This window comes from Rhinatrema bivittatum, chromosome 13 (genome assembly GCF_901001135.1).
Source record: "Rhinatrema bivittatum chromosome 13, aRhiBiv1.1, whole genome shotgun sequence".
NCBI lineage: Eukaryota > Metazoa > Chordata > Amphibia > Gymnophiona > Rhinatrematidae > Rhinatrema > Rhinatrema bivittatum.
The window spans coordinates 2,089,449-2,161,537 of NC_042627.1; the positions used below are offsets into that span (position 1 = coordinate 2,089,449).

A 72,089-nucleotide genomic window follows, 5' to 3' on the forward strand; every position below is an offset into this window, starting at 1 on the left:
GGACGGTAGTATACCCCTATCACTATAATCTTATTTTATTTATTTATTTAAAAACTCTTCTATACCATCGTTAAGTTAGATAACCATCACAACAGTTTACATATAGGCACGAAAAAAAATATGAGAGGTATAGGTTACAAATTAAGTCATCATAGTACGGTAACAATATAGTACACTAAGCTATTCATTTAAATTGAGTTTATCTGTTTGGTAGTAAATTGTATAAGCGGTTCAAATTTAACATTAAAGTGCACTTGTAGGCTTTAAAAACAAAAACAACAACTGTTTTTTCGGTGCGTCCTTATCAATCAATTGTTTTTTTCATTCTCTTTGTCTTTATTGAAAGCTTGTTTGAAGAGCCAGGTTTTCAGGTTAGACTTAAATATTTTCAAATTTCTCTGCAGCCTTATTTCAAGTGGCATAGTGTTCCATAGCACAGGACCAGCCAGTGACAGTGCTCTTTCCCTTACTTGAGTGAGGTGTTCTGACTTAACAGAGGGGACGGTTAGTAGAGCCTTATTAGCAGATCTCAGGTTTCTGTGCGGGACATGTACGCGCAGTGCAGTGTTAAGCCAGTCTGCTTTATCATCGTGAATTAGCTTATGAATTATACATAGAGCCTTGTATTGTATTCTTTGTTCAATTGGGAGCCAGTGTAGTTCTGCAAGTGTTCCAGTTACGTGATCCCTTCTTTTTTTGCCAGTCAAAATTCTAGCAGCGGAGTTTTGTAGTATTTTCAGTGGCCTTAGCGTAGATTGTGGTAGCCCTAGTAAGAGTGAATTACAATAGTCTGTACTTGCGAATATCATTGCCTGAAGAATTGTGCGAAAGTTGTTTAGTGTTAACAGGGGTTTCAGTCTTCTCAGGGTCATCACATTTGCATGTGATGAGCGCTATTGGTTTCGGGGGGTTGTCCACATGTTTTCCACACACTATTACCCCTTACTGTATAAGGGGTAATAATAGTGCGTCAAAAACGCGTGGCCAAATGGGGGCTAACGGTGCCTTGCTACAGTGAAAAACTGCTATGTGGTGATTTCCTTTAGAAAACGTATCCCTGATAAAACCATTTTTGGTGAAGCATGTCAAGCAAAGTTGAAGACAGCCATCTTGGTAAATATTGCCCCATCAAAGTATTTTTCAAAACCATCTGTGGAATTGTTAGTTTGTTTCAGCATTTGACCTTTGAATCTTATTGAATTATCTTATAAGGCTCATTGGGACTTTTTGGCTTATCTGAATATACAAAAAATGTGTTTGGACCATCAATTTCTCTATCTTTTGAAGATACAGCAATCTTTTCATCATTTGTTGATAGTTCAATTTAATTTATAGCAACATCACTTTCCTATGGAATAAATAGAGAGGAAAGCAATCTGTTACTATTTAGGAAGAGCTTACAGACGTGGTTCATGTCAGAGGCTGGATGAATGGGTAGGCCTATTAAATTCTGGGTGAGGCAAGGTTTGCTATAGAGTCTTGGTTTTGTTTGTTTATAGTTTATATAACATTTTGCAAATTTTTATGTCTTTTATCACCTTGGGTGATTTTTATCTGGAAAGCAATTGATAAATACTAATTAATAGAATGAAATGAAACTATTATGGACAATTTCTTAAATACTGGTTTTATATTCATTGTGATCCACAGGTGTTTTTTTCGTTTGATATAGTTTGAGGGTTGGTTATTATATTTTACATATTAATTTTTGTATATGTAATTGATTTTTTTTATGTTTGTGAATGGTTGTGTGTGGGCCCCTACCAGTATATTTTGTGTCATGGTGGCTAGAAATTAATGTTTTAGATGTTAACTTTAAAACTGGCAAGCAGGCACATATGTGCACACATGCATCAGCCCACATCCAGGGATACGACTATTTTATAACTTGCACACGTATATGCATGCATATTATAAAATAGCCTGGCTGCGCATACATAAATGCTAAATACTAAGGGGTACATTTTCAAAAACAGCGCGCGCACCACTCGCGAACAAAAGTACGCTGGATTTTATAAGATACAGCCGCGCGTATCTTATAAAATCCGAGCTCGGCGCGCACAAGGGGGTGCACATCGGAGCGGCCTCGGAGGGAACTTTCCTTCCGCCTCCCCTCACCTTCCCCTCCCTTCCCCTCTCTTCCCCTACCTAACCCACACCCCCCCCCCCCCCGGCCCCTATCTAAACCCCCCCTACCATTGTCAGCAGATTTACACCTACCCGAGGCAGGTGTAAAATTTGCGCGCGCGCCAGCGGGTTGCTGGTGCGCCATCTCCCGACCCGGGGGCTGGTCTGGAGGCCTCGGCCATGCCCCTGGGCTGGCACCACACCCCCTTACCCAGCCCAAACCGCCCCCTGACCCAGGACACGCCCCCAGACACGCCCCCTCCTGCCCCTTTTACGAAGCCCCGGGACTATGCGCGCACCGGCTTATGCAAAATAGGCACACCGGCGCGCAGGGCTTTTAAAATCTGGTCCTAAGTGAGCATGTGCATGCAAATGCCAGTTCTGCATAAATCAGGGAATTTTAAAAGGGTTGTGTGTCATTGCTTTTCCCAGTTTTCCCAGTTCATCCCCAGATTGTCCAGTTAATGTACTTTTGCCTGTATATTTCTCTGGCCTCATTTTTCTTCACACCTGATCTTGAAGACTAGTTGGAACCTGCTCTAGTCTTCCTATAAAGAGATGGGATCCAAATCCAAGGCACCATGGGACAGTTCTAGATCCCCGAAGATCTAGCATTGCTCCCACTGGACCACCAGAAATAATGTGATTTCCTTGTCTAACAGAATATGTAATGTTGCATTGGCATCACTACTTCAGTTGTACTTCTTTTGCTATCCAAAGCAATAAAAATAGAACTATCTCAAATAAAATATGATTATAATATTAATAGAATTCACTTCCTTACAGAGCTGGTTCTACCTCTAATTTTACTCACTGCTGCTTTTACCTCCTTATTCCTGAGGCTGTAGATTAAGGGATTTAACATGGGAATTACCTGAGCATAAATCACTGAGACCGCCCTGTCCTGTTCCAGAGAATAAATGGAACTGGGCAATACATACTTGAAGATAATTGTCCCGTAGAATAAAGTGACACAGATAAAATGGGAGGCACAGGTGGAAAAGGCTTTGCGTCTCCCTTCTGTCGAACTGATCCTCAAAATGGTGGCCAGGATGTAGATGTATGAAAAAAGGATAACCAGAACTGAAATAAATATCACAATGACCACCAGGGTGGGAAGCACAACATCATTGATGTATGTGTTGGTGCAAGAAAGCTTCAGTAGTGTTGGAATGTCACAGAAGAAATGGTCAATCTCATGAGACGCACAGAATGATAATCTAAATGTGAAACCTGTCTGTAATGCAGAATATAGAACCCCTCCAATGTAGGAACCAGCAACCATCTGGCTGCAAAATGTCCTGGTCATAATAACAGCATAATAGAGTGGTTTACAAATCGCCACATATCGATCATAAGCCATAGCGGCCAGGAGGAGAGATTCTGTACAACCTAATGTTACAAAAAGAAATATTTGTGTTGCACACCCAATGTAGGAAATTGACTTATCCTGTGAAAGAAAGTTAATCAGCATTTTGGGGGCAGTGACTGATGAATACCAAAGATCAACGAAGGCCAAGTTAGCAAGAAAAAAGTACATGGGGGTGTGAAGATGAGAGTCAGTCTGAATAACCAGGATGATGCCGAGATTTCCCAGCAGTGTTGTCAAATATATCAGCAAAAACCCTACAAATAGCACAACCTGCAAGTGTGGAGCACTGGTGAATCCTAAGAGAACAAAATCCCTCAGTGAGGTGTCATTTCTCTCTGCCATTCGGTCAATGTGATGCCTAGAAATGAAACACAAACATTAAAGGTCAGAGCACAAACCTTAAGTTGATAGGAAGGGTTTAGGGGGTGGGGAAGAGAGGGAAAGAGGGAGGAAGTTCAGGTACGGGGGTAAGGAAGTTCAGGTACAGGGTAAGGAAGTTCCCTCCTTAAATGCACACGGCCGTCAGATTATATAACGTGCATGTGCCGGCACACACATCTTATAAAACCGGTGCATCCATGTGAGCGCGCCAGGAACCATGCACATGGATGGCCATGCGCTCCTTTTAAAATCAACCCATTACTAACAGGAACCAAACTTATACCTCTTCCAGGAAAAAGAGACACAGTTTCACCTCTGCTATCTAGGGGCCTTGGATGAGATTTTTCCTTCCCCCCACCAGTAAAAGAACCCAGCCCTGGAGTCAGAGACAGTAAGAGGAGATTGTGTATTGGCCCTGAAAATCCTATGTGCTCCTGTACCCATGCAATTTGCAAGCAGAGGTTACAAATGATTATAAAAAACAGCGACAAAAATGTCAGTCACATGTATAAGGTGTGTGCTCATCTTCAGAGACATTATGATGGTGTTGCCATTTTTTTTTTATACTTTTAGGCTATTTCAGCATATTTTCAGAGAGATTATCTATATAATTATACACATTTGAGTATCATTTTCAAAGAAGTGTAAGAAAATCTAATGAGAAAAACATTAATCAAAAGGCCCATGTTCAATAAGTATTTCATTCCATATCTGTTTTTTTTCTATTGTAGCAAAAATTGATTTACAGGAAAACCCATACAGACATTCCACTATTATAACATAAAATCCTATGCAATAAAAAACTATATAAAAATTTCAAAGTATAAAACAATACCTAAAATTATAAATTAAACAGATAGGTGGCTATTTTGAAAACTACCCGCATAGATGCAAAGTCAATGGGTACTTTTATTTTCATGCTTTGTGAAAATTTACAAATAGAAAGTACAAGTTCTTTCTTCCTTATTAGGGTGGGGGAGTGAGTTCCAGAGTTCAGATCCCAGCACATCAAATAAGCATTCACAGGACTCATTCAATAGAAGAACTTTTTGCGATGGAACATCCAGTAAATTTAAGGAGGCTGATTTAGGCGGCCTAGAGGACTGATACAATTTCAGGGAGGTATTAAAACATTCAGGCACAAGATCATTGATCTCCTTGAAATCTACATTAAAACTTTAAATTTTATTCTCCACAGAACAGGCAACCAATGATACCTGGATAACATTGGTGTGATGTGTTGAAAAACAGGAATTACAGCCACCACCCCAGTGGTGGAATTCTGGACATATTGCAACACCTTTATGAAGGATGGTAGAAGACCATTGCACTAGACCAGGAGAAACGACGCAAAAGAATGCAGCACGGTTTTCAATCATTTTCATCCAGAAAGGAGTGCAGCCTCTTTATAATTTATAAGAAACGCTGTTCCATGTAACGCCTTTTGTGCGAAAGTTTTGTTCTATGTAAACCGACCTGATTCAATACTTGTATTGAGAATGTCGGTATATAAAAATCCAAAATAAATAAATAAATAATAAATAATGTGTAATTTATAATAAACACTGCCAACAACATGATTAATGAATCTGGGATTAATCAAAGACAGTGAGCAATTTTAGATGATACAAGATTACATGCCTGGGTGACAGTCAGAATCTTTATTCCTTCCAGAATCAAATCAATCAATAAGTTATTTGATGGATAGCAAGCTAAATAAACAACAATCTCAATCTCTTTAATATTTAAAGACAGCTTGCTCTTTGAAAGGCAAAGTTTTAAAGTAGTTAAGCATTTAGCAAATTTATCAAGGGCTTCTTGGTGGGAGCTGCCAATTGGGACATAAAATTGGATGTTGTTTGCATAGAGATGTTATCCAACATCCACATCTGCCAAAACATTTTTACATCCCTTCTTTGATCTAAATGCATCTGAAGGACTGCCTACTCCAAATGCAGTTACAACGACTTGCATTGTCGGTCCCTTTTATCTTTCAATTGGATAGGGCTGGGAATTTTGCAACAATTAACCAGATAAATCAGTGTTTACCTGTCTAAATGAGTTCAGAAAAATGTCATGGCTATAGTAAAGGTTACTGCTAGAAGCATGGAAATAAATTATGAATAGATCAATAATAAATACATGGATACATGAACTTTAATATAATATTCAAAAAGCAATAAACTGGAAGCTCATATAAATAAAAATAAAACCCAGATAAAATAAGCTACAGTATATGCAGACCACACAAAGGACACTAACATACAGATACAACTCCTATAACCCATGCTGTGTAGAAATGAATTCATTACATTGATAAAAGAAACCTGGCCAATTCATAGATATGTGTCTTTCTGGTGGACACAGTTTCCAAAGGGCAAGCTGCAGAGCTGATACATTTTCCTCAGCAGTCTGACCTGCTGTGTTTATGAGACTTAAAAATAAAAAAAAGATGAAGTAAGCTGTCAGAGATTAGAGACCAAAAGGATGTCCATGCAGACAAGAACTCCTATTGATGGGACCATATACTCAATGTTTGGTGATCATATCTTTCTACTAGCTTTACTATGGGTCAGGGCTTCCCAAACCTGTCCTGGGGATCCCACAGCCAGTCGGGGTTTCAAGATATCCACAATGAATATGCATATGATACATTTGCTTACCATGGAGACTCAGTATATGCAAATTTATCTCAGCCATATTCATTGTGGATGTCCTAAAAACTGAACTGACTATGGGGTACCCAGGACTGGTTTGGAAAGCCCTGTTACAGGTGATTTGTCACTTATTATATTTATCTATGTTTTAGATTTTTAATGAAATGGATGGAGACATAGTAACATAGTAATGATGGCAGAAAAAAGACCAAAATGGTCCATCTAGTCTGCCCAGCCAAGTTTCCCAAGGTAGTAACTGCCACTCCGTGCAGGTTACCCACACATTTCTGTCAAGGGTAGTAACTGCCATTTCATGCCAGAGAAGCTTTTTTATTTATTCCCATCCTCTAGCCTTTAGGGATCCACAGTCCTCTATCCCATGCCCCTTTGAAATCCTTCATAGTTTTAGTCTTCACCACTTCCTCCGGAAGGGCATTCCAGGCATCCACCAGCCTCTCCGTGAAGAAATACTTCCTGACATGGATTCTAAGTCTTCTTCCATGGAGCTTCAAATCGTGACCCCTAGTTCTACTAAATTGTTTCCAATGGAAAAGGTTTGTTGTTGACCATGGATCATTAAAACCTTTCAAGTATCTGAAGATCTGTATCATATGACCCCTGCTCCTCCTCTCCTCCAGGGTGTACATATTCAGGTTCTTCAACCTCTCCTCATAAGTCATTCGATGGAGACCACCCACTATTTTGGTCACCGTTCTCTGGACTGCCTCCATCCTGTCTCTATCTCCTTTGAGATACGGTCTCCAGAAATGAACACAGTACTCCAGGTGAGGCCTCACCAAGGACCTGTACAAGGGGATTATCACTTCCCTTTTATTACTCGATATTCCTCTCTCTATGCAGCCTAGCATTCTTCTGGCTTTGGCTATCGCCGTGTCACACTGCTTCATCGACATCAGGTCATTAAACACTATCACCCCCAGGTCTCTCTCCTGCTCCGTGCACATCAGCCCTTCACCCCAATGCATATAGTTCTTTTGGATTATCACATCCCAGATGCATGATTCTGTACTTCTAGGCATTGAATCCCAGCTGCCATATCTTCTTTGACCCTTTTAATCTGATGCATGCATAAATGCTGAAACATGGACAGAATGATTTTATAATATTAATTGTAAGTGTTCATTAGTACATAACACTATTTATGAGTTTTCATGTGTATTAATTTCCTTTATATATTCTATATATAGCTCATTTCATATGAGTTTTATCTGCATGTTTTTATGAATTTTTATATGAAAATTCACTGTATTACTTTTACAAAAGTATATTTAACTATTTATTAATGTATGTATTTATCCATCTAAATGCATTTATTCATATTTTTCTCTGTTCCTTCCACTTCCTGCTGCTGCCTATAGGGGGCTTGCCTTTGTTTGATTTTGGTATGCACAAATTAAAAAACAAAGCTCATAATAATTAAAAATAGGGAGAACTGAAAAACTGAAAAACAAATGCAATTTTTCCAAAATTTTGGAAAATCGGCATCCCCGAAAAAAAAAAGTTCAAACCACGGGAAAAACGAAATTTCCCATGGTGGGCCGAAAACGAAGCCCAAACCCAAGTACAGTATCACTGCACATCTCTAATTAAAAATATATCAAAGGAAATTGTAAAAAATTGTAATATCCATAATGTATCAAACAACCCATTAATAAATAAATCATTAAGAAGAAAATCCAGATTTACAATTTTAAAACAGATTTCTATTCTGGGAATTTGAAATCCAAAAAAAATAATTGCTAAACAAAAATTAAACTCAACTCAACAGTTCTAAAAAATTAAGGGGTTTCTAATCACACTTGCAAAAGATATAAGTAATCATCTTCCTTTAAAAGCAGTGCTTAGTGGAAATAGAAAATAATTACAATATATGATAATAATGCCCAGCGACTGCACATCGTAGCACACAAACCTGCACTGTTACAGACCCCAGAACACACATATACCGTACCTTAAAGGCTCATCTGTGTCATCTGTCCCTGCAAGCCCATTCTTGAGCAAATAACAGTCAATGTGCAGCAACTTCCAGATGTGTTCTGTATTTATTGTTTTATTCTTTGGATCCTTTACTTGTGACTTTTTCCAAGAAATTATTAGTTGAAGTTTAGATTGTATCTTTGGTCATCTTGACTATGGTTTGAAATGTAAAGAATGGGCAAATTAATGTTGCCACTTTATCAGGAAATGCTGGAGTGTTTATAATGAAATGTTTGGAGACTTTGGGGCATCTAATTTTCCCAGATGCATTTTAATATTCTTAATTCATTACTAGAGAATAACAGTTACAGTACACAGAAAGAGCTTAATCTCTTAGTAGAGTCAGAATAGCTTTACAATAAGAGACTTTGAACACCATTATTATTTATTACATTTTTTTTTTTTTTGTAATTTGTTTTTTATTCAACAAACACACATTGTGAGCACAAACCAAAATAGTAGAATAATACAATAACTGTATCTTCAGCCATTTTACGGTCATCAGCAGAATATATGCACTACAGTAAATTGAATGGATTCAAATACAATCAAATAAAACGCACTACGGGGGTAGATTTTAAAAGGTTGCGCACGGGCATACATGTGTGCGCGCTACCCAGCGCAAGTTATAAAATCAGGGGTCGGCGTGCCGAGCCGCGCAACCTTCCCCCATTCCCTTCCCCCTAACCTGACCTTCCCAACCCTTCTCCTAACCTTCCCCCCCAGCCCTACTCTAACCGCCCCAAAAGTTTTGTTTTACCTTTTGCGCGCGCCAGCTGACTGCCGGCACGCGATCCCCAGCACAGCAGCAAATATGGCCGCAGTGCCAGGCGCCTGACCCTGCTCCCGCCCCACCCTGCCCCAGGACCACCCATGCCCCGCCCCTTTTTTCAAGCCCCGGGGCTTACACGCGTCCCAGGGCTTTATGCGCACCGCCGGGCCTGTTTAAAATAGGCCCGGTGTGCACAAGGCCTGATTTACACGTGTAACCCTTTGAAAATATGGCCCTGTTTGCAGATAACATCCAAGCGTGCTGTGATTCATTTACGTATTCAATATATTCCTTCTCAAGAACCAGCCACTGGAGGTCCTTGCTGATTAAATATACTTTATTCGCCATAGCTGGTATTCATTTCTCCATCTAAGTGAGAATAAGTTGAGTTTTTACTGAATGAGCTGTTGAGCCGTTCAAGCAATTTTTCACTGGGTTGAAGTGGTGAATGTCTGATTCAGCTAAGTATTCCTTTTTTAACAGAATAGTGAACTTAAAAAGCTGAATAAAAAATGGTGCCATTTGTGTTGGTGAAATATAAGAAGATTATGTTTTTTCATTGGAATTAAGGAAAAAGTTTAAAATAGATAAGGAGACAGTAAATGATTATAACTGTAGTACCGGTGGGGCTGACACTGCCTGGAACCCATTGCGGGTGAGAGACAGGAGATTAAAATCTGAAGCATGGTCTTCTGTTACTGCCTTCCTTTATTTAAATAATTTTTGACAAATGATTTTGTGATATTTGGCATTTGAATATAGTTCTGCCCTCTCATGTGGTGTTTTTTGTGGATGTTTTGTTACCACCCATGATAGAGAACGTTATTAAAAAAAACAAAACGGTGCTTAGTAGCCAGAATGTTAAAGATAGGAATGGTTGTTATTGGCTAAATGCTATGTCCTACCAAATCTAATAAATAAAAGTCTATTTCTGAGGAGAATACACGTTGTATTTTCCATGACTTAGGATCACAAGTAAGGTGGGAGAGCAGCTGGCAGTGTCTTGTAGCAAACAGATCCCTGCACCCCCCAAACCTGCCTACAAAGTGGAGCTTTATTGAGACAGAATAGACAATCTGGTGCTTCCCCAATGCAGGATAGACTATGACATCAGATGTGCAGCTAGATTTAGTAGAACTAGAAAATGAAGCAGTAGTGAAGGTCACACAAGTTTTCACTAAAAAAAGATGCACTATTTCAGATCTCTATAGTAAGAGAGAATTTGAAACAAACATATCTGAAGCTAGGTAATTTACTAATTTATATGTACTGACCTTACAGTTCTTGGTTAGTGAATCTAAATTAACCCTTAAAACATGAGCTGAATATGCTACCACTTTTTACTTGCTAAGAGAATTATTGCAAAGTGATAACTCACATCTACAGGCAACAAATCAGGTATTGGAAAAAGACATTAGCCAGTTAAGGGAAGAGATGGACGATATCATTCAAAAATGCTCCCTGCAAAAAGCAGATCTCAAGCTAATGGCAAAACAAAAGCTGGAGTTAATAGAAAAAAATAGAAGATTTAGTGAAAAAGGTCACTGAAGTCCAGCCTACAGATCCTCATCTAGGTAACTTACTCTAATACCTTGAAATGTCTGTATGCCAATGCCAGAATTTTAAGAAGTAGGATGGGAGAGTTAGAGTGTATAGCAGTAAATGATGAGATTGATATAATTGGCATCACAGAGACTTGGTGGAAGGAGGATAACCAATGGGACAGTGCTATATAAAGGCACAAAATATATCGCAATGATAGGGAGGATCAACTTGGTGGGGGTGTGGCACTTTATGTCCGGGAGGGTATAGAGTCCAACAGGATAAAGATCATACAAGAGACTAAATGCTCAGTAGAATCTAAATGGGTAGAAATCCAAAGAGGAAAGGCTGAAGAGGTTAGGGCTGTTCAGCTTGGAGAAGAGACGACTGAGGGGGGATATGATAGAGGTGTTTAAGATCATGAGAGGTCTAGAACGGGTAGATGTGAATCGGTTATTTACTCTTTCGGATAGTAGAAAGACTAGGGGGCACTCCATGAAGTTAGCATGGGGCACATTTAAGACTAATCGGAGAAAATTCTTTTTCACTCAATGCACAATAAAGCTCTGGAATTTGTTGCCAGAGGATGTGGTTAGTGCAGTTAGTGTAGCTGGGTTCAAAAAAGGTTTGGATAAGTTCTTGGAGGAGAAGTCCATTAATGGCTATTAATCAATTATACTTAGAGGCGGATTTTAAAAGCCCTGCGCGCCGGCGCGCGTAAGTCCCGGGGCTTTCGAAAAGGGGTGGGAGAGGGCGTGTCCGGGGGCGTTCCCGAAATGGCGCAGCATTTCGGGGGCGTGCCGCGGCATTTCGGGGGCGAGCCTGGGGCATGGCGCCGGCCCGGGGACATGGTCGAGGCCTCCGGACCTGCCCCCGGGACCCGGAGGACAGAGCGGGGCTGCCAGCTGGTGCGCGCAAAGTTACGCTTGCTTTCAGCAGGCGTAACTTTGCCGACAAAGGTAGGGGGGGGTTAGATAGGGCCGGGGGGGTGGGTTAGGTAGGGGAAGGGAGGGGAAGGGAGGGAACAGGCAGCTCCGCTGGGCTCAGCGCGCGCAGGTTGCACAAATGTGCACCCCCTTGCGTGCGCTGACCTGGATTTAATAAGATACGCGCAGCTACACGCGTATCTTATTAAATCCAGCGTACTTTTGTTCACGCCTGGTGTGCGAACAAAAGTACGCAATCACATATTTTTTAAAGATCTACCCCTTAGGGAATAACCACTGCTATTAATTGCATCAGTGGCATGGGATCTTCTTAGTGTTTGGGTACTTGCCAGGTTCTTATGGCCTGGATTGACCACTGTTGGAAACAGGATACTGGGCTTGATAGACCTTCGGTCTGACCCAGTATGGCATTTTCTTATGTTCTTATATGGGGTCGGACTTGGTCTACTTTCGGGCCTCCCCGTTATGCGAGGCTTTCATGCATCAAGCATGAGCCAGTTCTAACTTTCCAAGGCAAATTTACAAATGCATGTTGATATCGTAAACAATAGATTAGAATTGGATCCTGCATGTTTTGGGTTCTGTAGCCTTACACTGTTCTCTCTTTTTCTGCATTACTCATATACTTTGATTCAAGGACAAATCACTACATTCACCACAAACTTAGAGTTATAGTTAGTATCATATTTTATTTTTTCCCTTACTGTGATATCAGATCGATCCATTCATCCCCTACTATTGTCAACTTACATAAATCATAGTTATTACAACTGCTATGTTGACCCCGCTGGCTCCGTTATTCTTCTCCCAAGTACAGGGAATGCACCACGTGATCTCTGATGTTATGACCACATGCGTAAGTGAACATGAGAATGTCTTTAAAAACTGACTACATTGTCATTATATGCCAATGCTTAGAAATTATTGATCTTACTTCATTTGATCTATGAAAGTATGGTAAAACACAAGTTGTCCTCTCATCCTTTTGTTTATTTCTATACTGCAATAACTGCTCCCTATCTGAATAAAGGGCTCTCAAAAATGCATGCTTAATTACTGTCTTGGGATTCACCCACTATAAGTCAATGTTGATGACAAGTCATTGCATAGGGATGTGCAGCAGGGACGGATTCGTCCCATTCGGTATTCGGATTCATCAGGATCCAAATCCATTGCATCTGTTCTTGTGATATTTAGTGCATTTTGATAAATCCAGGCCTTAGAGAGCTCTTTACTTGGATAGGGAGCAGTTATTGCCACATAAGGAAATAAATGAGGGCTGGATAACTCTCCTGCCCCAAAAATGTTTTCTGGAGTGATAGCCCCAGTTGTGTCTACCTCAGCCCAGCTGTATATGCCCAGGCCCCACAATTTTCTTTTCAGTGAAACAGCAGGATTGTAGGACCTCAGAGGTATTTTTTTAATTTGTTTTTTTCAGTTCAAGAAATTAATGAAGCCAAAAAAATTAAATACTAAACAATCCAGAAAATGAAACTCCCCTCCCAAAAATGAAAAAATGAACAGAAATTAAAACTTTTTGCACATTCCTAAGAGGTATAATACAGACTTAATATATATTTAAAAAATCACAAGTCAATGTCTCTAATCCATGAAGATGAATTGTATTTAAAAAATAAATCTATTTCTTCTCACAGCATAGGATTTGAGTATTATAATCACCACTGTGCACACGAGATACCAGCTTGTAAAGGACAGAACACCTCAAGTCTTACAGTTTCAAGTTGAAAAAAAAAAAGAACTCATATTCAATCCATGAAGATGCCAGCTGGGATAGGCTTGTTAAAAATATGCTTCAACTTTATTGGTCTTGCGCCTATTTTGTTCTTTCTATCCTAGTCCCAATCAGTCTAGTTTCAGTGATGTTACTGACATGCCTCGAGTAGAAAGAAATCTCTGCATTTTGCTTGCCCCATAGACTTGAATGTGATCCAGAAATGAATAAAAATGATTTTTAGGGGCACTATCTATTCATTTTCTTTTCAGTGAAACTAAACTAACATGCCCTATTTTGTTCCAAATAATCCATTTTTTTTTTCAGATGAATGCATATCCCTACTGAATATTCAGCAGAATATACACAGGGAAGAGTTCCACTGAATATACCTCAATCAAGTTATCCGGGCAATCTTACGGCAAATATATTTATTTATTTTATCAGACTAACCCAGCTAACGTTATGCCCTGCCCAGAAAAAGTGAAACTCCGCCAACGCTGCATCTTTGTAAGCAAGTAAAGGAATGTGTGGGAAATCAGTCGCCAATGTAAAACAGACTTGTTGAGGACTGGGAGGAGGGAGGATATACTTAAATCTTAGGTTTTGTTCAAATAACTTCAACAGTTTGAATATTGATTTTCAAAAGTTCTTAATTGTTTTCCCTTTATGCTCTGTTAGCCAGTACTTGTTCTGAATATCTTAGTTAATTTATTTATTTGCATATCTAGCTTGCCAGCTTGAAAGGATTTGATGATATATATAGCGTGGGTTGCTAGCGCCATTCTATTCTATACCCTATACTGTTTACTATTTTAGGCATTGAATCCCACAGATTCAGAAAACTCGGGACAGATGGCACCTGGTGTCTAGTTTACTACTTTAGAAATATTCTTGCATCCGTGCATGGTTCAAAGTTGTCTGTATATCATGGGTCCCAATCCTATTACCTTTTTCCAGCAATTAATATGTGCTTCATGAATTAAGTGAAAGGTAAAAAATAGGATCTGGTACAATATGTGCCAATTAGATTTCTGTGTAGGCAAAATCACTGCTATTTTAAGGAATAAAGACAATATTAGACAAATGTTAATTGTGAGTCGACCTAACAGAATTCAATGTTTCATTAAAAAATAATGTATCTATCATTTTCCTCATGGCTCTTTTGACTTCCTGGTTCCTGAGGCTATAAATCAGTGGGTTTAGCATAGGAATCACCAATGTATAAATTACAGCCACCACCCTGTCTTGGTTCAGAGAATAGCTAGATTTGGGTCTCATATACATAAAAAGAACTGTCCCATAAAATAAGGTGACACAAACAAAGTGGGAGGCACAAGTGGAGAAGGCTTTATATCTCCCCTCTGCTGAGCGAATCTTCAGGATGGCAGAAAGGATGTAAGTGTAAGACAAGAGGATCACCAAAATTGAGGAAAGAGTCACAGAGCCAGCTAAAGTAGAAAGCAGGATCTCATTAATGAAGGTGTCAGTGCAGGAAAGTTTCATCAGAGGTGGAATATCACAGAAGAAATGGTTGATCTCATTGGACCTGCAAAAAGACAACTGGAAGGCACAAACTGTTTGAATGAATGAATTGATAAAGCCTCCTAGATAGGAAGCAACTAATAAGAGAATACAGAGTCTCTTAGTCATGACCACCGAATAAAGCAATGGGTTGCATATGGCCACATAACGATCATAAGCCATCACTGCCAGCAGAAAACTTTCTGTACCTCCCAGGGCAACAAAAAAATAAAATTGTGCTGCACAGCCAAGATAGGAGATGTTTTTCCTCTCTGATAAGAAGTTTACCAATGCTTGTGGGGCAATGTCTGAGGAATAGCAGAAATCTATGATGGACAGGTTTCGGAGGAAGAAGTACATGGGTGTATGAAGATGAGGATCCTTCCAAATCACTAGTATGATGCTGAGATTTCCAAGAAAGGCTATCAAATATAACATCAGAAACATTACAAATAGCAAACTCTGCAGATGGGGAACATCACTGAATCCTAAGAGAAGGAACTCATTCATTGAGATGTTTACATTTGCCATTGAATCGATGTGCAGACTGATAAGAGCTGAAACAAAAAAAGGATCATATTGAACAAGATGCTTTTATGACAAACATGATTGTAAGAAAGGTAGTGCAGCATATTACATAAAGCAGAGACTCCATAATAGAGATGTGAATCGTGTCCTCGATCGTCTTAACGATCGATTTCGGCTGGGAGGGGGAGGGAATCGTATTGTTGCCATTTGGGTTTTAAAAATATCGTGAAAAATCGTTAAAATCGTGAGCCAACCCCCTAAAACCCACCCCGACCCTTTAAATTAAATCCCCCCCCCTCCCGAACCCCCCCCCCCCAAATGCTTTAAATTACCTGGGGATCCAGCGGTGGACCAGAACGGCGGCGGTCCGGAACGGCCCCCTCAATTGAATCCTTTTGTCTTCAGCCGGCGCCATTTTGCAAAATGGCCGCTGCAAAATGGCGGCGGCCATAGACAAAAACGATTCGACGCAGGAGGTCGTTCCGGACCCCCGCTGGACTTTTGGCAAGTCTTGTGGGGGTCAGGAGGCCCCCCCAAGCTGGCCAAAAGTTTCTGGGAGTCCAGCGGGGTTCAGGAAGTGATTTCTTGCCGCGAATCATTTTCCGTACGGAAAATGGCGCCGGCAGGAGATCGACTGCAGGAGGTCGTTCAGTGGTGGTCCGGAACCCCCGCTGAACGACCTCCTGCAGTCGATCTCCTGCCGGCGCCATTTTCCGTACGGAAAACGATTCGCGGCAAGAAATTGCTTCCTGAACCCCGCTGGACTCCCAGAAACTTTTGGCCAGCTTGGGGGGGCCTCCTGACCCCCACAAGACTTGCCAAAAGTCCAGCGGGGGTCCGGAACGACCTCCTGCGTCGAATCGTTTTTGTCTATGGCCGCCGCCATTTTGCGGCGGCCATTTTGCAAAATGGCGCCGGCTGAAGACAAAAGGATTCAATTGAGGGGGCCGTTCCGGACCGCCGCCGTTCTGGACCACCGCTGGATCCCCAGGTAATTTAAAGCATTTGGGGGGGGGGGTTCGGGAGGGTGGGGGATTTAATTTAAAGGGTCGGGGGTGGGTTTTAGGGGGTTTTAGTGTGCCGGTTTTCCTGCCCTCCCCCTTCCCCCGATTTACGATTTTTTAACGATAAATCGGGGGAATTGGTATTGTATCGTGGCCCTAACGATTTTTGACGATTTAAAATATATCGGATGATATTTTAAATCATCAAAAAACGATTCACATCCCTACTCCATAATAAGAGGGCAAGATTATTTAGAAAATCGACTACATTGTCATAAGGCCCTTAGATTTCAAAGGCTTTCGAAGAAGGATATTGTAACTAACTAAAATATTTTGGGTAATATTGTGAATCCTAATAACTCACAAACATATTGAGGATTATATTTGCAAAGCTATTTATGAAGGTCAACAGCTGTTTCAATATGTAAAATCTCCTCTGACAATTGCTCCCTCCAAGATGTTAATTTATTTATTTACATTTATTAGTTTCTTAAATACTAGTAAAAGCGTCAAGTGTTGTACAACATACAGTAATATACACTACAACAATAAAAAGCATATATAATCATTTAGCAATAAATTATGTATTAAGTAAAAAAAAAAAGTTAAATAGATTACTTGAAATCCCTGAAAGTGACAGGTTCACTTAAACAGATCCTCACACTTCCAAGTGAATAAAATTCTCGTACTGTAGGTATTTCCCTAAATTCAGAGGGCTTACAATCTAAGGGGTATATTTGTTTAGCCACACATTTTTTTTCAGATACCATGCTCACCTCTAGAGGCTGTGGGGAGATGGAACAGGCATAATACATTTACCTGTTCTAGACCTCTCATGATCTTAAACACCTCTATCATATCCTCCCTCAGCCGTCTCTTCTCCAAGCTGAAAAGTCCTAACCTCTTTAGTCTTTCCTCATAGGGGAGCTGTTCCATCCCCTTTATCATTTTGGTTGCCCTTCTCTGTACCTTCTCCATCGTAATTATATTTATTTATTTATTTATTTACATCCTTTTTACTATACTGACGTTCAAGACTAAGAATCTTATCACGCCGGTTTACATCGAACCAAAATTGGGAAAAAGTTACAAATAACAAGTATCTTTTTTGAGATGCGGCGACCAGACTTGTACACAGTATTCAAGGTGTGGTCTCACCATGGAGCGATACAGAGGCATTATGACATTTTCCATTTTATTCACCATTCCTTTTCTAATAATTCCTAACATTCTGTTTGCTTTTTTGACTGCCGCAGCATACTGAGCCGACGATTTCAATGTGTTATCCACTATGATGCCTAGATCTCTTTCCTGGGTGGTAGCTCCTAATATGGAACCAACATTGTGTAACTATAGCATGGGTTATTTTTCCCTATATGCATCACCTTGCACTTATCCACATTAAATTTCATCTGCCATTTCGATGCCCAATTTTCCAGCCTCACAAGGTCTTCCTGCAATTTTTCACAATCTGCTTGTGATTTAACTACTCTGAACAATTTTGTATCATCTGCAAATTTGATTATCTCACTCATCGTATTTCTTTCCAGATCATTTATAAATATATTGAAAAGTAAGGGTCCCAATACAGATCCCTGAGGCACTACACTGCCCACTCCCTTCCACTGAGAAAATTGTCCATTTAATCCTACTCTCTTGTTTCCTGTCTTTTAGCTAGTTTGTAATCTACAAAAGGACATCACCACCTATCCCATGACTTTTTACTTTTCCTAGAAGCCTCTCATGAGGAACTTTGTCAAACGCCTTCTGAAAATCCAAATACACTACATCTACCAGTTCACCTTTATCTATCTATCTAAAGAAGAAATCTATTTTTTTTGTTTGAAATCACCATAGAATTGTAGGTCGTTCAAGGGATGAATAATTCTCTGATCAAAATACTGAGGAAATAAACTGGAAATGCTTAATTGTAAATCTTTCAAAAATTGATATAAGCAAAGAAAATTTCCACAAAGAAATGGAACTGGGAAAAACTCTCAGGGTTGCATTTAAGTAAGATTTGAATACTCAGAATTCAGCACAACAATATGCAAACAATTTGTAGGCTACTGATAATACTTCTCAAGGCAGTCACACAGTCACAAAGAAGCTCCTCAATGGTTTAAATGAACGTCATATAGAATAGAATTAAATGATTTAAATTCTCAGCTGCTGCTTCTTATTAATTCCCTGCCTGTTTTGCAAACATTTCAGAATTAAATCAACTATCCTGTATTTCCAACTACAGACTGAAAAAAAGTAGCTCTCATTTTCATATTCAATATATTTTTCTCCTGAAGCTGTCATGTAACTTGGTATTTGGAAGAAGACTACAAAAATCTTGGCTTTCTGATACTCAATCCCCTCAGCTCTTTATATATTTTCATACCTGCACTGTTGATTTCAAATGGAAGAGACAAATGGGCATAAGATATTTCTCTTCCTGTGAGTGCCAATAAAGAAGCTGGACATTGTAGTCATCATCAACGTAAACTTTATTGAAGAATTAAATCAAGCACGAAAACTATGACCCTTGGTTGAAGTCTCTCAGAAAATATCAATAAGAGGATTTTAAATAGTAAATTTGTGATCCCTTAATCTCTCCCTCAGGATCCTTTATTTTTTGAAGTTGCTTAAATCTATACCAGTGGGACCTTCCTGTCTCACAGGGTCATTTATCATTTTGTGTTCGCACCTTAACACTAGCGTTAAGGCTGTAAACAGCACAATCAGGCTGAATCAGTACGGTGCGCTCAGGCTGAGTGTATGTAATCCTCCACCCAACAAAAATCATATAATGAGTACATAATTTAAAAAAATAAAACTACAGAGAGATAATTTACAAACCACCTGGTTGAAGACTCATCAGCCAAGGCCTTGGGCCTGTACTTTTGCAAGCTAAAGGGAACAAAAAGAGAAAAAGCTTCTGCTTTTCCAATGTCAAACTCAAAATTCCCTAAAGACACTAGGGGGTCATTAGTTTATGTGCAAGCAGAAATAAACCATTGTAATAACCTTTAGTGGGGATACTAGAGAAGAGATGGTTCATTTTTCTGTCAATCTACACTGCTTAATAGATATCCCACTAGGGCTCTACCTGTGCTTTTCTCATAGCAATAAGTGATACTAAATGTTGCATATGTGAAAACCCAGTAACTGAAGATATTACACAGCATCTCCAAATGTTCAGAAATGTGATGATTGGAAGTGCCCCATGAAAAACTCCTGAGAAAATGAAAAAGTCATGGGATAGGGGGCAATGTCCTTCCTATAGTGGATTGCAAACTGGTTAAAAGACAGAGAGTAGGACTAAAAGGTCAATTTTCTCAGTGTAGAAAGATAAACAGTGGATACCTCAGGAATCTGTACTTGGACTGGTGCTTTTTATTGTAATGATCTGGAAAGAGGAATGATAACCAAGGTGATGAAATTTTAAGATGTCACAAAATTATTTCAAGTTGTTAAATTTTAAGCAGAAGTACAAAGTGAAGCACATAGAGAAAAGTAGCACACTCTGTAGTTATGCAAACTCAAGTTCCAGATTAGGAGTTAGCACCCAGGAGAGACATCTGGGAGTCATCCTTGACAATACTTTGAAATCCTCAGCTCAGTATGGGAAAAATTATTTAAAACATCTGTTTTTAAAACTGGGATGAGATCAAGATCTCAAAAAGAGACTTGATCAGCTATATTAAAAAGAGGCGTATATATATATATATATATATATATATATATATATATATATATATATATTTAAACATTTGCCAATTAAGTTTCATTTTGAAAAAGTACCAGCAGTGAGCCTGCAAGAGAAGCAGTGATGTAAATGAGTGACTCAAAGAAGGTCTAAAATGAGCTTTGCTTTCTTCAGTTGTAGTTCTCTCTTCAAATGTTAACTCTGTAGAACAATCAAACAGATACCCAGAACAATGCCTCATTTTACTAGCAGAGAGCCCTGTGGCAGAGCGAAGAAGAATGCTGCTTCACCACCCGAAACCGCTATCATCACAGACTTCAGAAGAAGTCCTACCTGCAAGTACTGACCTGCAAAGTTTCGGAACAATGAACTACAGTACCTTATCGACTCAGACTTGCAGTATTGCAGACATCAGAACAAGCTTAAGTTACCTGCACACAAACCTAGTAGAGTGTTTCTCTCCTAAAAATGTAGAGTTATACTTTGCAGTTTTTATAATGAAGTAGCGTACAGTTATCCCCCTGGGACAAGATCCCTCACTGTACTTCCAGAGAATAAGCAAAGCGTGCAGTCCCCAAAGGACTGAGTAGTGACGTTTGTTTAAGACAGAACTTTGAAATAATAAAAACAACATTGTATAAGGAAAAGTACAATATTTCTCTGCTTTTGGAGGGAGGAGACAGGAAATAAGTTGCTTTCAGGCTTGCTGGTCCAATGCCTTTTTCCTGCTCCTTCGAGCTTTCAGCTCAGCTGGAACCAGTGCCAGTTAGGGTATAATTCATAAGCTGCCGAAGGATTCTTTTATTTTCTTTTGTTTTCATTTCAGTTTGTATTGCCACTTTGTTCCCTTACCTAACCCACTTATTGCAGACCTTTCACAAGAAATCAGAATAAATAAAAATGCTGCTGTGCTAATTATCAGCATGCAACTGAGTCAATATCGCCAATATATCAGTGTGACACATCAGAAGTGGTGAAGTCTTTTCTCAGAGCTTTTTCTTTACAGTGCCTCAAACCTTCAGCATTCACAAACGCATTCATAATGACAAAACATTTCAGCAGACTCCTTCCTCACTTTCCTCACACAGTTCTATATGAGGACGCTGGCTTCTTCTGTAGCTCCCAGGCGTCTTTTCTGCTCCCATCTGAGCCGATGTTATATCCTGCTGCGGGAGCCACCTGGTACTCATAATGCTCTGTCTTAAGGTGGACTGGGTCCAGAGTGTTTGGCCAGGTACTTTACCGAATTCTGAGGGCATTTTATGTATGCTCCTTCAAAATCAGTTATACAAAAATTAATATTAATGCTTAAACTGGTAGTGGAGCCTGGAATGCCCTTCTGGAGCAGAAACATCTTCAAATAAGAAACTGTGTTAGTCTGGTGTAGGAAAAACTGATAGGAGTTGGGTGGCAATTTATAGACTAACCAATTTATTGAAGCATGAGCTTTTGAGGACAGAGTTCACTTTGTCAGATGCATGAAGTTTTCTTCAGGAGATGGGTAAAATATATCTCTTTGCTCTGTCTGTTTTACCCATCTCCTGTAAAACATTTCATGAATCTGATGAAGTGGACGCTCTCCTTGAATGTTCATGATTCAATACATTTCTGCCACCTGGAGGATATAATGGAGACAAAAGTGGTAGCAGAATTAAAAAAATTGTGGAATAAGCACATGGGGTAGATTTTAAAAGCTTGTGCGTGGGCGTACATGTGCGCGTGCTACCCGGCGCGCACACATGTATGCTCAATTTTATAACTCGCACGTACAGGCGCACGCAAGTTCAAAATTTGGGGGTCGGCACGTGCAAAGGTTGGACAATTGTGCACCTTGCACACGCCGAGCCCACGCTGAGCCACGCAGCCTTCCCCCATTCCCTATTGCTATTGCTGCTCAGAGTTCATTATATTCCCGCAGCACCTTCATCATTATGGCCCTCACTGTATGTAATCAGCATCACTCCTTGGGCCCGCACTAAGCTTTAATCCCTGTATTTGGCCAGATTAGGCCTATTTTTCTTCTCAGTCCCAACCATAACAGGCTCATGCCATCTGCTGGCCCAGCAACCTCCCTGCAGCACCCTCAATGCTACCTACAGCCATACCAGGAACTAAGTAACTTTGTTTAACCCTTAGTCATATTTGAAATAGCCATATTGGAAAAAGTGTTGCTAAGCATGTCTTTAGATTTTACAGTTGTGTTTGTAACATCCTTTGCTGTACTCTGGACACTATGATTCCTTTTTGGAGAGCTAAGGAAATGAAAAAGAAATGACTGATTATTTTTACAAATCAGAAATTCAAAATTAAAGATTAAATTTATTGCTAGACGTATGTTACATTACTGCTTGCTATGATACTTATCTATGAGATATTGCACAATATTTGTTTTTGTTTTTTTGTTTTAGAAAATGTGATTTAGTAACATTTATTTATTTATTTATTTATATTCTTTTTTTATACCGAAATATAGCAGAATGCCTTCATTCCGGTTTACAGTGAAACAGTGTAACAAATTTATTCAGAGAACAGATATAACATATAGATTATAACATTATACAAGAAGAGAATATATATATTTATAACATCTCGGCAAAGGCAGAGTATAACAAGTTAGCATGAGACAAAAGGGATTAATTATGCATAAACTTATTAAGAAGTATTAGTGATCAAGATGATGGTTGGGATAGGTATATATAATTCATATCATTCTGTGTATGATTGTCTAAACAACCATGTTTTTAGTTCTTTTTTGAAATTTTTGGAATCTTTGATGGAACTCAGGTATCCTGGAATAGAGTTCCATACTTTTGGTCCAGCTATTGAGAAGGCTCTATGTCTAGTAGAGGATAGTTTTGCAGATGAGAGCGGAGGGATGAATAGTTGTAATTTGTCAGAAGATCTTGAAAAGCGGGGTGATTTGTGGATTGTAATCATGTTATCCAGGGATGAATTGTTGTCTTTGTAGATTTCATTGTGTAGGATGGTTAAGGTTTTGTATTTTATTCTTTGTGAAATGGGTAACCAGTGAAGGTACTTTAGGGTTGGGGAGATGTGATCAAACTTCTTTTTTCCAGTTAGTACACGTGCAGCAGCATTTTGAAGTAATTGTAGTGGTTTTATGGAGGATTTAGGTAGTCCTAAGAAAATTGCATTGCAATAGTCTAGACTTGAGAAAATGAGGGTCTGAAGAATTGTTCTGAAGTCATTTGGGTACAGTAATGGTTTGAGGTGTTTTAGGATCTGGAGTTTATGAAATCCTTCTCTCGTTTTTATAGCAATGCAGTTTTTTAGGCTCAGGTCATAATCAATCCAGATGCCAAGATCCTTTATTGGATTTTTCATTTGTATGTTGGAGTTGTCGATTTTAATGTATGGAATTTGAGAGGGATGAGTTGAGAAGTTTCTTTTTATTAAGATCCATTCAGTTTTGTTCATGTTTAAACATAGTTTTAGTTGGTTGAGGAAGGTTTTGATTGAGTTGAGGTGTTTTACTGTAATGTTTATAGCTTCTTCAATGGTAGATGTTATGGGGATAAGTAGTTGAATGTCATCAGCATAAAGAAAGAAGGTGATGCCAAGATTGGAGATGAAATTACATAGTGGAAGGAGATAAATATTGAAAAGGATGGCAGATAAAGCAGATCCTTGTGGTACTCCTGTAATTAGAGGGTAGGGATCAGATGAGACGTTATTAAAGGTGACTTTGAAAGACCTGCCTTTTAGAAATGAGGTAAACCAATCAAGGGTGTTTCCAGTAAGGCCTATGTTGGCAAGACTTGAAATTAGTAAATTGTGATCCACTGTATCAAAGGCAGCAGATAGGTTGAGCATGATTAGTAAATGGTTCAGATTGTTATCAAGGCCTCTTATTAATTTGTTAGTTAGGTTTAATAGAAGGGTTTCAGTACTGCGGTTCTTTCTGAAGCCATGTTGAGTGGGGTGAAGTATGTTGTTGGTTTCAAGATGTTCATTTAGTTGCAGTAAAGCAGTTTTCTCGATCAGTTTAGCATAAAATGGAATATGGGAAACTCTTTTTATTGGAGAAATTACCCTTTTCACAGATGAACCAAGTTAATGGAATTCAGTTTCTGAGAAAAGATATTTCTTGAAATTGTTTTCTTGAGGGCAGCTTGCACTTCTTGGTTCCTCAGACTGTAGATCAGGGGATTTAACATGGGAATCATCACGGTGTAGAATATAGCAACAATCCTGTCCTGCTCCAGGGAATAACTTGAAGTGGGTCTCATGTACATGAAGAGAACTGTCCCATAGAATAACGTAACACTGGAGAAATGGGAGGCGCAGGTGGAGAAGGCTTTGCGTCTTCCCTCTGCAGAGCGCATTTTCAGGATGGTGAAGAGGATGGAAATGTAGGATACAAGAATGACCAGAATTGAGAAGAGAGTTACAGAGGCAGCAAAGATAGGAAGGACAATCTCATTGATATATGTGTCCGTGCAAGAGATCTTCAGCAGTGGGGGAATGTCACAGAAGAAGTGATTAATCTCATTGGACCTGCAGAAGGATAATCGGAAAGTGGTACCTGTCTGTACAAGAGAATACAAAAAGCTTGTAAGGTAGGAGCATATCACTAGCTGAGTACAGACTTTCCTTGTCATAACAATGGGATAAAGCAATGGGTTACATATCGCCACATAACGATCATAAGCCATCGCTGCCAGCAAGAAATTGTCTGTACATGCAAATGCTACAAAAAAATACAGCTGTGCCGCACACCCCAAATAGGAAATGGTTTTATTCTCAGACAGAAAATTGGTCAGTGTTTTGGGGGCAATGGCGGAGGAACACCAGAGATCAACAAAAGACAAATTACTGAGAAAGAAGTACATAGGAGTATGAAGGCGAGGATCCAACTGGATTAGGACGATAATGCCAAGATTTCCCAGAAGTGTTATCAGATACATTACCAAAAATGCCACAAATAATACAATTTTTAGATGTGGAACATTGGTGAATCCCAGGAGAAGGAACTCTTTTACTGAAGTTTGGTTTATCTCTGCCATTTACTTAATGTGATGTAAGCTGGAAAAAGAAAGAAAAGAAGGAAGAAAATTCAGATGATAATTTTTACCTGGTTAGTTTGGCCTGCAGTGACCATCTTTATACAAATTACCAAGGGACAAATAGTACCTAACAAGTTGTATTTATATATCAATCCTTAATCAAAATTCGAAATTCTTTCTAAAGCAATATACAAAATCAAATACCTCTAATGTATAATAAATGTATAATGATTAGGCCACCAACACATACCTTGCCTAGAGGGTCTATCTAGAAGAGGTCCGTGGTGCCTATTTCTTTTATTTGATGAGCCTGCCGGGTGGGAAGCCCGCAAACTGCGAGTGCCATCTGCTTCCTGTTTCTCAGAGCCGGTGACATCAGGAGGAGGAGCCGGGTAGGCTTTAAAATCAAACCTACGCCAGCGCGACGGCTAAGCCGTGCACGGCCAAGGGGCACGCGGCTTTGCCCGGCTTAGCCCGGTGTTGAACGGAGTTTAACTAATGCGGCGGCCGCAGAGATCAACTTAAGATAAGTAAAGAATTTTGCTGTATAATTTGATCACATTCAGACTGGATGTACTGTGGACTGGACTAGTCTCCAGAAAAGTAATCAGTCGCTATGCCTCATACCAAAAGGAAAGCGAAGTTGAGAGAGTCTCCTTCAACATCTACTCCAAATAAAATGTTACAGCCTAGCATTGCTGAATGTTTTCAAATTGTTTCCACATTAACTCCGGAGGGGGCCGCTTATAGATCAGTTCAGGAGCAGGAACAGAACTATATGGCTAACGAGGCGTTGTTAACCCCTGGGGCCCCAGAGAAACTAGTCCCTCCCTCTGTGGAACCCCTTGATGGTTTGCAATTACTAAAAGAAAAGACTCTTTTGAAACTCATGGAGAAGGTATAAATGGGACTAAAACTTCTGATATAGAAGTTCAAAGTCCAGGAGATCATAAAATACAAACACCAGTGTCGGCAGGAGGACAGGCTGGATCCTTTAAACAGCCAGGAGTGGAGATACAGCTGTCTGGGATTGGAGATATTTCTGTTATCACCCCTAAAAGGTTTTCCATTGAAGAATTAGGGTTGATGATGGTGAATATACAAAAATCAATTAATAATCTTACATTAACAGTTCAAGATGCTTTGAAAAAAAGTACATATACACAGGAAAAAATTGTAAGTTTGGAAAAAAATGTAAATGTAATTGATCATAAAATGGGGGACATCCAGAGAGTTCAAGTAAATTTGATAAAATCAGTTGAAGAATATGAGAGAAAATTTGAAATACTAGAAAATCAAAATAGAAAATTAAATCTCAGGTTACTGAGTTTTCCAATAACTCACTTGGTTACACCAATTGATTTGTTTAATAGCTATTTGAAAAATAGTTTAAAATATCCAGAAAATTCTCTTCCTGGCTTTTCTAAGATTTACTATCTTCAACAAAGGCAAGAGGGTAAAAATTTAAAAGAAAAAGATAATTTGAATCTAAAATCGATACAAGAGCCACATTGTTGGTTCAATTTCTATCCATAGTGGAAAGAGATACAGTCTTAAAAATGCATTTTAAATATAAAAAAAAATTGAATTCTATGGTGCCCCCATAAGAATATTTCCTGATATAGTATGTACTACACAGATAAGACAGAAAAAGTTTATTGATATGCGAAAAGAAGTCTTGGAAAGAGGTGCTCAGTTTAATTTAAGATATCCTTGTAGATGTTTTATTAAATATAAAGATACCAGATATGTTTTCAATTATCCAGACCAGCTTCGAATCTATTTAGATACTCATTCGTAAATACTCACAAACTTGTTTAAAGGGGGGAAATTATTTTTTAAACGTGGAAACAACATTTGTCAAAGTGTTAGCACTTTCTAATATTTCCTGTTTTGTGGTCTTTAGATTTCGAACGCTTAATAGATCTCTAATTTCTTACTTAATTTCCTTTATAGGATAAACAGTATTGTGAATGTTCTGTTTATAACAAGGAAGTAATTCCTATCTGGATTATAGAATTGTGACTGTCAAGATTATCCTATGTATTCTTGTGTTTAAAATATGGAAATGCAAATAAAAATAAAATTAAAAAAAAAAAAAAAAAGAACATCCTGGACAAGACTCTCCACCTGAATTACCATCGTGCCCATCCGGGCAAACGCTGACCTCCAAGAGGGGGGCATAAAGGGGGGTTACTGTCACATGTGCCATCTGCACCAGACCAGCGGCACAGCCCCATCACCTTCTTTCACAGACTTCAGCTCCTGGTTCCTCCTCACTGGTGGTGGTGGGCTGCCAGCTCTGCCATGGTCCCTAGTACTGCAGCTTAAGATGCCATTGCTCATTGGGCCTCTCCACATAGTCCGCGGAGAGACGCCACAACCCACGCCATGCCCCTTCCTTAGGCGCAGGTGCATCTCTAATCCTTATGAAGGGCCCGCGGTGGGAACCTGGCCGTGGCCCCAGATGATGACGTCAAAGTCTTCAGTGTATTTAAGCTCAGGCCTCACTCCATAGCGTTTCCTTTGCAACAGGTCTCCTCGTTATTTGAGTACTCGTTACTACTAAAGAATCCTCTCTACTCTTCATTCCTGACCTCCGTTGTTCCCAGTTCCCGTTTTCTTCATTCCTGCCCTGTCTATGTGTTGGACGGACTCTACGGATATTGACTTCACTTTGCCTGACTATGCTACAGCCTATCTCCAGCCCAGACCTCCGCTACACCTGACTACGCTTCAACTTATCTCCAGACCCAGACCTCTGCTATGCCCGACTACAGTATTGCCTATCTCCAGACCCAGACTTCTGCTATGCCTGACTATGCTATTTACTTCTCCATGATCAGACCATTGCCTGGATTGACTATGCTATTGAGTTCTCTATGATCAGAACTCTTCATTGCTTGCCTCTGCTTTCCCACCGGCCCTGATCCCAGTTTGCCATTGACGCCTCTTTCAGCCTACTCCCTGGACATGGACTTACTAGGCTCCAGCCTACCTTTGTTCAAGCACCTCCAGCTAATATCCGTTCCATTGGCGCCTGAGTTCCAGTACCATACCCAGTCCAGGACTATGGCACCTACCAACTGCTGTCTCTGGGCTGAATCAACCTCTCTCACTAACCAACCTCGAGGCCCACCTAAGTCCTGCCAGCCCTGGCACCCAAAGGCTCAACCCATGGGGAACGAGGGCTGGTATAGGTGAAGTTCCAGCAGCTTCTACCTTCATCCCACGCCATCTGCCAATGGTGGGGACCCTTAGGTCCTCACCTGCGGGTTGCGTCAACCCCACCTCGGCCCAAGGGTCCACCTTCAATGCAATAATCACTTACTAAAGTGCACATAGACACATGTATTACAACTTTCATACAAGGAAGTTACAATCTGAAAGATTTGTATTAGAATAGTCCCTTAAGTCTGCATATAATTTCCTAGATTGTGAATTAAAACTAACAGAACAAATGACATGGTGATACCACTAAACAATGGTATTACAAATCCTGGTTCAGATAAAAAAAAAAACAAAAAACCTTGGTTCTTAAAATTGGTAAAACTACACCAATAACAACTCCACCAAATTACGGTGTTTTCAGTCCTTGGTCAGATGGAAAAATCCCAACAAGGACCTTGTTTCACCAGAGAGACTTCCTCAGGGGAGACCCTGTTGTGACTCAGCTGTTCCCATCACCACTGGAATGGAAAAGCCAAACCATTTTACATAATATCAACAGAGCTGAAAGATGCCTGCCTGCTCCATGCTATCTTGTGGGAGAATGTGTGATGCATCTTGTGTCCCTTCAATTGTTTCACAGAAACTTTAACTGCAGCAGTTGGGAGCAGAATTCACCAGATGGCATTGGTCAGGCTTGAAGCTAGACTGCTGAATATTGTAGAAGTAGCAGTAACCTTCAAATGGGAGTAGAACAGTGATTTCTACAAAGGTCAGGGGGCAAAATTCTTCTGATGCACCAAGAAAAATGGCATCGGTGAAACCTAGAACTAAACTGCCACACATGGCAGAAAAATGTAAAAGAAGGAAAATCAGTGTTGCTTCAGAAACCATTGGTTCGACCTTGCACGTAAGCCTTCCATTTTTAACATCTTCCACATTCATCATTAGAGCTTTTTTCCATTTGACCCAGGACAGAAAACATCATCATTTGGTGGAGTTGTTATTGGGGTAGTTTTAAGAACCAAGGATTTTTTTGACCTGACCCAGGATTTGTTATACCATTGTTTGGTAGTATCATCATGTGATTTGTTCTGTTAGTTTTAATTCACAATCTAGGGAAACATATGTAGGCTTAAGGGACTATTCCAATACAAATCTTTCAGATTATAACTTCTTTGTATGAAAGTTGTAATACATGTGCCTTTGTGCACTTCAGTCAGTGACCGATTGAGTTCACCAGTACTTACTTATGTGCAATTAGTTTTGTGTTCTGTTTGTTCTTGCTGCTTGGATACATTGCTGTCTGTAAGAAGTATTTGTGCTATTGCTTGAATGGCAACATTGTAACTTCAGGCATTGGCTACTTGAGTTACTCTTCATATGAACACATTGTATCAATATTCAGTATTCAATAGAGTTCGAGCTACTACTGGATACAAGTATAGGGGTAGATTTTCAGAGCCCTGCTCGCCTAAATCCGCCCAAAACCGGGCGGATTTAGGCGAGCAGGGCCCTGCGCGCCGGGAAGCCTATTTTACATAGGCCTCCCGGCGCGCGCAGAGCCCCAGGACTCGCGTAAGTCCCGGGGTTCTCGGAGGGGGGCGTGTCGGGGGCGTGTCGGGGGGCGGGCCCGGTCGTCGCGGCGTTCCAGGGGCGTGTCGGCAGCGTTTTGGGGGCGGGTACGGGGCGTGGCTACGGCCCGGGGGCGTGGCCGCGCCCTCCGTACCCGCCCCCAGGTCGCGGCCCGGCGCGCAGCAGGCCCGCTGGCGCGCGGGGATTTACGTCTCCCTCCGGGAGGCGTAAATCCCCCGACAAAGGTAAGGGGGGGGTCTAGACAGGGCCGGGCGGGTGGGTTAGGTAGGGGAAGGGAGGGGAAGGTGAGGGGAGGGCAAAGGAAAGTTCCCTCCAAGGCCGCTCCGATTTCGGAGCGGCCTTGGAGGGAACGGGGGGAGGCAGCGCGGCTCGGCGCGCGCAGGCTATACAAAATCGATAGCCTTGCGCGCGCCGATCCAGGATTTTAGTGGATACGCGCGGCTCCGCGCGTATCTACTAAAATCCAGCGTACTTTTGCTTGAGTCTGATGCGCAAGCAAAAGTAGGCTGATCGCGCTTCTTTTAAAATCTACCCCATAGTGTATTAGGGATTAGAAATCTATGTGTTCAGTTGTAGAGTGTTTATGTTTTTCACACTAGTTTGTACAAGCATTAACTAGTATATGTATGTACTTTAAACTATTGAGTTATGTATAATCCAAGTTTGCTCTTTTTTTAATCAATAATTTTTTTTAACATCGTCCACATTCATTATTAGTGTTTTTATTCTCTAGTTGTTTGGTTTTTTTTTTTGTTGTGTTTTCTTGAGCACTTCATCTTGTATACATATAACATTATACAGGCAAACATATTTATACTGGTGCTACATTTTGGACAAATCTGCCATGCTAATGCCTCCCATACACTATTTACCCACCCCTAGAACCTCCACAAGCATTACATACACTCCTGCCCCTAGTGCCCTCCATGCACAACTTATACACCACTATTGCCTCCTCATGCACTACATAACCACCACCACCCACTAGTGCTCCCCATGTACTACCTACCCACCCTTAGAACTCCTTCCATGCACTATATCCCTACCCCCCACCCATAGTAACCCCCGTGTACTACTTACCCCACATCAATGGGAGACTCTCCTATTAAAATTCTGCTATAGGTCCTCCAAAGCCTGCCTGTTGTGGTGGAGATTTTGCCTCACACCAGCATGGAGAAAGAGAATTTTCTCATTGACTACCACCAGTGACACCAAAGAGGCGATGGTCCTGGTGGTAAAATTCAGCTGTTGTACTGGTGGAGGCATGTTCAAGTTGGCACACCCTGGAAAGACAGGAAGTTCCACCCTCACCGAAGCATTCATGCATGACTGTGCACATGTATGTGTGCACACCTACACACACAGATGTACGCTTATGTGAGCACACAACTGACCTTGTCTACATAAGCAAATTTTCCAAAGTGTGTGCACATATGAGCATACATTGCAAAGTACTTTCTTTTGTGCATGCACACCCATGTACAAGTGTTCATGGGTGCAATCTCAACCTGGGTAACATCAAGCTAGCTTGAGAGAACATTGTACAAATCTCATCTTCATGTGAGTTTCCTCACTCCGAAGGACATGAAATCTTCACAAGAGTGAACTGTTCTGTTCATACATCTCACTCTGCATGTCAAAGTGGCCCCTAACCCCTACAATACTGCCTAAACCTCACCTCGAGTTACAAGATGGACCTTCTGTAGAGGAATAAATACCTAACTACTAGAAGTGCCTTATAGCTAGTCTCTCTCTCTCTCTCTCTCTCTCTCTCTCTCTCTCTCTCTCAAATCCATTTTTAAGTGTGTAAATGCTTTTGAAAACCAGGCCCTAAGATGAAAAAAAAAAATTGGGGGAAAATAAATTGAAATTAAATTTTATCGATGCACACCCCAAGTATCTAAACTACTACCATTACTACCCCTACTACTTACTGCTCTAACATTACTAAATGCATGCAGTATTAAGTAATAGAAAATTTTACAGATAATATGTTGGAGAAAACCCAAAAAGAATAAAAGTGACAGTGTAGAGACAGAGAGATGTGTCAAGGCTGACATTGAGGTATTTAGATATGTCAGGAAAGAGAAAGGCAATTGAGTCAAAGTTGAGAATATGTAAAGTGTTCATGGTATGTGATTATTTGCTGGACAGAAATGAAATTCTGTTTTAGAGGTGTTCAGTATTAGAAGGTAGAAAAGCAACCAGACAAGAACAAAATATGGCAGGTTCATCAAAAGAAGGATGTGAGAAGGAGGGTTGGATCTAAATGTGTCTCCAAAGATGGTATGAACTATGAACAGCCAATGGAAGTGATCAGATGACCAAGAGAGCAAAGGTAGAAAGAATATGGTCCAAAAGATCACACTGGGAGATCCTAAAAGAGAGATTGTGGCAAAATTGTGAGCAAGTACTTGGAAATTACATCTAGAGGGGTAAGAGTTGAACCATTAAAATTTTTAGATCATCTTTGAAAGCCTTCATATTTAATAAGGTGTATCCCTATATTTACAGATCCTGAAGCTTAAGTTTAATAGGTAGTGTATGCCAATGACTTTCCCTTTTTAGGTGTGATGTATATAAATTTTGGATGCAGTTTATTAATGAGTTCTACATTGTTGAGAAGCTGTGAAGATCTGAATGAATTTGTTGTTACGTCTGTCATATTTTTTGTGCTGTATGTTGTTGTAATTTGTATGTATTTGCTTTTGTACAACACAAAGACAATGTGAGTGTTTTATTTTGTAAATCGCATAGGCCAGAAGTGTTAAACGATAAATAATTTTTAATAAATAAAAAATAATAAATGAACCAGTAATGAGCAGAATCTGAAATGCTAATGCTGGTAAGAGTCTGAGGAAGAATAGAAGGATTGAATGTATCAGACAGTAGGCAGATCAAGAAGAGTTAAAAAGTCCAGAATTTCTCACAATAAAAAATGATTGAATGGATGACAAAATGCAGTTTCCAATGGGTTAAGGGAAAGGCTGCCTAAAAAGTATCAAAGTGGAGGAGGGGAATGGAGGGGGTTTTTTTTGTTGAAAATCATTTTATTTATAAGCATTTATTACCAGCACCTCCAAAGTTCATGCTTTAGTGATTCAGAAAGAAAAGTGACATTAAATTGGAAATAATAACCACTAAGACTAGAGGTATTCTCTCTCTCTTTTTACAACAAATGCAGTAGGGCAAACACCAGAAGAAAGTATAGATAGGGCTTACAGTTTCAAGTTTTAACCAATAAACCCTCGTAAATCACCCCAATGCAAGAACAAATAAAATAGGTGGTTATTAAATAAGCACTGGGAAAAATGCACTTCCCCTAGTACTCTCTGTCAATCCTCATTTGCCCATCCTATTCTTTGTTTTTGTTGCATTTACATGCTAATGATGTTTCCCCTGCATGCATTTGATTCAAACAGAAAGGTAGAGACCTGTGCTTGTGAAAACACCTTTAAATAATGATTTTTGATGTGCCCAAATAATCCTTAATTAGCTGGAAAATTAACACCTACATTTAGAATTTATAAACACCTAAAAGTAGAAGCCCTAATTATGGAAAGCTGACAATTCAAGTGGAACAAATAGAGTAGGAATCAATCAGGATCCACCAGACAATCTCAGGAATGGGTTAAGCATTTCCACCAAAATTAATTTCCTAGAGAAAAAAAAAAAGTCTTGAGGGTTTATATATAAAGATGCACAAAGAAGAGTTTCTCACAGTCATCAGAATAAATGCACTTTACCGGCACAGAACTGCAGTATTACAGCCCCAGAAACCCCCTTACCTGTGCAGATGGTGAGTATTTCTTTACTAAGGTTCGGTAGTAGATTCTTTAGGAGTATTTATATTATAATCAGTGTCCTTTGAGTACTGAATCCCTAAAGAACCTTTCAACCCTAAATCTGAAGCCTCCAGGCAATTCATCATTACAGAACACTCAGTCCCAATGCACGGAGTCAAACATTCATTTTCTTAATTATTCACTTCATATAAATCCAATTGAAGATAATTACATTGTCCGATCCTTTTTGTTTATTATATTTACTAAGTGTTTCATTTCTGAGCCATTTTCTTTCACATCCACTGCCAGGGAACTGGTGGTGCCTCTGTTGCAGAGGAAATGAAGCCATTGTCAATTTACCAGTATTGAGATGTCTAATTTAGACTTTCAAAACCTTGGTGGCCCCAAGGCAAGTTAGGGTGTGGATGTCTGGAAAGAGACAGCAGAAAAGAGGTGCAAGGACAACTAATAAGCATCAAAATTGCAGGAAGACCTTGTGAGATTGGAAAATTGGGCATCCAAATGGGAGATGAAATTTAATGTGGATAAGTGCAAGGTGATGCATACAGGGAAAAATAACCCATGCTATAATTACACAAAGTTGGGTTCCATATTAGGTGCTACAACCCAGGAAAGAGATCTAGGTGTCATAGTGGATAACACATTGAAATCGTCGGCTCAGTGTGCTGCGGCAGTCAAAAAAGCAAACAGAATGTTGGGAATTATTAGAAAGGAAATGGTGAATAAAACGGAAAATGTCATAATGCCTCTGTATCGCTCCATGGTGAGACCGCACCTTGAATACTGTGTACAATTCTGGTCACCGCATCTCAAAAAAGATATAATTGCGATGGAGAAGGTACAGAGAAGGGCTACCAAAATGATAAGAGGAATGGAACACCTCCCCTATGAGGAAAGACTAAAGAGGTTAGGACTTTTCAGCTTGGAGAAGAGACGACTGAGGGGGGATATGATAGAGGTGTTTTAAAATCATGAGAGGTCTAGAACGGGTAGATGTTAGGGATGTGAATCATTTTAGGACGATTAAAATTATCGTCTGATAATTTTAATATCGTCTTAAACCGTTATGGAACACAATACAATAGAGATTCTAACGATTTATCGTTATAAATCGTTAGAATCGTGAGCCGGCACACTAAAACCCCCTAAAACCCACCCCCGACCCTTTAAATTAAATCCCCCACCCTCCCGAACCCCCCCCAAATGAGTTAAATAACCTGCGGGTCCAGCAGCGGTCCGGAACGGCAGCGGTCCGGAACGGGCTCCTGCTCCTCAATCTTGTTGTCTTCAGCCGGCGCCATTTTCCAAAATGGCGGCGAAAAATGGCGGCGGCCATAGACGAACACGATTGGACGGCAGGAGGTCCTTCCGGACCCCCGCTGGACTTTTGGCAAGTCTCGTGGGGGTCAGGAGGCCCCCCACAAGCTGGCCAAAAGTTCCTGGAGGTCCAGCGGGGTCAGGGAGCGATTTCCCGCCGCGAATCGTTTCCGTACGGAAAATGGCGCCGGCAGGAGATCGACTGCAGGAGGTCGTTCAGCGAGGCGCCGGAACCCTCGCTGAACGACCTCCTGCAGTCGATCTCCTGCCGGCGCCATTTTCCGTACGAAAACGATTCGCGGCGGGAAATCGCTCCCTGACCCCCGCTGGACCTCCAGGAACTTTTGGCCAGCTTGTGGGGGGCCTCCTGACCCCACGAGACTTGCCAAAAGTCCAGCGGGGGTCCGGAAGGACCTCCTGCCGTCCAATCGTGTTCGTCTATGGCCGCCGCCATTTTTCGCCGCCATTTTGGAAAATGGCGCCGGCTGAAGACAACAAGATTGAGGAGCAGGAGCCCGTTCCGGACCGCTGCCGTTCCGGACCGCCGCTGGACCCGCAGGTTATTTAAGTCATTTGGGGGGGGTTCGGGAGGGTGGGGGATTTAATTTAAAGGGTCGGGGGTGGGTTTTAGGGGTTTAATGTGCCGGTTTTGCGATTTTTAGATTTTTAGATTTTTCACGATTTTTCACGATTTTTCACGATATTTTACCCCCCCAAACGGCAACAATACGATTCCCTCCCCCTCCCAGCCGAAATCGATCGTTAAGACGATCGAGAACACGATTCACATCCCTAGTAGATGTGACTCGGTTATTTACTCTTTCGGATAATAGAAAGACTAGGGAGCACTCCATGAAGTTAGCATGGGGCACATTTAAAACTAATCGGAGAAAGTTCTTTTTTACTCAACGCACAATTAAACTCTGGAATTTGTTGCCAGAGGATGTGGTTAGTGCAGTTAGTGTAGCTGTGTTTAAAAAAGGATTGGATAAGTTCTTGGAGGAGAAGTCCATTACCTGCTATTAAGTTCACTTAGAGAATAGCCACTGCCATTAGCAATGGTTACATGGAATAGACTTAGTTTTTGGGTACTTGCCAGGTTCTTATGGCCTGGATTGGCCGCTGTTGGAAACAGGATGCTGGGCTTGATGGACCCTTGGTCTGACCCAGTATGGCATGTTCTTATGTTCTTATGTTCTTAAATAATGTGGCTGACTTAGAAAAAAAATCAGCCTCATTATTTTATCTAATTTGATGAAGGTGTTGTTATTTTTTTCCAGGGATATTGGGATGCTAACATGCATTCTGATGCCTCTGTAATGCCTTTTAAAGTGGTACAAGGTCAAAAAATAATTACTACTTCTGGTACCAAAAACTCCGTCAGGGGGTCTCAGCAGACCCTTGCCCACCCACCCCCACCAACTCATGAGGTAGAGCTGGCCAAAATGATTTCAGAAAAGAACTAAGCATTGAGTGGTGATGCCTTGCCCCTTAACCAAACTCTCCCCCTTATATAAAATACCCCCTGCCCCAACCAAATACTGCCCTATCAAAGTACCTCTCCTCAGCAGACATTCTCCCCCAATCTCCTGGTATCCCCCTCCACAAAATACATCAATGTCCCTAGGGTTGTGTCCCATACTCCACCTCCCACTACCCCTTTTGTATGTAAAACAGGCCCTGGGGACCTCCCCCCCCCCCCTCCAACAGACGAAGAATCATTGGTGATGCAGTGGTGGCACAGAGCACCCTCTACCTATGCCCTAGTTCCACAATTGTACTGACTGGGCTTTGCCCCATTATGCATTAGGGACAAAGGTCAATCAGTTCCATTTTGGAAAACGGTGTTGATTGGGCCTGGAGCAAGGTGATAAGTTAGACCTGCTATTGAACAGGTGAAAAGTTAATTGGATAAACATTTCCAGCTAACTTTTAGGTAGCCAGGAATAATCACCACTGAATATTCCAGATAAATTAGCAGGGCATGTTCATCTGGCTAACTTTCTAAGGCAAATAGTGACTGAATATCTATCTCAAAGTGTTTTAAAGTTTTTTCTTTAGTAAAAGCAGGTTTAAATAATTTTAAATGAAATGTAGGACATCTTTTATTGGCCAAATTATTGCTTCACATGTGAATCAAGTTAATGGAGCTCAATTTCTGAGAAAAGATATTTCTAGATAAGATTTTCCTGAGGGCATCTTTTACTTCCTGGTTCCTTAGACTGTAGATCAGGGGATTTAACAAGGGAATTACCACAGTGTAAAATACAGAGACAATCCTGTCGTGTTCCAGGGAATAGCTTGAAGAGGGTCTCAGGTACATGAAGAGAACTGTCCCATAGAATAACGTAACACTGGAGAAATGGGAGGCGCAGGTGGAGAAGGCTTTGCGTCTTCCCTCTGCAGAGCGCATTCTCAGGATGGTGAAGAGGATAAAGATGTAAGATGCAAGAATCACCAGAATTGAGAAGAGAGTTACAGAGGCAACAAATACAGGAAGCACAATCTCATTGATATATGTGTCCGTGCAAGAGATCTTCAGCAATGGGAGAAAATCACAGAAGAAATGATTAATCTCAATAGACCTGCAGAAGGATAATCGGAAAGTGGTTCCTGTCTGTATTAAGGAATAAAAAAAGCTTGTAAGGTAGGAGCATACCACAAGCTGAGTACATACTCTCCTGGTCATGACAGCTGGGTAAAGCAATGGGTTACATATCGCCACATAACGATCATAGGCCATCGCTGCCAGCAAGAAATTGTCTGTACATGCAAATGCTACAAAGAAATATAGCTGAGCTGCACATCCCAGGTATGAAATGGTTTTATTCTCAGACAAAAAGTTGACCAATGTTTTGGGGGTAATAGCAGAGGAACAACCAAGATCAACAATAGACAAGTTACTGAGGAAGAAGTACATAGGGGTGTGAAGGCGAGAATCCAACTGTATTAGTAGAATGATGCCAAGATTTCCCAGTAGAGTCATGAGATACATTACCAAAAATACTACAAAGAGCACAGTCTTTAAATGTGGAACATTTGTGAATCCCAGGAGAAGGAACTCTGTTACTGAAGTTTGGTTTAGCTCCGCCATTTGCTTATTTTGATGTAAACTGGAAAAAATAAGAATGATCAGATAATATGAATGAAATTTGGTAGCTTCTAGTTAAGTTAGTTTGGCCTTCAGTGGCTTTCGGTATCCTAGAACTTTATTTTTCCCTTCAAATATGCATGCGTCTGACATGAATATTGTCCACATGCATGGGTTTCTTCTTTATTGGACATAGATTCCTTTTCCATCTGTGGATGAACAGACACCCTCATATTACCAAAGATTTCAGGTACATAACAAATCACAGTCATAACTACATCTAGCAAACCCCAACCCTGGGTTAAGAAGCTGGTTGGTGCTTCCATGTTTCAAAATGTTTATTAATACCCAAACTTGTGGAGTCATATAGGTAGTGTAAATGATCACTACAGAAAGGTCATAGCATATAGGCATATAGATATAATCATCACCCTAAACTCAAAGTGCTCAGTTCACAATAATATAAATGAGATTTTAAAAAGCAATAGATTATCTTGTTGATGATACCACGTCTAAGTCCAAAAATGTTGCTACAGATGGAAGTTGCCAAGAGGAAAACCTGGTGGAAAGCCCAACAATGATATTTTGGCAAGTCACACTCTTTTGCACACACTTCATGACTTTAGTATATAGTCAAGGCTTCACATCCACTCCATGTGTGGATGATAGAACATCAAAGCTGTCTTTGTAAACAATACAAGGAGTCTCCCTTAATTACATGCTATCCATATAAGGGGCATATTTTGAAGATCTATTTACAACAATTGACATTTTACAGAAGAGGAATTATGGAGATTTTGATCAGTTGCTTTTGCTATGTGAGCAACAATGGATTTTCTCACTAAGAATGTGCAATGGAAAACATTTAATTTTGGTTTGTTCACTCATTTTATAGGCATTTCCATTTGGTCCATTAATTTCAAATGAAAAAAAATAGTTTTGTTTTTTTTTTTCATTTTTTCATTCATTTGACATTAAAGTCAAAGAGGAAGGCATTGCAGTCTATGTGAGGGCTCCAAAATCTGGGTTTTCTCATAGATTCTAATAAAGATCATGGGAAGACATCAGCAGAAAGGGAGAAGAACTGCAAGGTAACTAGACTGTAGCAAAGTGGCACTAAAAGTGACATTGTAAAGGAGCAAAAAGCACAGTGAGAGGAGCAACAAAGCATCAAGAGTGGGAAGGACACCTCAAGGTATTAAAAGAGGGCACCTACAACAGTGGCATGAACCCTTAAAGGCAGCATGAGAGGCAAAGTGGCAACATCCTAAGGCATTATGAAGGAGGAACAAAGCAGACAAGCTGACAAGGAAAATCCCAAGGCACAGATAAAAGGACAAAGAGAGCAAAAAGAATGGCATCAAAACACCAAGGAATCATGAGAGGAGCCAAGCAGATCTCATGGTGACAACAACGCCCCATGGCATGAAGTCTGGAAAAAAGCAGCAAGGCAGAGTTGCAAAAAGAACCCCAAGGTGTAAACTCCATGGTCTGGAAGCAAGGCTGAGCTGTAGGAAGACCTCAAAGTTAGCATGAGAGGGCATGGAAACTGTCTATCTTCCTGTTGATGTACTTGCCAATTATCAGTTAGTACTAGAGAATGATCAGTGATCAATATCATTTTGTGACATAAATTTATAATATATTCCCTATTTGAAATTGATCTTACTGCTGGGGGGAATTTCAGGTTTCTTGTGAAGCTTATGTTCTGATTGCATCTTTTGACACAATCAGAGCATGATAATGATCTCTCAACAGTATGGCTTTCCTGCTTATTTGTGGTTTGTTATTTTAAGAAAGGGTTTTCTTTATCCTGTATCTGAACATAGTCCTCTTCCTTTTTTTGATTTTCTGGTGTTGCATAGAGATGTGAATTCATCTGAAATGACATACACAATGTCAATGACATTATCTGTTACATTTCTTGTCATTTTCAAAATGGAAAGACAGAAAAAAAAGACACAATTTTTTGCTATATTCTATCATTTTTATCTTTCTGAAATGTAAAAAGAAAAAAAGATAATAAAAATTAACACCCAAATGACATGACACAATACAGAACTATGTCTTTTGGCCTTCACATTCAGAGTGTTGCATTTGTTCTCTCATCCTACTGAAATCTTCACCACATTCAGAACATGTAGCAGGTATTTCCTGTGCAGCTTTTCTGTACTGCCTGTATTTCTTCCTTCTGACTGAAGGCTTTGGTGGATGACCCACTCTAGCATAATCAAGAAAACAAGTGGGAGAATTAGGCTTGGATCTTAGAGATGTACAACAAAACAATAAAGTAGAGAGGTAGAAAAGAGATCGAGTAGGAGGAGAAACTTGTATTTTTCCTTTCTTTACATTTCTTTTGGGGGACAAAACACCCCCAAATAATCAACAAAGAAATAGGTTGGGTGGGAGTACTAGGCTGAGATCCAAACATCAAACAACATAGAGACCCCAGAATTCGATGCTGATACATAATAAGCATTGCAGGTAGAAATATTAATAGCATAACCACCAAGGTGATATAAGGAAAGAGGCAGGAAGGCAGATTGGTAGCAACAAGACCACTAAGGTGATACATCTGGGGTATATTAGGTAGACAAAGTCATTGCTACAAGACCCTTAAGTACATCTGGGGCATGAGAGGAAGGCAGCTTGGTACCAGAAAGACCCCCTAAGGTTCTACATCTGGGGAAAAGCAAGTAAGCAGAGTAATAGCATCAAGACCCTGAAATATAAGGGGCATGACAGGTAGGCAGAGCAGTAGCAGCAAGACTAAGGTTGTGTATAAGTAGCATGACAAGTAGATATGTGGCAGCAAGAAAGTTAAGGTGGTACATCTAGGGAAAGGCATGCAGGCAGAATTGTACCATCAAGACTGCTAAGATGATACATCTGCGGTATGGCAGGTAGGCATAGATGTAGCATCAAGACCCCTAAGGTGATATATAAGGGGCATGGCAGGTAGGCAGAGCAGTAGCAGAAAGACACCAACAATTGTATATAAGTAGCATGGCAGGTAGGCGTGGGTCAGCAAGAGATCTAAGGTGGTACATCTTGGGCCTGGCAGGTAGGCAGAGCAACAGCAACAAGGCCTTCAATGTGCTTTCAATTATCTTGCCTCTCACATGGAAATTCAGGAACCCCAACCAAAGGCAGATTGATTTTTAAAAAGACTAGTTTTTCCATCAACTCTGGTGCCAGCTGAGTGATGAGGGCTCGCGATATCCCCTGACACTGAGAAGACATGTTCACTTTGGGTGCGCTGTGTGATGGGTATGAAAGATAGTGCTAAGCCTTCTTGGCTAGGTCTGTCCAGACTGCAGACTTGTGTGTACAATAAGCCAGTGTTTTTATGTTCAAGTATTTGATGGGCTCTGTAAGATAGCATGTCACAGAAATGTAATTTATTTATTTATTTAGTTATTTTAGTTATTTATTTGGATAGTCTTGTATTCTGTAACTTCCAGAAACATTCAGTGTGGAGCCCAATAAAACACACAGAGTCATAAAACATAGACAAAAACATTAAAATAAACACAAACATTAAAACAATAAATTAAATTCAAATTTTACATATACACTTCATTATAGTGTAAGCCTTTTTGTTGCTTTTTAAACACTTTTTTATCCTTGATGGCCAGAAACTCAACCAGGAGGGCCTGACAAAATGTTGGTGTCATAACTGAGAACACCTTTGGTAGATTTGAATCCAATATTGTCTACAAATGTCTTCCTTCACTTACCAAATTCTTCCATGATCCCACAAATTCAGTCATTAACCCATCTTGTGGCCATTCCTTTCCAATCCACAATAATGATGTCTTAGCAACATTCAACACTAATCCATTATCTTGCATCCAATCACTAATAGCCCACACACATTTTTCAAATACCTTCACAGGAGAACTAGCCTCTGGTGTACATGATATGTAAAACTGGATGTCACCAGCATAGAAAAAATAAAGAGCTCCATATTCAAAAGCCTTTTAGACAGATAACATAATACGTATCCGTCTAAATGGCTTACCTGGCTATATTCAGCAGAAAGTGCTGGGAGTGGGGCAAAGGGTCCCTTGCTCCCTGTAGAGATAAAAAAGATATTGGGTGGGATGGGAAGAGTTGGTGGGGGCAGGCGCCATGATTCTTTGTTGTGAGTGAGTGGGGGGAAGGCCAGGAGGCAGCTGAATGGCGTGTTTACCGCTCGGCACCGGGGACTGTATGCCAGGCACTTTAGTTGTAAATAGGCTTGGGGATGCTGTGAGACAGTGCCCTAGTGTTCCCCTAGTTACTTGTGCAGGGCCAGGCTAGATGCCCCATCTACCTTTAATTCCTTAGGGTGAGTATCTTCTATGGGAGGGATCCGGCAGGGTAGCTGGGGCTCAACCAGAGACTGGAGAATAATAGCTGGTATCCAGGTGGGAATAACCAAACCAGGCCCAGGTCTCTGAGATGAAGGTCGCTCCTGTAATGTAACACTGTCCAAACACTGAGCTGAGACAACATAGGTAGAGGGTAGAGTACACTGTCTGACGGCAAAGGCAGTCTATCTTTGTGTATATGACTGAAGCTGGGAATAAAGATTATGTTTTAAAAATGGCTGGAGTCTGACTTTCATGTATCCAGGCCTGTGGGAATCACTGCTCGTTCCCACAGTGGAGGTGAGAGACTATGGCCTGGCAAAACTTTATCATCACACTTTGGGGGGGATGTTCATTCATTTAAAATGAATGGCCTATCCAAGACAAATATACCATATTCGTCTGATTCGTTTGCCCCAAAAATGTACGAGCAAGTTCAACAAATGAAACTTACATCATTTGTTTTATTCCTTTACATTTCACCATTGAAAAGCATTGGCTGCACTAAAACAATAGACTCTGAGGCTGGGCAGGTCATGTGGGAGTTTCCATAGCAACCAGCCCTCATGCCTATGATTCATGTGTGAGATCGCAGAAGAACCGGGATCTGTTGTCAAGGAAACCAGACAGACAAAGCAAGGGAACGTATCAGAGGGAAGCATCTTTCTAAATCAGTGAATCATTGACCTTTCCATCTGTTGTATTGCAATCCCTGACTGTCTCAGTTTGCAGTTGGATTCTGTTTCTTACTTGTGGAAGTTGGATACATCTTGCTTTGACGTTGTCTTTGAATTCTGTATTACTGGAGTCTTCTGTATCATACAGTGCTTTGCTTCCAGATTAGAAACATTCCACCTGTTCTTATTCTGTTAGCTGCTGTCACAGATTTATACTTTTTTATTTACATCTCACTGCTCTCACTGCTACTGACTTAGAGGAAGGTTAGTGCTCTCCAGCATTCCCTTCCCTTTAGGTGGATGTCACTCCAGGCTGCTTGGCTAGCACTGGATATTTTTGAAGTGATTTATTACATTTTAAACCTGTTGCTATCAGTATAGTGTGAGTCTATATTTTTCTAGAAATCAACAAAAGAATCTTCTGAGAATCATAAATTTTCTATTAAATCTTTTTTTTATAAATTATTTTTAAAAAAATTTTAGAGATATTTCCACTAATGTTTATTATTTGAGAGGAAATACCTCAGCACTGGTTGAAAATGTGATGAACTGAACTCAGTACCAGTTGTGGCAATCATGGGTCAGAAAACCTCTCATTTTATTTTACTGCAAAAACCCAATAATTATTTTTGTATTATAATAAAATCCTCTTCCAAAAAGTTAGCCTATTTCCTGATATAACCTTTCACATATAACTCGAAAACCAATCATTGGTATCTCATGGGACAAATGACTGAATTATATAAATTGTTGATGTAAACATGCCCTAAGAATCTTTCCTCACGTGAAACAATCCCCTTATCTGAACTTTGCCCAAAGTTAGAGTTCATTCTTCTCTACTACTGTGCTTGTGCCTAGATGTGTTTAAGTGCCTGTGTGTATGTATGTTTGTGTGCCTATGCCTGTGTAGGTCTACCTGTGCCTGCCTGTGTGTGTACTTGAGTTTGTGTGCCTGTATGTTTTTGCCTGTGTGTATACCCCTTTGTATGTATAGGTGGCTGTGCCTATGTGTGTCTGTGTCTGCCTATGTGTGTATACGGGTGCCTGTGCCATTGCGTGTGTCTTTGCCTATGCAAAGACACACGCAATGTGTGTGTGTATCTGCTTGTGTGTGTATGTGCTTGTGTGGGAGCCCATTTGTGTGTATATCTGTGTATGCCTTGTGCCTGTGCATGTCTGTGTCTGTGTGCCTATGTGTGTATGAAGCCTGCCAGTCAGGGCTTTGCAGATGAAGCAGCTTGTATTTGCACATTGCATCTTACACTGTTCCAAATACAGACTTATTAGTGTGATTGACTGAGTGATTGATATGACACAAGCCTTTAACATATATAGATTATTGATCTCCCATGTGTTATAGTATACTGGATTGTGTAATCAATAAGCATGTATCTTTCTTATATTGATATAAAAAACAGGGTGTCTTCACAAGATCAAATTCCACAGGCATCCACAGCACAGCATTCAAACTGTAACAAAAATTTAAAATACCCTTACTAGCTCCACACACTGCCTCAGCACATGGACTTCATGTCCGGCAGAAGTCCAGCAGGGTACATCAATGCAAAAGTCATTCACTTACTGAAAGCAGAATAATGATGAGACTTCCAGCCATCTGGTTCTCTGTGGGATCTTCCAAAAACAATCCAGGTCTCAACCTAACAGAAGAGCTTTTACGTTCACTCTCTCCATGGAGAAATACGAGTTCCCACTGGATTCTGCTCCAGGGAGCTCACACAACAACAAAGAAATCATCTGTTTGCTTAGTGCGGCATTTTTCAGCTTGACATTTTGGATCTTTCTCATTATCTCTGGTGCTATCACTCATTGGTCATTTTATTTTTAACTCTTCATGTTTTTTTGGTTTTTTTTGCAAGAAGGATTTCTTATGTTTCCTCTACTGACCGTCGGGCAAATACAGAAAAACCCGCAGGAGAGCTGGCGAACGCCCGCTCTCCCGACGCGCGCACAGGCCACTCTCCTGGGCACGCGATTCAGCGGGTTTGACAGCTGACGCTCAATTTTACCGGCATCAGTTCTCGAACTCGCTGACAGCCACGGGTTTGGAAAACGGACGCCGGCAAAATTCAGCGTCCATTTTCCAACCCGCAGGCAGATTTTAAATTTATTTTTTTTTTTTTTTACTTTTGGGACCTCCGACTTAATATCGCTATGATATTAAGTCGGAGGGTATGCAGAAAAGCAGTTTTTTCTGCTTTTCTGTACACTTTTCCGGTGCCGGCCAAAATTAACTCCTGCCTTTGGCAGGCATTAATTTCTGAAAGTAAAATATGCGGCTTGGCTGCACATTTTACTTTCTGTATCGCGCGGGAATAACTACTAATAGGCCGATCAATATGCATTTGCATGTTGCAGGCACTATTAGTTTCGACCTGAGCGCACTTTACTGCATCGGCCCACTGCTTAAATTCAGCATCATACTTTTTTACTTTGAGCATCAGGCTTAACTTAGGTAATCTTTCCCTTTCCTGGACCCCAGAATCTATCTCCATCCGTTCCTCCACCTCCAAGTCTCTCTCTTGCCTCTCCTCTTCACACTGTCTCCTGGCCTGTCATACACTACTACTCTTGATATTTTCAAAAGTGTTCATGTTATTTTCCAGCCTTTTCATCTACCTATACAAATAGCAAACGCATTCAGCACACTTGCTTTGTGCCTGCAAATTTTCAAAGTGGAGCAATGTGAGAACACACAGTTTTAGAGTTGTGAAACAGCACACTTAGGCACTTCAGAAAGAAAAGGTATCAAGGAAACGGAGCAGTATTTAGATATAATGAGTGGATCAATGGGTGAACAGAAAGAACCAAGACAAGTTTGAAAGGCGTAGGGTCTGGCTAGAAGAACGTGGGTGGCATCGATTGCTGACATAAAGGGAAAACGTGAATCAAGGAGAAAAGATAGAATAGGAATTTACCAGGATCTATCAGACCCCAATCTCAGGGATATTTTCCTATTTCCACTGGAATCCCCAGAGAGCAAAAATAACAACAGATGGTGCCTCACAATATAAAGAAGTACAAAAAAGATTTTCCCAAAGACCCCACAACAGACCCTTCTTACCGGCACAGACCTTCGGTAGACCCTAGATTTTCTCTTTACTTGTGATTTGGGATGATTTCGGAGCGTTTATATCACGCTGACTGTCCTTTGGGCACCTGACTCTGAAGTATCTCTGAGCCCTGAAAAACCTCCAGGCAATTAGTGGTTGCACAGCCTTCAGTCCCGTCTCAGCTGATTCATGAATTAATTTAGATAATTCACTTTACGGTGAGAATGAATTGAAACATTTATATCCTCCTTTTGTTTTTTTCTATATATCATGGGCCCCGGAAGCCTGAGGACTGGGACCTGATGAGCCAGGGATTCCAGTGAGTTAAGGAAATCCTGGGGTTTATTGAAAGGGTTGCTTTTTTCTTTGTGCTTTGTTGATAGTTTTTGACTATGGATGCTGTAACATCCCTTTCAGTGTTAGTGGTTCTGCTCTTTTTACAGTTTTGTTTTGGTTTTTTTAAATTCCCATGATTATTGCTCATGGGAGACATAGGGGACTTGGAGTTAAAAGTCTCGCTACAAGTTAGCAAGGAATCGGCCGACGGGTAATAATTGCTGGCATGAGACCGAAAAAGTTTCTTGGTGCAATTAGGATATGTTATGTACAATCAGCTAGAAACAAGGAAGCTGATCACATTCACAACATAGTTTGGATTTATTATTAATTATTGCAGCTTTTTGATGCTGACCTATGGTTGTTGAAGCAGCTTTGCCCCTCGGATTCTATCTATATAGAGCATTACCAACCTAATAAACAAGGGGGAGAGATTCTGCCTGTGTACAAGGAATGTTTAAAATTGAGCAAACTGGATATGCAGCTTTCATTCCCTACTGAAGCATTGATGGTAAAATTGCCTCCTGTGTCATCTGCCAGGAGGCAATTTAACTGAAATCTCGCAACTGGCTGAGGAATTGACCTCCCTGCATTTAGAGTATGAAAACTTAATTATAGAAGGGGATTTTAACATACGCATGGACAATGCTTGCTCAGAATAAGCAAGGGAATTAATGCAGTATATATCTGCTATTGGATACCCCTATTCATACAGGGGGGACATAAACTGGATCTGATTTTCTGCCCTGATACACGCCACTCCTTGTTAAGCAATCTTCAAGTTGTTACGGATGAATCATTCCTTAATACTATTTGGACTAAATGTATTTGATAGAAGAATTAAATATAGATGCTCTGATAATATGAAAAGTATTAGGCCCACATATGAGATTGAGGAATCCCATGAGAAATGGGAACCTAAGATAACCAAGATATTAGAAGGGGGTATTGGTGGAGAAGTACATTGAAAAATGGTGCTCCTCACTAATGGAGGTGGATCATGGTATAGCTCCATCTAAAGAAATCTCTGCTTGCTGTAAATGAGTAGCCTGATTCACACTCAATTTGTTCATAAAATGTAGGCTGGTGAGAAGGCTAGTAAGGGAATGGTGAGCAACACATGATGAAGCTTTCAGGGTGGAGTACTCTACATTATTGAGGACCTGTCACTCGCACATTATTGATGTTTCTTTTTTTTGTTTATTGAATTTTCATTTATGCATTACAAGCAAATCTTGCTGTTTGAAATTCCAGAATATGGATATAAGAGTTAATAATAACCAAAACCGTAATACACCATTAGAAATAATCTCACTTACATATACATATACTGCATCATCTATAAGAAAAGAATAAGAGAAGCACCTTATTTATGAGCAATAAACAAGCAATATTAATAACAGGAAAAAAAGTAAGTATTCCCCAAAAATATTAATTAGCCGGAGCTTCAGGCCCAAGAAAAGACTTAAGGTATTCTGGGTCAGTAAATGAGTAATTGTGCCCTTTAAGCTTAATAGCACATCTGCACAGGTATTTAAGTAGAAATCATCCCCCCTTATCAATTACCTCTTTTCTTAGGACTAGGAATTTCTTCCTACGAAGTTGGGTAGCCCTAACGAAGTCTGGATATATCCAGATCCTCTGTCCATAGAATGTTTTTAATCTATTTCGAAAGAAGAATTTCAAAACATTTTCTTTATCTGAGATAAAAGCAAAATTTACCAACATAATACCTCTATTTTCAACATTAATGTCCTCTTGGGACTTCTGAAGAAAATCTGAAATATTCATAGATGTCTCAGCAGTACATTTTGGTACATTTTTCTCTTTCTCTTTCAATGATATTTGATCTAATTCTTTGACCTTTGTTGTTGTATTTACATAAGTAGCTCTCACAATTACAGGTAAACATTGTTCTGGTATTTTTAATACCTGTATAATATAACTTCTAAATAGTTCAACAGAACTCATTTGCTTAATAACTGGAAAATTAATAACCCTTAAATTAAGAGCTCGAATAGAATTTTCTATATTTTCAAATTGTTTATTAAATTCTTCTATTTTTATTTGCTGATTCTGATTTTTTTTCTACTTGAATCAATCGTTCTTCCACTTCAGTTATTTTCTTATGCTGAGTTTCTATTATTTCAGAATTTCTTTTCACTGAATTATTAGTTTCAGTCACTGCATCTGTCAGTTTCATAATAGATGAATCTAGCTTGGCAATACAATTCCATAAAGTTTCCATCGTGCTGTTAACTGGTTTCATTTGTTTTGACTTTATTAGACATCTCAGAATCTTGTTGTTGTGGAATTTTTCTTTCTATCTTTGGTGTGCTTTCTTCATTTGGAATCATCGGGAAACTACTAATGTCTCGTAAGTCCGATATTGATGATGATGCTTGAGAACCAAGCTCACTAGATATTATTTCTTTACTTCCCTCCTGTTCTTCACCTTCTTTCTCCAGGATCTTTAAGTCATCTTGGGAGATTCCTGGTGTTTTGGGGGGAAAACTTCTTCCTTGCCAGGAGGTGGAGGTGTAACCTGTGCCCCCAGACTTAATGAGATCTCCTCGACCATGAGAGGTGGTTTCTACTTGAATTGCACCCCTGCTGTGGTCTCCTGTATGGGGGTTATCTGGGGAGAGTCTAGCCATTCTGCCACACTCCCACACTCCTCTGGCCTAACTCCACTACAGGAATACCAGAGGAAGGTTTTAATTTTGCCTTCCTCTTGGTATGTGGCATTTTTCCAAGCAAAATAAGAAAAAAGGCAAAGAGAGATAATAAGCACGAGGAGACAGAAGGCTAATCTTACATATAACTAAAGCTCCTCCCCTTGTGGAGGCTACAGGGAGAGATAAAGTCCAAAACAGCAAAGTGCCTACCTGGAGCAGTTCTATGGAGACCGATGACAATTTAATTCATCAAGGGTCCATCAAGCCCAGCATTCTGTTTCCAACAGAGGCCAAACCAGGTCACAAGAACCTGGCAATTACCCAAACACTAAGAAGAACCCATGCTACTGATGCAATTAATAGCAGTGGCTATTCCCTAAGTAAACTTGATTAATAGCCATTAATGGACTTCACCTCCAAGAAGTTATCCAAACCTTTTTTGAACCCAGCTATACTAACTGCATTAACCACATCCTCTGGCAACAAATTCCAGAACTTAATTGTGCATTGAGTGAAAAATAATTTTCATTGATTAGTCTGAAATGTGCTACTTGCAAACTTCATAGAATGTCCCCTAGTCCTTCTATTATTGGAAAGTGTAAATAACCGAGTCCCATCTACTCATTCAAGACCTCTCATGATCTTAAAGACCTCTATCATATCCCCCCTCAGCCGTCTCTTCTCCAAGCTGAACAGCCCTAACCTCTTTAGTCTTTCCTCATAGGGGAGCTGTTCCATCCTCTTCATCATTTTGGTTGCCCTTCTCTGTACCTTCTCCATTGCAACTATATCTTTTTTGAGATGCGGCGACCAGAATTGTACACAGTATTCAAGGTGCGGTCTCACCATGGAGCGATACAGAGGCATTATGACATTTTCTGTTTTATTAACCATTCCCTTCCTAATAATTCCTAACATTCTGTTTGCTTTTTTGACTGCTGCAGCACACTGAGCCGATGATTTTAAAGTATTATCCACTATGATGCCTAAATCTTTTTCCTGGGTGGTAACCCCTAATATGGAACCTAACATCGTGTAACTACAGCAAGGGTTATTTTTCCCTATATGCAGCACTTTGCACTTGTCCACATTAAATTTCATCTGCCATTTGGATGCCCAATCTTCCAGTCTTGCAAGGTCCTCCTGTAATGTATCACAGTCTGCTTGTGATTTAACTACTCTGAATAATTTTGTATCATCTGCAAATTTGATAACCTCACTCGTTGTATTCCTTTCCAGATCATTTATATATATATATTGAAAAGCACCAGTCCAAGTACAGATCCCTGAGTTAACAGTCTTGTGGTTGAGTTTTGAAAAATCTGCATAGTTCTCAACAGGTACATGGGGAGATCATATCAATGAAGAGAGAATTGCAATAGCTAATCCAAAGAAAATGAGTGATTGGAGAATGATGCATGTCAAATGCATTCAGAAGGGGATTTAAACACCATAGTAGTCGCAGCTTAGTGAATGAAATACCAATCACAGATTTGATATGAGGCCTCATGGTGAAAACAGTCTACCCAGTTATTTCTGTGTGGGTAGCAATAACTGGGTAGACTGGACCAACTGGTTCTTTTTTGTCTTCAACTATTAATAATTGTGAACCTGTAAATACAGAAAAGAGCACTCTTCAGTGAAAACAAAGTTAGCAACAAAATAGTTTTATTTGAATAGTAATTACAGAAAAACATTGTATGCTATACTTGAAAGAAAAACTTCAAACTTTAATTATTCAGTCAGATCCTCTTCTATTGTCCATCTACTCTTGAAAGCCATATAGGAAAAAAATGTTTAAGGAAATGTTTGACTTTTGATTGGTCACTTCTGTTTGTGATGGCATTAGTTGCACTCAGAATAATATGATTCATTTCTTGGGAAGGAATTGAAAAGGAAATGACTGATGATGTTCTTAAATCAGAAACTCAAAATAAATTATTGTATTTATTCAGGCACATATTATACCACTGCATGCTATAATACATGTCTATGAGATACTGTACTATGCGTTCTTCTCTGGAAGAAAAGAGATTGAAATAATATAAAATAAAATGAGGACACATTTCTTTACTGGAGAAATTACTCCTTCACTGGTGAGCCAAGTTAATAGAATTGAGTTTCTGAGAAAATATTTTTCTTGCTATGATTCTCCTGAAAGCACCTTTCACTTCCTGGTTCCTTAGACTGTAGATCAGGGGGTTTAACATGGGAATCACCACGGTGTAGACGACAGAGACAATCCTGTCCTGTTCCAGGGAATATCTCGATTTGGGTCTTATATACATGAAGATAAGTGTCCCGTAGAACAAAGAAACACTAACAAAATGGGAGGCGCAGGTGGAGAAGGCTTTGTGTCTTCCTTCTGCAGAGCGCATTCTCAGGATGGCGAAGAGGATGCAAATGTAGGTGACGATGATCACTAAAATTGAAGGGAAAGTTAAAAGGGCAGAAAAGCTAGAAACAACAATCTCATTGAGATATGTGTCTGTGCAGGAGAGCTTCAGCAGTGGGGGAATGTCACAGAAAAAATGGTTAATTACATTGGAATTGCAGAAAGAGAGTCGGAACGTAATACTTGTCAATAAGATGGCATACATTAAGCATACAGAATATGTGCATATCATTAGCTGAGTACACAGTCTCCTGGTCATAATAACTGGATAAAGCAATGGGTTACATATCGCCACATAACGATCATAGGCCATCGCTGCCAGCAAGAAATTGTCTGCACAGGCAAATGCAACAAAAAAATACAGCTGTGCCGCACACCCCAAATATGAAATGGCTTTATTCTCAGACAGAAAGTTGACCAAAGTTTTGGGGGTAATGGTAGAAGAATACCAGAAGTCAACAAAGGACAAGTTACTGAGGAAGAAGTACATAGGGGTGTGAAGGCGAGGATCCAGCAGGATTAATAGGATGATGCCCAGATTTCCCAGAAAAGTCATCAGATATATTACAAAAAATACTACAAACAGCACTATCTTGAGATGCTGAACCTTGTTGAATCCCAGGAGGATGAACTCAGTTACTGAAGTCTGGTTAAGATCTGCCATTTGCTTAAATTGATATAAGCTGGAAAAAGGAAGATGAAGATATGTCACTTGTGAATGAATTTTGGTAGTTTCTAGCTAATAGGGTGAATTTTCCAAAGTGCAATAGCCTATTATCGTGTGCATTAGGGCATTATCGCAGGAATGATGAATCTAGCCCTCAGTTAGCAGTCTATTTATTAAACTGTGTTATTTTTTAGCATACATTCAGGGTTCTTTATCAAATCACTTTAGGGTGTTATTAACACCCATAATAACACGATAATGCATGCATTATTTATTGTATCATGAGATACATAATCAAATTTTGAATTTTTCCTGAACTGGAAGGAGTAAATAAAAATGAGTGGTGGTTTGCATAATGCATACTATTGCAGGTTTTAACACCAGAAGTAACTATACCTTTTTTCCTGGCATTATGCCCACGATAGCTATGTGTTACTGCTGACACAGGATTTGCAAAATTTATCATAAATCCCATTGAGAGAGAGACTCTGAGGAGGCACACATATTAGTCAACTTTTTATATTGCTGTAAGAAGGTCCAATCTGAACTCGGGGTGAGGTTTTGGTGGTGGCCTAAATTTTGGGAGGCAGATTTACATGCACAGTCAAAGTTATGAACAGCACAGTAAGCTTCTGTGAAGGGAGTCTAAAGCTGCTGAATCTGCCTGAGTGATCAGGCCTGTCTACCTGCAGTGCAGTGCTGCTAGCGCAGTACCCCACGGGAATGGTAGTCTTAAAAGTCTTGCGGTGGCAATTACTGGCGAGGGAAATGCCTTAAGTAGAAAACTATGCTTCCCAGTATGCTAACCCCTGAGGCAGCTCATTGAGCGAAACTTGGCCAGAGTCCGGCAAGATTCAATAAAGTGCTATTTTACCGATCCAACTTCTTGTGTTTATTGCTAAATTTTGGGAGGCAGATTTACATGCACAGTCAAAGGTATGAACAGCACAGTAAGCTTCTGTGAAGATGTTATGTGATTTGGAGTGATGACAGGTACACAAAGATGAGATTTGTACATTGTACTCCCAACCTATCTTGATAACAGCTACGTAGAGAGTGCATCACGCCAGGGCAAGAGTACATTGTAAAAATCTTAGCTTTGTATACCTGCCATCATTCCAAATCACATAAAATCTTCATTGACGTCCACTGTGCTATTTGTACCTCTGACTGTACATGTTAAACTGCCCCCCCCCCCCAAAAAAAAAGAAAAACCCAAGGCCAGCACCAAAACCTCACCCCAAGTTATTAGTTACAGTGGTATAAATATAGTTTACTTTTATAAAAGCTTTATAAAGAGTCTCTCTCTCTCTCTCTCTCTCTCTCTTTCTCTTTCCATCTCAGCTTGTGATGTGAAAATATTGCACCTGCAATAACATCATTCTTGCTATATTTATATTAAAATGATTAATCTAGGTCATTGTGTGCTGTAAATGAAAGGAAATGGGAAAATATGCAGAGTACTACGTTATTGCTTCATGAAATATTTTCCTGAATATAAGAACATAAGAACATGCCATACTGGGTCAGACCAAAGGTCCATCAAGCCCAGCATCCTGTTTCCAACAGAGGCCAATCCAGGCCATAAGAACCTGGCAAGTACCCAAAAACTAAGTCTATTCCATGTAACCATTGCTAATGGCAGTGGCTATTCTCTAAGTGAACTTAATAGCAGGTAATGGACTTCTCCTCCAAGAACTTATCCAATCCTTTTTTAAACACAGCTACACTAACTGCACTAACCACATCCTCTGGCAACAAATTCCAGAGTTTAATTGTGCGTTGAGTAAAAAAGAACTTTCTCCGATTAGTCTTAAATGTGCCCCATGCTAACCTCTGCCCCCTAGTCCTTCTATTATTCGAAAGAGTAAATAACCGATTCACATCTACCCGTTCTAGACCTCTCATGATCTTAAACACCTCTATCATATCCCCCCTCAGTCGTCTCTTCTCCAAGCTGAACAGCCCTAACCTCTTTAGTCTTTCCTCATAGGGGAGCTGTTCCATCCCCTTTATCATTTTGGTTCCCTTCTCTGTACCTTCTCCATCGCAATTATATCTTTTTTGAGATGCGGCGACCAGAATTGTACACAGTATTCAAGGTGCGGTCTCACCATGGAGCGATACAGAGGCATTATGACATTTTCCGTTTTATTCACCATTCCCTTCCTAATAATTCCCAACATTCTGTTTGCTTTTTTGACTGCCGCAGCACACTGAACCGACTATTTCAATGTGTTATCCACTATGACACCTAGATCTCTTTCTTGGGTTGTAGCACCTAATATGGCTCAGCGCAACCTTACTGAACTCTCTCTCAGCACTTGCCGCTCCTCAGGACCAGGCTCAGCGCAACCTTATCCAGACTCTCTCTCTCTGCATTTTCCACTGTGCGGGTTCTGGCTCAGCGCAACCCTACCTGGACTCGCTCTCAATGCTTCCCGCTCCTTAGGGCCAGGTTCAGCGCCATTCTACCTGTGAGCTCCAGTACCGCAGCTCCTGGGAATCCCCATGGTACTTCTCCTTGAGGACTCTTGCCACAGTGCCTTCTCTCTTTGGGAGTAGGCTCAGCACAGAACACCTCCAGACTGTGTCTCGGTGCCCCGTTCCTCGGAGCATCCCTTTATGTTACCAGTACAGAGGGTTCTGTCATAAGCTTGCCGTGTCCTGGCAAGCTTATGACAGCACTGCTACCCTCCAGGCACCTGCTTCAGTGGGTTCTCTGCTCTAGCCTTTATTTATTTATTTAAAAACTTTTATATACCGTCGTTTAGTGATATACCATCACAACGGTTTACAAATAGGCACATAAATAAGTTCAAAATGGTTTTAACTTTAACCAGAGGGTGCTGCAGTTGTTCGGATACATGATTCAATATTATAAGCTATATGTAAAGTGTATTAAAATTCCCTTTATGGGCTAACCGTAGATGCGGTATACTGTAATTCTTTAACTTAATACTTAAGTGTGATACAATAAAAATAAAACTCACATATGTTCTCAGGTGACTTTTGCTTGTGTGTATAAGTCCTTTTCTTGTTTCTTAGTATTACCTTTATCCAGCTGACTACAGTTCATGCCTTTCCATCTGCATCTCCTCATCTCGAGGCCACTCCCACATGGTCCGACTCTACTCTCTTCAGAGCTGCAGTGATCTTGCACTCCCTGAGACTCTTTCTCCTCTCGCCACCTGCAGTGCTCCTGTCTCAAACTGTGCCTAATCTGGCTGACACTCTCTGCATGCACTCGTCTATCCTCTCCGGGACCAGCCACACAGCGGCGCTCCTAAGTCCTACCAGCCCTGGTACCCAAGGGCTCAGCCTGCGGGGAACGAGGGTCGGCACAGGTGAAGTTCCAGCTTGCATCTATTCCCGGCCAGCCTCGCCTCCCGACAGTGGGGACCTGTGGGGCCCAACTCCTCAGGTAGCAACAACCTCACCTCAGGCCAAGGATCCACAGTTCCTAACAATTACTTAAAGTAAAATCTCTGTATCTACTTTTCTAGTTCCAACAATAGAAGGCTGATGCCAATTCACTAAAAGGATCAATCTGGAAGGGGATGTTATGATCCCACCAAGATTCTCTCAGCAGCCTCAGCTCTCAGGAGAAAGGTCCACTTCTACCTCACCCACAGCAGGATCTCTATTTATTAATTTATTTAAAGGTTTTTATGAAGCCCTTGACTAAAGGGCATTACTGACAATGTATTAAACAAGTTTAGAGATACACTTCAAATACTGACCAGCAAGGGGGTAATTTTTCTAACAGCCCTCATAAATTGGACAGCAAAATCCCATAACTGTGTCAGGTACGTACTCGCTTCCTCCTTTCAAATCCCATATCATTTCTCTGATCCCACTCTCCCTACTTCCCCCCACAAATTCTAGTTAATTTTACCATGATTGAAGCTCTCTGGCACATAATTCACAAAAGAAGATCTTTATTGGATGATTATGGCTGCATCATAGGTCAAATTACACTACTAAATTCAACAACAAACTCTAGAGCATTATGCAGTCCCTATAGGGTGACCATGCCCTTACCTATTGTATTTCAAAAGGGGTCAGTATCATTCTAATGCAATATTCTGGTGCTAGGGATGCAGAGGACACAGGGCTGTTGAAGCCTTGCCCCTCTCTTGATGTCCTAGTCCATAGCAAGAGGAGGACTCACTTGTCCAGGATGCAGCTGAAGTATTGGGAGGATGATCAGGTCATCAAAGCCAAAGACTTGACAAGCCAACTTATCTACACTTTCACCCACCCATGCAACACAGTGGCAGGAGATACCCACTTGGTATTCCTGCCTGACCAACTTTTGCATTGCACTGCACATGTCATGCGCAACATAGCATCAGGTCTACCCAGTCGGTATTCTTTGAACAACTTTAAAATAGCCCTTGCTGTGCACCCTTAGGGCATGGTTAACCCTGCCACAAGCCCTACAGTAGTGACACCTCACTTGCCACGGGCCCACCACCAACCTAACTGTGGCCATATTCTAATAGTTTAAGTGCTGTCTTTCCAGCTCCAATGCCCCAACATGGGAGAGCCCACTGAATCACTGAAAACTCTCCTTGAGGCTCTTGTTTATGACCTGCTATGCCATGATCATTCTGCAAGATACTGCACATTACTGCCGATAGCATGGGTCTTCTGTAAGCCAAGGAGATAATTGTAGATTGGCACGCACTGATGTGACTGCATCCATTCGGTGAGCTACAAGTAGTACTATAAACATACTGCACATTGATGCCAAGAGAGTGCAGCCCCTCCAAAGTTAACCTATGCAATGAAGGAATGGTAATACTTGTCATATATAGCCAAGCACCTGTCAAAGCCCCATTCCACAAACCTGCAAGGGTTATTCTGCTGGGTGTACGGTATGCAGTAATAAATAACAGAAGGGGAATATGATATCTCTGAAATAACTGACCGCATAGGGGGGATCCACCAAGCACATTTCTCAACATAAATGAATACCACATGGTACATAAGGGGAAGCAAACTCATGCCGAACTTCCTGCAGAACAGAACCCAAAATCAACAGCCAGGTTCACAGCCACTGAGATATGCAATAATGGACCTCACATAGGGAAAGCAATGGATCCATATACTATGTGGTAGCACAACCACATCCTTGGCTGCAGGGTTGCCAAAGCCACATGAGACAAGCTTTTGACATCCCCAGCAGAGGCTCTGCAATGCCTGGTTGCATGGTTGCCATGTTCCTGCATTGCTTCTCCGGGATTTCCAAAGATTGCCCCTCCTACTCCAGGTACCATGTGAAATTGCCCAAGGACTGAATATGGGTAAGAGTCATATTCAAGACTGGCATCCCAAGTTACCTAGACACAGCAAGGCATGAACAATACAGGCAGGACTGATAGTAGAGACATTGCCACAGGTTATCAGCATCCACTGCAATTGCACTTCATCCACCCTTTTGGTGGTGAGCAGCCAGACAACAGACTGCCAAGGCAGCCATAATCCCTTTAGTAACTCTCTCTACTGGCATAGCCTATGGCAGTGTGAGATGCCTAGATTAAATGAAGCATGCAAATAGATTTGCCAAATCAGGTCTAGAGTCTTTCAGTAAGAATCAATAGCTATTATTTTGTGTGAGGTTGCATGGGCAACCAGATCTCCCAAGGAATTTATTGCCATGTCATTGAACACATGGAGACTGAAATGTAAACTGGAAACTGAGAGATGGTGACCTGCCCATGACACTACTGGTTCACTTGCCAGATTACTCTAAAGTTTGCCTACTGGCACTAGAGACTAGACCAAGGATGAGTACAAATCACACTAAAATTCAAGTGCTCGAAGAAACTAACTGCAAGATAGCACCAATGCCACACAAGCTATTATAATGCCTCGCTGAACATTCGAAGAACTGTCCTGCCTTAATATTAACCACCATTAGCTAAGATAATGGCTCATGGAAGAGCAACTGGGGCCTGTCCCTGTGAATACAGCACATACATGCATAAATTTAACTGTATATAGAGAGGGCAATTTTACGACAGGTTATTGCAACCGGTAAAGGAATGCTTTTACTCACAGAGATAACTATGAAAATGCCTCCCTAAGTGCATGTGAACTGATGACATTATTAAAAGTAAGTTTGAAGAAATGCTTCATTAGACCCAAGAGGAAGATGGGTACTAATACAGAATCTTGAACTTCTGGATAGAGATTAATTCAAAGGTGAGGGTCCAAGAGAGAGAAGATCAGAAAGTACAATGTGGCTTGTTTGGAGTAGAGGATAGGATAGTAAGAAGGATCCAGGATTGAGAATGTAGAAGATGATTCAGGAAGCAATAGGAGATGAGATAACAAAGGTAGGAAAGGGTCAAGCTGTTAAAATACTGGAAGTTTAGGACTAAAATTTTGAACAGTAGTTTACATACATGAAGGGAAGTGACACAGGAAGTTTCAAGAGGCAGGGAAGCTACTGAAAGAGGTGTGCTAATGAGCTTAGAAGTTTTTCAGGCCAATCAGTGTGCATTAAACAGGCGCTCATGATTGACCGCCCACTGCCTTAATGCATACTGATTTAATATTTAAACTAGGTATCACAGTAAAAAGGAGGCACTAGAGGAAATTGTGCACCCTTAGGTCCTCCTCGGCAGCGGGTACCTGGGAGAGGTGGCAGTCAGCCGGTTAAGAAAACAGACACTCAATTTTAGAGAGCCCATTTTCCTAACCTGACTGTCAGCACCCTTTTATTTTAATTTGCTTTTTATGGACATTTCTAATTTTTTAGTTCCTCCAACTTAATATCGCCATGATATTAAGTAGGAGGAAGTACAGAAAAGCAGTATTCATGCAGTATCCTTCATGCAGTATTTTTTGCTTTTCCGTACAGTTTTTGGGCTCCTCCAAAATTAATTTTTGGTGAGTAAAAATGTGCAAGTCAGACGTACTTTTTTTTTTCATCTGGGGAATAGATAATAGCCTCGTCAACATGCACTTACATGTGATGAGTGCTATTACTTATGCAGATGACTGGACGCTCATTTTGGACACTCTAACCTTGTTTTGCATCAGGGGTTATGGATGCGCATCCAAAACTCACGTCCAATCACGCGTTGAGCTGTGCGCTGCGGTCACTGCTCGGTACTGCATTGGCCTGTTTAATGCTTGAGTAAAATTTGTAGGGAGTTCAACCAAGAGACTGTTATAGAAGTCCCAGCATGAAATTATTAGGGGAGGGATTAGGCGCTGAGAGGACTCAAAACTACACTACTCCTGTTACTTAATACTGCAGCGGTACTAAACATATGCAGCACTAGGAAGCAGAAAACGTTACAGATATTAGAAAGGAGAAAAGCCAGAGCCACATCTGCTATGTACAGTATATAAAATGCAGTTCCTGCAGGAGGAGAGAGGTGTAATGGGTGACTGAGTCCTGACTGTGTCAGAAAAAAGGAAGTGCAATGGAACCAAAGGTGAGAAAACCTAAAGGGTGCACGATGCCAGGGTGTTTGTTGGGATTAAAAAAAGTTCTGATGTGGACCTATTCCACGCAAGATGGTAAAACACATCCAGGAAGTGACCACAGTGAGACATAAAGAAGTACAAGAAAGATATTCTCTCAGACCTCATGACAAACCCATTGCACACAAGCAGAGACCCGAAATCAAGCTCTTTACCTGTGAGGATCAGGAGTATCTCTTTTCCACGTCTTTGCAGCTGGATTCTATAGGAGTGTTTATCTTAAACTGAGTATCCTTTGGGCATAGGCTCCCTGAAAATCTTCTGAGCATTGAATAGGAAGCCTTCTGACAATTACAAATTGCAAACACTCAGTTCTAATTCAGCAGAGTCATATTTATTTTCTTAATAATTTGCTTTGCTGTAAGAACAAATGAAAACATATTTTTCCTCCCAATTTTTGTTTTTTAAATCTTTCTTAGTAGTAGCTGTTTTTCACTTTCATATACTTTTACAGCCCCTGCCATTGTATCTATTCTTCCTCTGTGAGAGAGGAAATAGCTCTTCACAGCATTATTCTGTCAACTCTTCTGCAAGCCATGAGATCACTCACTTACGATCGCTACAGAGGAAGTTATGACTTGCTCTGATACTGTAAATTGTTATGTAGTATGGAGTCAATTTTCAAAATGATATGAACAGCTAGGGTAAGAGCTTGGCCAGCCAGATCATCCCAATGAGAATTTACCAGGGCTGAGTGCTCAAGGCTACCAGCTCAAAAATTGGGGATCCTTCATGCAGGCATGTGGGGAAGAAATAAAACTGGATAGGAGTGATTTTAGGTGCTAGCTAGCTAACTTAGGGGATCATTTTCAAAAGCGATCGCAGCGCAATCACTAAATGGGGGTGGAGTCGGCCCCAGAAGAGGAGCAATAAGGGCGGCACCGGGGCCGACACTGTGGGCACATCGCTGCCAGCGAAAGGTAAGGACCCTTATCGCCACCAGTTTCGTGCCGAAGGACTACAACTTTATGGTGTTGTTATTCAGTGCAAAAGCTGGCAGCCAGTGCACGGCAGTGGTGTGATGGCTGCCGGCTTTCTCAGGCCCGCCCCCCCCCCCCAGCCCCCGTTACTGCCAGATTCTCTAAGAGAATCTTTCGCACCCAAAAGCGCCACCGTGAAAGGAAGGGAAATGAAACGGAGAATGCTCCATGGTCAGACCACACCTTGAATACTGTGCGCTTTCCTGGTCACTGCATTTCCAAAAAGATAGAGTTGCACTGCAGAAAGTAAAGACAATGGTGACCAACTGATAAAGGGCGTTTAACTGTTCCCCTATGAAGAAAATCTAAAGAGATTAGGGCTGTTCAGCTTGGAGAAAAGAAGAGCAAAGGGGGGATATGATAGAAGCAACAAAATCATGAAAGGAATTGAAAGGGTAAATATGAAACTACAGGGAGCTCCATGAAGTTAGCAATGAGCATATTTACTACCAATTGGAGACATTTTATTTTCACTCAATATGCATCAAGCTAGGGTGAGAGAACACTGTAGAAATCTCATCTTTGTGCATCTTTCCTCATTCCAAATGTCATCAGTTCTTCACTGATGTGTACTGTGCTGTTTGTACATCTGCCTGTGCATGTAAACTGGTCCCAAAACCCGAGACCACCACCAAAACCTCACCTCAAGTTATGAGATGACCCTCCTAAAGTGATGCCCCAGAATTTCTTTGTTTTCTCTTTCTCTTTCACCATTCCCTCTAATCTGCCATATAACACATGCATACAGCGTTATCGTGGACGTTAGGGTCCTAACGCAATTTGATGAATGACCCTGTCAGCCAATTAGTGTAGCTAGATTCGTTTTGGAGGAGAAGTCCATAAATGTCTATTAATCAACAGGGAGTTGCCACTGCTTGTTGCAGGCATAAGAAGCATGGAACCTATTTAATGTTTAGTTACTTGCCAGGTACTTGTGACTTAAGAACATAAGAACATAAGAAACTGCCGTGCTGGGTCAGACCAAGGGTCCATCAAGCCCAGCATCCTGTTTCCAACAGAGACCAATCCAGGCCATAAGAACCTGGCAAGTACCCAAACACTAAGAAGATCCCATGCTACTGATGCAATTAATAGCAGTGGCTATTCCCTAAGTATAATTGATTAATAGCCGTTAATGGACTTCTCCTCCAAGAACTTATCCAAACCGTTTTTGAACCCAGCTACACTAACTGCACTAACCACATCCTTTGTCAACAAATTCCAGAGCTTTATTGTGCGTTGAGTGAAAAAGAATTTTCTCCGATTAGTCTTAAATATGCTACTTGCTAACTTCATGGAGTGCCCCCTAGTCCTTCTATTATTTGAAAGGGTAAATAACCGATTCACATCTACTCATTCAAGACCTCTCATGATCTTAAAGACCTCTATCATATCCCTCCTCAGCCATCTCTTCTCCAAGCTGAACAGCCCTAACCTCTTCAGCCTTTCCTCATAGGAGAGCTGTTCCATCCCCTTTATCATTTTGGTTGCCTTTCTCTGTACCTTCTCCATCCCAACTTTATCTTTTTTGAGATGCGGCGACATTGGAAATGGCATTGGTGCAGCAGTGGGTGGAGGAGGAGGAGATGGAGATCAGGAATCTCCAAAGCTAGTAAAATTGCTTCAGCCTACTGCGGAAATAAGTCTTTCTACAATTTGGGTAGCCCTTCAGTCCCTTGAAAAGGTATACATGGGCATACAAAAGAAAACATGGTCAGGTCCAGGCAGAAGGTCAAGATCCTGGAAGTCAAGCCAAGGGAGGACAAAGACACACTGAAGACATTGGATGAGATGAATGAAACAATGCCAGATGAGGTGGGCTGGACAAAGGAAGCATGAGAAGACAATGAGAACAGAGCAAGGCAAGGACGTGGCTGGAAGAGGTAAGACAAGCCTGGATAATGCAAGGCAAAGCTGAAGAATACAAGGCAAGGTAGGAGAAGGCAAGCTAAAGATATAGGAGCTCAAGAATTCTGGCAACATGTACTGCAAAGCACGAGACATGCTGCTGAGGAGGGGAACTGCTGCAGAACCTTAGCTTAAATAGTCCAAGAAGATGACGTCATCTGCAGGTGCCACTGGGTGCATATTATGCGTTTGCCTATGGAAAAGCCCTATCAAGGATGAATGGCAGTGTGGGATGCTGGGTCCAGCTACATTCCTGCCATGCTGAGACTGGGCTGTATAAAGGGAGACAGGAGAGACAAGGCAGCATAGGAGGCTGACTCTGGCATTTTCCAGTCACGCTGAAACCAATCATCATTGGGAGGAAGAATAGCCTAGTGGTTAGAGCAGTGGGCTATGAACCAAGAGACCAGCAGTTGAGTCCCTCTGTCACTCCTTGTGACCTTGGGCAAGTCACTTTACCCTCCATTGCCTCAAGTACAAAACTTAGGTTATAAGCCCTACAGTACCTGAATGTAAACTGATGAGATATCTCAGATCAAATGTTGGTGTATATAAACAAAAGTAAATAAATAATAATAAATTGGAGGTGAATACTGCAGCTCACAGGAACTACCTGTAAACCAAAAATCTTGATACTATGCCAGCACATATCACAGAACCCCATAATCATACCCATAGAAAGACACTCAGAAAAGGGGATCCTACTCATGCAACTCCTCTAATGAGCATATCATTTTCAATCCAGATAATGCAAAAAGCCAGGCATTAAAAGCAAGAATCAATTCCCCCAGACATGAGATCAAACACCACAGAGACCAAGGTGATATCTGCATGGGATAGCACATTTTGGAATCAGATCACTTCATTAATGGCCTTAGGATCTGGATAATTAAAGGACATTTTTAAACAATCTTAGAATGTTACTTTTGAAGTTAAAACCATCAGACATAGTAATGATGGCAGAAAAGGAACAAATGGTCCATCCAGTCTGCCCAGCTGGCTTCCTAAGGTATCACTCTGTTCAGGCCACTCCCATGTTTCTCTTAAGGCAGTAACTCAACTGCCACTCTATGCACTTATCCCCTAATCTTCTGACACTTTGGAACTGACAAGAAAGGACACAAAAAAAGGCAAGTTTCTTAACTCATTATGAGCCATAAAATTATACTGCCTGTCAGCATCCATTGCACACCAACCCACTTCCACTTCGATCTGTAATCAGAATGCTTTTCATATTTTCTGCAATGCCATCTTTTTCTCTTTCTATTCTGGCCTATGAAAGGGAGAGTTCTCTCTTGAAAGCTACTCAAGAAATGTCTTATCCAATAAAAAGGTATCACTTTATAATTTTTTGCTTCTGTTTGTTAATCTTTACTTCTGTTCATTCAAGTTGACTAATAAGGCAAACAAAATACTTGAAGCAACAAAAACGAAACTCTCTCAAAGAAGTTCAAACTAATGAAAGAATATTACAGAGCGAGAGAAGATCAATTTCTTGCAAAGATGTTTCTGATGCTGATTCTCCTCAGCACTGCTTTTAAGTCTTTGTTCCTGAGGCTGTAGATCAGAGGGTTTAACATGGGAATCACCTGAGCATAGATGACTGAGATTATCCTGTCCTGCTCCAGAGAGTAAATGGAACCAGGGAGCATGTACTTAAACATAACTGTCCCGTAGAATAAAGTGACACAGACAAAGTGAGAAGCACAGGTGGAAAAGGCTTTGTGTCTCCCTTCTGAGGAGCGGATCCTTAGGATGGTGCTGAGGATGTAAATGTAGGAAGAAGATATGACCAGAACTGTTGTAAGCGTCACAGCAGCTACAAAGGTGGGAAGCACAACATCATTTATGAAGGTTTTGCTGCAGGAGAGTTTCAACAGTGCTTGGGATGTCACACAGGAAGTGATCAATCTCATGAGATGCACAGAATGACAATCTAAACGTGGAACCTGTCTGTAAGGCGGAATACAGAAATGCCCCAATGTAGGACCCAGCAACCATTTGGCTACAAAATGTCTTGGTCATAATAACAGCATAATACAACGGTTTGCAAATTGACACATAACGATCATAGGCCATAACGGCCAGGAGGAGGCACTCTGTACACCCCAGTGTATTAAAAAAATACATTTGTGTTGCACAACCAAGGTAGGAAATGGATTTGTTCTCTGAAAGAAAGTTAATCAGCATTTTTGGAGCAGTGACCGATGAATACCAGAGATCAACGAAGGCCAAGTTACCAAGAAAATAGTACATGGGGGTGTGAAGGCGAGGTTCAGTCTTGATCACTAAGATGATGCCGAGATTTCCCAGCAGTGTTGTCAAATATATCAGCAAAAACCCTACAAATAGCACAACCTGCAAGTGTGGAGCACTGGTGAATCCTAAGAGAACAAAATCCCTCAGTGAGGTGTCATTTCTCTCTGCCATTCGGTCAGTGTGATGCCTAGAAATGAAACACAAACATTAAAGGTCAGAGCACAAACCTTACAGGATGGTCAGTGGCAGAAATGTCTTTGATTGCAGGGAAAATATGTGAGCTTTGGATCATTTCTACAAAATTGGTAAAGAGAAGTCTAAATAAACAGACCTTTAAAATAAATTGGAAATTAATTGGAATCATATTTAATGTATTTATATATTTTATTTATTTACAAATGTTTATATACCGTCATTCGGTGGGCTCTGTCATAACGGTTTATTTATTGGGCAAGGGGGGAAGAGGCAGGGATGTTTGTTTTATTTGAGTTGAGTTTTCTGTAGAAGAGGAGGGTTATTTTGGGGGGGTAGGGAGACAGATTTTGAATCGATGCTTTCACCACATTTTAAATATGTGGCTTGGAAGTTGATAATCTGCAGTTACATCTGTGGTCAATTATCAATAAATTAGTAATACAAACCCATGTTAACTATATTGCCAGTTGCTGGCTATCTTAATGCTATAAGAAAATATGTTAACAAGGATTATTTTAGTCTCCCTCCAAAGTTGTGTCCTTCTGGGGAGAGGGGGTTCCCCCTCCGAGATGGGGCACAGGCTGCCTTGAATACAGCAGCACTGTTAGCAAGATGGATGTGTTGTGATACCTTTATGCACCATAGGGAAAGCTTGAGGCACAATGATCTGGAAAGGAATATGACGAGTGAGGTTATCAAATTTGCGGATAATACAAAATTATTCAGAGTAGTTAAATCACAAGCAGACTGTGATACATTACAGGAGGACCTTGCAAGACTGGAAGATTAGGCATCCAAATGGCAGATGAAATTTAATGTGGATAAGTGCAAGGTGTTGCACATAGGGAAAAATAACCCTTGCTGTAGTTACACAATGTTAGGTTCCATATTAGGAGCTACCACCCAGGAAAAAGATCTAGGCATCATAGTGGATAATACTTTAAAATCGTCGGCTCAGTGTGCTGCATCAGTCAAAAAAGCAAATAGAATGTTAGGAATTATTAAGAAGGGAATGGTTAATAAAACGGAAAATGTCATAATGCCTCTGTATTGCTCCATGGTGAGACCACAGATTGAATACTGTATACAATTCTGGTTGCCACATCTCAAAAAAGATATAATTGCGATGGAGAAGGTACAGAGAAGGGCAACCAAAATTATAAAGGGATGGAGCATCTCCCTTATGAGGAAAGGCTGAAGAGGTCAGGGCTGTTCAGCTTGGAGAAGAGACGACTGAGGGGGGATATGATAGAGGTCTTTAAGATCATGAGAGGTCTTGAACGAGTAGATATGAATCGGTTATTTACACTTTCGAATAATAGAAGGACTAGGGGGCATTCCATGAAGTTAGCAAGTAGCACATTTAAGACTAATTGGAGAAAGTTCTTTTTCACTCAACGCACAATAAAGCTCTGGAATTTGTTGCCAGAGGATGTGGTTAGTGCAGTTAGTGTAGCTGTGTTCAAAAAAGGTTTGGATAAGTTCATGGAGGAGAAGTCCATTAACTGCTATTAATCAAGTTGACTTAGGGAATGGCCTTTGCTATTATTGGCATTGGTAGCATGGGATCTTCTTAGTGTTTGGGTACTTTCCATGTTCTTGTGGCCTGGTTTGACCTCTTTTGGAAACAGGATGCTGGGCTTGATGGACCCTTGGTCTGACCCAGCATGGCAATTTCTTATGTTCTTATGCCAATATTTGGGAAATTTTTGAATTTCATGTTAGGGTGCACTAACACGAAATTAGTGAAATATGAAAAAAACCCATCAAAACCCATCAAAATATGAAAAAAAACCCATCAAAATGTGAAATACGGAAAAAAACCCCACCAAAATGTGGAAAAAATTATGTTAATCGTAGGAAAATGAATTACGAACTGATACGCTATATAAAAATGATACACATCTCTAATTGAGATGTGCACACTGCGAGGGATATGTGCACATCTCGGCGGCTTTTAAAATTCTCTTGGTCTGCACCAGCCTGACATGTGCACACATTTCCTGATTTTAGCATATGCTGGGCTTTTAAAATCTACCTCATTGAATCTCAGTTGCCAAGTCATCAACCACTTTTCAAGCTTTTTTAAATCTCTTCATTCTCCTTAAATAATTTTTTAACAGATAGACTTGGGTGTCTCTACCACTTACTTCTGGGAAGGAGTGATATGGAAAAGACAGCTATTTTCAAGTGATCCAGACTGACCATTGTATGAGACAGGATATGGTGAGCTTGAAGAACCATTGGTCTGACCCAGCATGGTATTTCTGTGTTCCAAGTTTACCTTAACAGCTTAGACCTACAGTATAACGTACACCAGAACAAGCCCATCTTATCAACAAATCTGCAGAATTATAGGCCCCAGTTCAAGCCCCTATTCAAGTACAAACTTCTAATATTACAACTTGAAAAAAAAGTCCACCTGCAATATTACAGAGCCAATGGAAAACCCATATTACCAGCTCAGATGTCAGAACAAGCCTACATTATCATCAGAGACCTGTAGTATTCCTAACCCTTATTAGGTCTGTACTACTGCAGATCATCAAAGGAGCTCACCATTTCAGCACAGACATGTTTACTTATAAATCATTGATAAAGCTCACCTTACTTACCCAGATTTATAATATTGTAGATGTCAAAACTGATTTTATTTTAAGATTTATTTCTGATTGGTTTATTATTTTATTTAATATTCATTTTTCTGCCTAGTCAACACAAATGTATGAGGTAGATTATAAATAAACATACACAAACAAAATATGACACTAAAACATACAAATGTAAAACGTATTTTACATACAATCCACTATACAGTAACTCGGGGTTTGTTAATCGGGTTTAGCTGTTCATTTTGCTTATATATTTGTATGTTTTTATTGTACAACATCCAGTTCTCTATGAGATGGGGTGATTCACAAATAAAATAAAATAAAAAACATCCATCATAACCAGCACAGACCTTCAGTATTTCAGACCTCAAAACAAATGCCCTTTACCAGCCCAAGCATCAGAGCCATGTTGGATTATATGCATAGATCTGTGAACCAGATCACAGCAAAATAAGCCAAATTTACCAATCCAATACACCCTCCTTGCCAGCCCAGATGAATTGTATTACAGACAACAGAATGTCTATCTTATTAGCACAGATCTTCAGTATTTCAGCATCAGGGAGAAGCCAACTTTGCTAGTACAGAACTGCAGAATTACCAAGCACAGAATAATCCGACATTTCTAGAACATTTGAATAATCGGACATTTCTAGTACATTTGAATAATCGTACATTTCTAGAACATTTGAATAATCTGACATTTCTAGTACATTTGAATAATCGCACATTTCTAGAACTTTTGAATAATCCAACATGTCTAGTACATTTGAATAATCATACATTTCTAGTACCTTTGAATGATCCGACATTTCTAGAACATTTGAATAATCCTACATTTCTAGTACATTTGAATAATCCTACATTTCTAGTACATTTGAATAATCCAACATTTCTAGTACATTTGAATAATTGTACATTTCTAGAACATTTGAATAATCCTACATTTCTAGTACATTTGAATAATCCGACATTTCTAGTACATTTGAATAATCGTACATTTCTAGAACATTTGAAGAATTGTACATTTCTAGTACATTTGAATAATCCTACATTTCTAGAACATTTGAATAATCGTACATTTCTAGTACATTTGAATAATCCGACATTTCTAGTACATTTGAATAATCGTACATTTCTAGAACATTTGAATAATCCTACATTTTTAGTACATTTGAATAATCCAACATTTCTAGTACATTTGAATAATTGTACATTTCTAGAACATTTGAATAATCCGACATTTCTAGTACATTTGATATAGAAACAGTTCTCAGCCAAACCATAGGAACTGTCCATTTTTTGCAGGAAATATCAGGAGTGGGTAAGATCCTAGAAGAAACCCACCTTACCTACAAAGACCTAAAGTATTACCAACCCCAGAACAAACTCATTTTACCAGCATAATCTGCAGAACTACAGACACTAAAACAAACTCACCTTACCACCACCACAAACATGCAATATTACTGACCACAGATTAAACACAAAATCTAGCAGTGACCTACAATATTATATATCGCTGAAAAATAACTCTACTGGTTGTGTTTACTACCAAAGTTTTCCTTCTCTAAGTAACAGCTGTGCACGTCCTTGACTTCTTACCATTACTATCCCACAGTGTCACTGACCATGTACAAGCTCACATTGCCAACACAGATCTTCAATATAAAATATCGAGGAATAACTCCAGATTACCAGAAAAGACTTGCAGTATCAATGACATCCTAACAAGCTGCACACACTAGAATAAGGCTATCTTAGTTGCACAGATCTAACATAGTACTGACGGCAAAACAAGTCCATCACACCAGGAGAACCCTGCAATATAAAAAAATTCTGAAGAAGAAGCCCATTTTATCAGAAGAGACATGTGGTGTTGAATACTCCTTACGCAGCATTGCTTTCCAGAACAGACCTACAGTTTACAGACAAGCCCTGAATTTATGACCCCAGGCATGTAATATAAATGTCCTCAGAACAAGCCCACATTATCAGATGAGACTAGTAGTATTCCCTTTTCTAGTCTTTATTTCTAGTACAGACCTGCAGTATTACTGACCCAAGAATAAGTCCACCTTACTAGTGCAGACCTGCAGTATTAGATAAGCCATATCAAACCATCTTCCAACAGAAACCTGAAGTTATACAGACCACAGAACAAACACTCATTATAGCACAGACCTTGCAGATCCCAGAAAACACCCACGTTAGCAGCAAACACTCCAGTATTATAGACCCGAGAACAATTCAACCTTGCCAGCATAGAACTGAAACATTACTGAGTCCAGAACAAAACTAACAGCAGCAGAGACTTCAACATAAGCATTGTATGTTTATCTGGGACTGGCAGTATCACAAAGCAGAGAATCCATCCCTGTACCAGCTGTATCTAATGACGGTGTTCATCTGCCGAATAATGAAGCAAGCACGGTCCACCTTCACTTCTTACCACACCAGGTTTGCAGTGACACAGACCCAAGGAAAAATGAGCACAAACCTGTAAGAACACAAGAACATAAGAACATAAGAAATTGCCATACTGGGTCAGACCAAGGGTCCATCAAGCCCAGCATCCTGTCTCCAACAGTGGCCAATCCAGGCCATAAGAACCTGGCAAGTACCCAAAAACTAAACTGACAGCACAAAAAATAAACATTTTATCAACGATGAGGCACAGAATAACAGACCCCAAAACAATCTCACTTTACCAACCCAGATTTCAGAACAAGTTCAGTTAGTTTACTACCACAGATTTGCAGTATTATGGATCCCAGAAGAAGTCCACCTTCCTCACACAGACCTACAGAATTAGAGACCTCATAACAAGTCCACTGCAACAGCACAGTAATGAAGCCCTCGTTACATGTTCACACTATTGGCAAAGTCCTTCATTTTTAGAGACAGCAGAACAAGCACATCTAAGCACTATAAATCAGAAGTTCATCTTACTAGCACAGCCCTGCTGTATTATAGACCCTGCAACAAACTTGCCTGATCTGAGCACACCTACATTTTGTTACAGATATCATGAGAAGCTCACTTTACCTGCACAGACCATAGAGCAAACTCACCTTCAGCAGATGAAAATATACTTCTGGTCCACATGCAGTAACTTTTGTGCTAATTGTTTTGATTCCTTCTTGGTGATGTCTTCTAAGAGATAAATACTATACCATGGTTAAATTTTATATTTTGGTAACCTGCCCATAGTTTGAAATCTGAAGAATGCTTGAGTTTGCCACTTCATTTCAAAGAACATTAGGAAGAGTTTATAATGGATACTTTGGGGCATTCAGTTTTCCCAGAAGCATTTTTATAATGTCAGTTCATTACCTTAGAATAAACAAATATGGTGCACAGATTATAATCTCTTAGGGGGTTAAACACCACAGTACCAGGACCACTTTAGTTTTCAAATGGATGAGGAGTGATTGGAAAATGAGTTCATTTGACTTAAAATCAAATAGGCATCTGATGGAAAAAAGGAGCAATTCTGAAGCAGCCCATTGGGTTTTCAGGCCCACAGACATAATTTATCGACTATGCAAGCTCGTTTTCAAACATAAACTCCTTGAAAAGATTGTCTTTGAAAATGTAGGCTGGCAAGGGATGCTTTCCCAAAGCAGCTGCTGAATGTAAATGTGGAAATTTTTTGTGAGTGTACTTTCTCTCCCCTGACCTCAACCCATCTCTAACCTGACCCTTCTTTTGTCATGAGTAAAAGTACCCACACTGTGACAAGTATGTTAGGCACTTACGTTCACAGATGGCATCTTTCAAACTGGCTTGCAGGTACACACTGGCCCGCGTCTGTCAGCCCACACCCAGGGACACTGCTATTTTATAACTTGTTTGTGTATATGTACACGTGTTATAAAATAGGCTGGCTGCGTGTATATGTGTGCCAAATTTTAAATGGGCACAAATCCCACTTTTAGTGCATAAGTCACAGGATTTTAAAAGGAGCACATGCCAATACCATTACCAGTTTACCAGTTCATCCAGTTAACAGCTAGGTCCTCCAGACCCTACTGGTTTGATAACCTGCATTCCCCCCAGTTACCCGAGACCCTATAAACCCCTCAGAAATAGCTCAATTTTTCAATTTTTCGTTTGTAACTTACCTGCCATCCATAGTAGAAGCAAAGTTCTGCGGCAGGG

The 72,089-nt window shown here is 40.4% G+C and overlaps 5 protein-coding genes and 1 pseudogene across 5 annotated transcripts; all 6 read right to left on the reverse strand.

The window, feature by feature from the left end:
- Positions 1-2,899: 2,899 nt before the first annotated feature.
- Positions 2,900-3,841, reverse strand: LOC115075285 (olfactory receptor 1020-like). Its single transcript, XM_029575576.1, has one exon. It carries the CDS (start codon positions 3,839-3,841, stop codon positions 2,900-2,902), a length of 942 nt encoding a protein of 313 aa, XP_029431436.1.
- Positions 3,842-12,348: 8,507 nt separating this feature from the next.
- On the reverse strand, positions 12,349-15,583 carry LOC115075286 (olfactory receptor 5I1-like). Its single transcript, XM_029575577.1, has 2 exons — positions 14,674-15,583; positions 12,349-12,407 (listed from the first exon to the last, which is right to left on the reverse strand). Exons 1-2 carry the CDS (start codon positions 15,581-15,583, stop codon positions 12,349-12,351), a joined length of 969 nt encoding a protein of 322 aa, XP_029431437.1.
- An 8,756-nt stretch (positions 15,584-24,339) lies between these two features.
- LOC115075234 (olfactory receptor 1020-like) lies at positions 24,340-25,311 on the reverse strand. Its single transcript, XM_029575522.1, has one exon. It carries the CDS (start codon positions 25,306-25,308, stop codon positions 24,340-24,342), a length of 969 nt encoding a protein of 322 aa, XP_029431382.1. The 5' UTR covers positions 25,309-25,311.
- A 12,009-nt stretch (positions 25,312-37,320) lies between these two features.
- LOC115075354 (olfactory receptor 1020-like) lies at positions 37,321-38,292 on the reverse strand. Its single transcript, XM_029575664.1, has one exon. It carries the CDS (start codon positions 38,287-38,289, stop codon positions 37,321-37,323), a length of 969 nt encoding a protein of 322 aa, XP_029431524.1. The 5' UTR covers positions 38,290-38,292.
- Positions 38,293-51,493: 13,201 nt separating this feature from the next.
- On the reverse strand, positions 51,494-52,462 carry LOC115075288 (olfactory receptor 1020-like). Its single transcript, XM_029575581.1, has one exon. The coding sequence runs from the start codon at positions 52,460-52,462 to the stop codon at positions 51,494-51,496; it is 969 nt and encodes a 322-aa protein (XP_029431441.1).
- An 11,884-nt stretch (positions 52,463-64,346) lies between these two features.
- LOC115075289 lies at positions 64,347-65,289 on the reverse strand (annotated as a pseudogene).
- Between the last annotated feature and the right edge of the window lie 6,800 nt (positions 65,290-72,089).

Coding starts and splice junctions, on each gene's coding strand:
- LOC115075288 (XM_029575581.1), bottom strand. CDS start 52,462: ATGGCAGATCTTAACCAGACTTCAGTAACTGAGTTCATCCTCCTGGGA.
- LOC115075234 (XM_029575522.1), bottom strand. CDS start 25,308: ATGGCAGAGATAAACCAAACTTCAGTAAAAGAGTTCCTTCTCCTGGGA.
- LOC115075354 (XM_029575664.1), bottom strand. CDS start 38,289: ATGGCGGAGCTAAACCAAACTTCAGTAACAGAGTTCCTTCTCCTGGGA.
- LOC115075286 (XM_029575577.1), bottom strand. CDS start 15,583: ATGGCAAATGTAAACATCTCAATGAATGAGTTCCTTCTCTTAGGATTC. Junction 12,408..14,673: donor AAGAGCCATGAGGAAAATGA/TAGATACATTAT, acceptor TATGAGTAATGC/AGAAAAAGAGAGAACAGTGT.
- LOC115075285 (XM_029575576.1), bottom strand. CDS start 3,841: ATGGCAGAGAGAAATGACACCTCACTGAGGGATTTTGTTCTCTTAGGA.